The 67509-nt window shown below is 32.1% G+C and overlaps 6 protein-coding genes, 1 long non-coding RNA gene and 1 pseudogene across 13 annotated transcripts; 2 read left to right on the forward strand and 6 right to left on the reverse strand.

Moving 5' to 3' along the window:
- Positions 1 to 8238: 8238 nt before the first annotated feature.
- Positions 8239 to 10319, forward strand: LOC105125053 (26S proteasome non-ATPase regulatory subunit 11 homolog). Its single transcript, XM_011025338.1, has 2 exons — positions 8239 to 8346; positions 8795 to 10319. The coding sequence occupies exon 2, from the start codon at positions 8821 to 8823 to the stop codon at positions 10087 to 10089; it is 1269 nt and encodes a 422-aa protein (XP_011023640.1). The 5' UTR covers positions 8239 to 8346; positions 8795 to 8820; the 3' UTR covers positions 10090 to 10319.
- A 1462-nt stretch (positions 10320 to 11781) lies between these two features.
- Positions 11782 to 21213, reverse strand: LOC105125054 (uncharacterized). 3 transcript variants are annotated; one of them, XM_011025340.1, is made up of 12 exons: positions 21010 to 21213; positions 19983 to 20055; positions 19746 to 19882; positions 19265 to 19654; positions 17938 to 19160; positions 17136 to 17491; positions 15000 to 16414; positions 14717 to 14874; positions 13655 to 13815; positions 13335 to 13495; positions 12328 to 12635; positions 11782 to 12191 (listed from the first exon to the last, which is right to left on the reverse strand). In XM_011025340.1, exons 1-11 carry the CDS (start codon positions 21100 to 21102, stop codon positions 12435 to 12437), a joined length of 4368 nt encoding a protein of 1455 aa, XP_011023642.1. In that variant the 5' UTR covers positions 21103 to 21213; the 3' UTR covers positions 11782 to 12191; positions 12328 to 12434. The 3 variants fall into 3 exon arrangements, with proteins under 3 accessions (XP_011023642.1, XP_011023641.1, XP_011023644.1); XM_011025339.1 differs by lacking the exon at positions 21010 to 21213 and having other exon boundaries at positions 11782 to 12012; positions 12113 to 12191; positions 19983 to 20682; XM_011025342.1 differs by lacking the exons at positions 11782 to 12191; positions 12328 to 12635; positions 21010 to 21213 and having other exon boundaries at positions 13373 to 13449; positions 19983 to 20682.
- Positions 21214 to 27224: 6011 nt separating this feature from the next.
- Positions 27225 to 31418, reverse strand: LOC105125055 (cullin-1-like). Of its 2 annotated transcripts, none has more exons than XM_011025343.1 (9): positions 31293 to 31418; positions 30305 to 30470; positions 30104 to 30200; positions 29134 to 29319; positions 28953 to 29000; positions 28676 to 28879; positions 28496 to 28573; positions 27928 to 28020; positions 27225 to 27642 (listed from the first exon to the last, which is right to left on the reverse strand). In XM_011025343.1, the coding sequence occupies exons 2-9, from the start codon at positions 30430 to 30432 to the stop codon at positions 27532 to 27534; spliced, it is 945 nt and encodes a 314-aa protein (XP_011023645.1). In that variant the 5' UTR covers positions 30433 to 30470; positions 31293 to 31418; the 3' UTR covers positions 27225 to 27531. The 2 variants fall into 2 exon arrangements, with proteins under 2 accessions (XP_011023645.1, XP_011023646.1); XM_011025344.1 differs by lacking the exon at positions 31293 to 31418 and adding an exon at positions 30577 to 30783.
- Positions 31419 to 33373: 1955 nt separating this feature from the next.
- LOC105125056 (flavin-containing monooxygenase FMO GS-OX-like 4) lies at positions 33374 to 37581 on the reverse strand (annotated as a pseudogene).
- Positions 37582 to 41627: 4046 nt separating this feature from the next.
- Positions 41628 to 48246, reverse strand: LOC105125058 (probable cellulose synthase A catalytic subunit 3 [UDP-forming]). Of its 3 annotated transcripts, none has more exons than XM_011025345.1 (14): positions 47950 to 48246; positions 47267 to 47472; positions 46762 to 47169; positions 46570 to 46681; positions 46305 to 46467; positions 45572 to 45838; positions 45138 to 45483; positions 44886 to 45023; positions 44677 to 44802; positions 44360 to 44572; positions 43998 to 44274; positions 43322 to 43518; positions 42870 to 43220; positions 41628 to 42773 (listed from the first exon to the last, which is right to left on the reverse strand). In XM_011025345.1, exons 2-14 carry the CDS (start codon positions 47345 to 47347, stop codon positions 42189 to 42191), a joined length of 3264 nt encoding a protein of 1087 aa, XP_011023647.1. In that variant the 5' UTR covers positions 47348 to 47472; positions 47950 to 48246; the 3' UTR covers positions 41628 to 42188. The 3 variants fall into 3 exon arrangements, with proteins under 3 accessions (XP_011023647.1, XP_011023648.1, XP_011023649.1); XM_011025346.1 differs by having other exon boundaries at positions 47862 to 47954; XM_011025347.1 differs by lacking the exon at positions 47950 to 48246 and adding an exon at positions 47681 to 47849.
- A 3067-nt stretch (positions 48247 to 51313) lies between these two features.
- Positions 51314 to 54213, forward strand: LOC105125059 (uncharacterized). Of its 2 annotated transcripts, XR_842175.1 has the most exons (4): positions 51314 to 51512; positions 52459 to 52519; positions 52889 to 53009; positions 53636 to 54213. It is a non-coding gene; the product is annotated as an uncharacterized LOC105125059 (long non-coding RNA). The 2 variants fall into 2 exon arrangements; XR_842174.1 differs by lacking the exon at positions 53636 to 54213 and having other exon boundaries at positions 51316 to 51512; positions 52889 to 53254.
- Positions 54214 to 55824: 1611 nt separating this feature from the next.
- LOC105125060 (nuclear transcription factor Y subunit B-4-like) lies at positions 55825 to 56712 on the reverse strand. Its single transcript, XM_011025349.1, has one exon. The coding sequence runs from the start codon at positions 56645 to 56647 to the stop codon at positions 56198 to 56200; it is 450 nt and encodes a 149-aa protein (XP_011023651.1). The 5' UTR covers positions 56648 to 56712; the 3' UTR covers positions 55825 to 56197.
- Positions 56713 to 64658: 7946 nt separating this feature from the next.
- LOC105125061 (nuclear transcription factor Y subunit B-4-like) lies at positions 64659 to 65311 on the reverse strand. Its single transcript, XM_011025350.1, has one exon. The coding sequence runs from the start codon at positions 65309 to 65311 to the stop codon at positions 64880 to 64882; it is 432 nt and encodes a 143-aa protein (XP_011023652.1). The 3' UTR covers positions 64659 to 64879.
- Between the last annotated feature and the right edge of the window lie 2198 nt (positions 65312 to 67509).

The following is a 67509-nucleotide window of genomic DNA, read 5'->3' on the forward strand; positions in this document are numbered from 1 at the left end:
CAGAGCTTAATACATACATAAATAAATTCTTAAACTATTTATAAAATGATGTAACTATGAATAATATTGGGAAATTGTTTTGTTTTGACAAGTTAATGAGATGTGATGGGCAGTTGATTCTATTGAATTGAAGGTGATTATGTGTTAGTGGGCCCATGGGATGAATGAGCAATGATTGGTAGGGTGCCCACTTGCACGAATAAAGAGAGGAAAATATTTTCTTTTTAAGGAAAAAAGAAAAGAAAAGAATGAAGTTACGTTTTCTTTGTTTCTTTCAATTTTATTTTTTTCATCGAATCCAACTTTTGCAAGTTCTCATTTTCCTTGATCAATCTTAATCATTGATGTTGCTTAAATCATTAATCACCTTAAAAACATATTAAATTAAATTCAATCCTTGAATTGTTCCTAACCATAGGTAAATAGGGTTAACTTTATGTTTTATAATATTAAAAAACATAACTAAAAAAACTCATGAAAAAAAATATAGGTATTTACTAAGTTTTATTATATGAATTCATGTCATAAATTATTAAAAATAATATAAATTATATTTTAAAATCTCATTTTCTTTAATCAATTTTAATTATTGATGTCACTTAAATTATTAATCATCTTAAAAATATATTAAATCAAATATGATCATTGACTTGTTCTTGATCACAAGTTGAGAAAAAACTCATAAAAAAGTATAGGTTTTATTGCGTCAATTCATGTTATAAATTATTAAAAAATAATATAAACTATATTTTAAATTCTTATCTAATAGTTTAATCTATTAATATAATAATTTGACATGATATCAGAGTTTAATTAATTATATGGTTGCAAGTTCAAAAAGAAATGTGGGTGCATATAAGTGTCTAGCTTAAAAGTTTTCACTTAAAAAAATATATTAAAAAATAATATAAATTATATTTCGAGGACTTAATAGTTTAAACTATAGGGTCAGGAAGGTTTTTCGACACAGATCAATCGGCTTTTTATAATGAATTCCTTTCTTTAAAAAAAAACTCAAACTAGTATATATCTTAAAATCTTGTTCAACATTGCAATCTAACCATGCTTTTGATTTTTTTCAAATTATTTTTTGGATGCTTTTGAATCGTTTTAATATGTTAATATTCAAAATAAAATTTTAAAAATAAAAAATATTATATTAATATATTTTCAAATAAAAAATATTTTAAAAAATAAATTTTACTGTACTTTCAAAACAGCCCTTAAATTTACCAGATCTTGTCAACTCTTACGTTCCAAAAACATAATTCATGAAAATTTAAGTATTTCGGATTGTCAATTTTAATATTAAAAATTTTAAAAAATAAAAAAATATTATTTTTATAAAAAAAATATTTTTAAAAATAACTATTATTATATTTTTAAACAGTAAAAAAGCCTCGATTTGGTATTGAAGGTCCAAGATATGATATAACATACAAAGAAAAATAGATAGATAGGCAAGGCATTGGCCCAGCGGTGATAGGCGTCTTGCGCCTTCCGCTGCCATGGGTTCGAGCCTTGGAGTTGCATGCCTGTTAGCCCCGCGCTGCCTTACTTGCCTGTTGGGTTTGCAGGGTGTTCAGTAAGCCGTGGAGATTAGTCGTGGTGCGCGTAAGCTGGCTCGAATACCCCACGTTAATAAAAAAAAAACAAAACAAAAATAGATAGATGTTTGGTGTGACCAGTAAAGACTGCATTGTCGACCTCTTGTCTGAAAGGAGTTTTGAAGCAGGGAGGCTGGAAGAGATGAAGAGACCCACCATGGCGAGGCCCCCACCCCACCTCAAATATCACAGATTCCGATCTAATCATTAAACTGAGAGGCGCTTTGCCCAGCACTGTCCCCTTTCTAATCATCTTCTCCAGCCTTTAATTCTGCTTTCAGTTTCTGTGAGTTCCCCTTTTTTCTTCTTTTAATGGCACATTAAGTTTTTCTTTTCTTTTCAAAATCGCACAATTGACTAAAATATTTCCAAAAATAGCAAGTTGCGATATTGAAAATAGTGTAATCTATTAAAATTTAAGAGGATTGTAATCCTCCCAATTATTATTCTTATTATTTTAATAGAGGTTTACATTCCTGAAATTATTATTATTATTGTTATAAAATACTTGTCAATTGATTCATCTGAGATTTAATCTATTAGAAACTCGAATCATTTTAAATTGAAAAAGCAAAAAAATAAAAGTAAAAAAATATTTTACTTTTTTCTAAAAATTAATTTTTTTTTAAAAAACCTTACCATAAACCTATTAATTTTTTCTTGTAAAAACAATATTGTTTTGATTTTTTTAAAAATATTTTTTTGTAATAATCAACATGGATGGACTCTCTTGACCCATGATTTAAATTTTATCTGTGATCAATTTCTAGATCATGTTGTACAATTATGTTCTTAGTAATGCAAGAAATTTTGAAATTTCAATAGTAAAACTTATGATTTTTTTTATTTTCCAAAAAATTGGCAAAAGGATGCACTATAGAAATCCTCAAAGGCCGTGCTAGTCCCACTATTATAACTTTTTTTTTTTTGTGTGTGTGTTTTTAAGGGTTGCGTTTTTTTTCTTAAAATGTTTTCTTATAGGTTGCTTTACAAAATAAAATAAAAAATAACACAACCCGTAAAACATCAAAATTTTAATAGGTTGCACACTACTAGAAGTAAAACAACCCATCAAAGCATGCTATTTTCCCTTAAAAAAATAATAATTTAAAAGCTATACTATTTTACAAATTATTTCTCTTTGATGTGCTATTATATATATATATATATATAAATCCATGGACAACATGCACCCAGTTGGCTTGCTTTGAATTACTCCTTCAATCAAGATAAAAGATCTCCACAGCACTGTCCATGGCAGGTTTTGTGACGCTACAGAATCATCGCAAGTTGATTCAATTTTTGTGACGCAAAATATATATATATATATATATATATATATATATATCCATGGATCCTTCTTAGAAGACAGACATCCCTCTTAACAATGCCATGTATAGCACAGTGGCTTCATATTCTATAGTCATGCTCGAATGCTGTCCTTTTAAGTGTCTTGATTCGAAAGCAAATACGTTGTTTTTTCGCTAAAAACATCATTGATGAACATGACATTTCGAACATCCTGGAATATCTCAAAAATTCAGCAGCTCAGATTAGTTTCACCATTCGTTGTCAATCTTTATATGCAACTTTAAAATTTCAAAATTATTCAGAAATTTCCTTCTCGTTTGGGGAAAGAGCATTTTGTACAAAGAAGTTTGAATACATGTATAGATTTGCTTCATTTGTGGGTATATAATACATGTATGCATATGTTGGAATTTTAAAAGTATATTAAAATAATATTTTTTAAGATTTTTTTATATCAATATATTAAAACATTCAAAAACACAAAAAAATTATTTAATTTTTTTAAATAAAAATAATTTAAAAAATAAAAATTACCGTGATGCTAAATAAACACTTACTATGTGTTTGACTTTAAATGTATGATTGATTTAAAAAAAAAGATTCAATCATCTTACACCACAAACCATACCTTACAAAAATAAAAAAATACATGTTTTTTTATGTAGATTTAAAAAAAAAAACCAATCATATCTCTATCTCAACCATCCTTTTTGCAAAGACATGAAAAGCTAAAATTATGGTTGGTTTTTCTATACTATTTTTGATAGATTGTTTTGTTGATTTCGACACTCCTTTTAATTTATCTATTTTCTCAACTTAACTCGTTTTGTTTTCTAAGCTTTTTTCATTTTTTTCCTCGTGATTTACAGCTTAGATTCAATTTTTGTCTTTGAGATATTGAATATAATTTTTTTGAGTTTGTCGAAATTTGTGACAAGAGTTTATTGAACGTTGGTAACGAATGCATCTAAATATAAAAGAGCTGTTAGAATCACGACAAGTCTCTTAAAAAAAAATTTATGCATCACTTGAGGAGCTTTAAAACTGGACAATAACAAAAATATCATTTTTGTTATATTTTGGAATCTTCGATAAGCAAATACTCTAATATAGTTTTATTTAAATATTATTTTTATATATGTTTTGTATGGATGCTAGGATTTATTTTTGTAGCTCATGCAAGTCTATATTTGCCTAGAGCTCGTTTGATTTATATGCAATTGTTTTTATATGTATTCAAATAATTTTTGTAATAATTATTTTTTAATTTTTAAAAATTTATTTATAACATCAGTATATAAAAACCATCTGAATACACATAAAATAAGTTTTTTTTTTAATTGAAAAAACAAGCTATTAATGCTTTAGTTTTTGTTTGATTGCAAATTTACCGAGTTGGAAAACATTATGTGCCCCATGCAAACGTCAGTCCATTGAATTTCTCGAATGGAAATTGGTTTCAACAGGAGATATAGTTGGTGGGTACCATCATTGCACCTAGTTGATATTCAATAAGTTAAAGAGCAATTGTCTTAATCTAATTCCATGTCAATCAATTCATATTTGTTAACTGCACACTCACATGGGTTTTTGTCAAAGCTTAAAGAAAAAATGGGAACGGTTCGTGTTCCAACTTCACAAGGGTTGGCAGATTCAACCAAGGGTCAAAAAGAGGTTTGATTGAAATTATAGCTGGTTGATCGGGATGTTTTTCAGTGTACTAGAAATCAATGATCAAATGGTAATGAAACTATAGCATCGCAGAAAAATGTGTCTGGAACTTCAAATATTCATGGATGGCGCCAGTACTGCAGAAGAAGAGAAAGAGAGAGATAGAGACTTGCTCTTGTTTGTGTCAGCAAGCTCCTTATTTCTCCTACGCAGGTTATCTTCTTCATCTGACTTGTTTCCTCTGGGGTCAGCTGTGAGGCAACTGCTTACAAATAGCAGTGACATTAACTGTTCATGGTTAGCACCATTAAGACACGAACACACCAGTGGTGATGATAAGGAGTTGCATGCATGCCTAACATGGTTCTGTTGCATGATCATGTCTTCCTTCATGATTACTCCTGTTCTTTTCACATGATTCTGTGGGAGTTTCAGGAGGTTTTTTCCATCGTGCATTGACATCGATCCTTGATAAATGAAAATAATTCTTGCACTGCTTTTAATTTCTCACAACAGATACGACAGCATTTTGTTCAAACTTTTTCTTGACAACACGAGGGTTTACAAATCGATATGATACTTGCAATCACAGCAAAGCAAGGAAATAGTACAATAGAAAAGATATACGTACAGAATTAAGCAGCAGGAATGACATGATCTCTAACTGCTTCAGAACAACCAACATCCTAATTAGTTACACGTCTCTTCTCCACTTTTACTTCATTGCTTAGGTTATCAACATCAGAGTCGGAAGATGATGGCGATCAACTTAGGATCAGAGGAGAAAAAATTAAAGTCAAGCAAGAATTCTTCCCTCGATGAACCCTAATGATATAAAGCTATAGCAGTGGTTTGACATATTTTCCAGGATTTTATTCATTCAAACACTTTCAATTCATCTCGAAAACGAAAGCTGCTGTTTACTTTTTTACCTGGAGAAACCCTTTGCAATACCGTCTGCAGTTCATACCGATCCCTGCTTGCGGTGAGTTCACTGTTGTCAGTGTATATATGTGGTTAAATCGGTTAGTTATATATAACATTATTATAATTATATAAATATATATATTTATTATTAAGAAAATTTTAATTTATTTTTATTATTTATATAATATTAGATTAATAAATTTAGAGTAAAAATAAATTTTATAAAATAAAAATATTTTAAAAAATTATAAAGTTATTATAATAATGAGATTCCTTTTGTATCAGAGCATTATTCATGATCGATGCTCTCTTAATACTAGAGATTCAATAGAGTCGTAAAGACTCATATATATTATTTGGTGAGATTCCTTTTGTATCAGAGCATTATTTACGATCGATGCTCTCTTAATATTAGAGATTAGAGTCGTAAAGACTCATATATATTATTTATTTATTTTTATAAAAAAAAGCAGTTGTTCTAGTAAACTGAAATATAAAAAATATTTAAAACTAATATGTAAATACTTGACATATTACATGTATATTGAACTGACATGCATGAAAATTTCATATAGAAAGATTATCTATATCTATAAAAAGGCTCACGTGATAATTGTATAGGTGATTTTTAGACTTGAGATTACTAAGTAATCTTATATAAAAAATATTATGCTTTAATCTTGTTACATGTTATTTTAATCAAAATAATAAAAAGATAGACATTGTGCATAATATAAATTATATGAAGATGCTTCAATGATCAAGAGAGGATTCATTACTCTAGGTAAATTATAAAAAACATTCCACTTATTTCTAAATAGTATTGACTGAAAAATCATTGGTAAAAGTGGAATGATATATGAAAAAAGTTTCAAATCTTAATTAAACGATTAATGATTATTATATAAAAAATAAACATAATTTAACATAACAAACATACTTCATGCTTTAATATTAAATCAAAATATTATTGATGAAAAGATATTAATTACACTGAGAAATTGGTTACTGAAAGGTTAAATCAAACCACTAATGACTTTTCTAATATTTGAAAAATCATGACACATCTCTAGATGATGCATTTAATCTTCAAATATAAATTAATCAAATTGATAATAAATTAATCAAATTATTTAATTTATTTAATTAAAATTTATATTTGGACCAATATATTAGAAACTCACACATATTAAGAATATTAGTTAAAAATTAATCTATGATGATTTAATTAAGTATGATTTAATTAAAATATATTTTAGAACTTAAAGACTATAATATAATTAATACATGGATTATATTATTAGGCCTAGAAAAATAAAATAAGGATTTGATTGAGTTAATTTATAAAATTATCATAAATTAATATATAAATATTATTCAGAGAACAAATTGATATTTTACTAATTAATAGGGTTTTTCAAATTTTTTTTATAAATAGATAATAAATTATACCTCTTATTTTAAATACGAGAAATGATTGTTTGTTAAATATAAAAACTATTTAAACATAATATTAGAGCTAACATTCTAGAAATAATAATATCTCTCCTCTTAATAATGATTTATAAGATTTTTCATAGATAATTCATATTAATTATTATTGGAAGCGCATACAGTTTGTAATAACCCATTTTTTAATAAATTATTCAAAGCCATAAAATATTAAATTTTCAAGTAATAAATTCATAAATAACTCTAAATTTATCTAATTAAATCTTAAAAATATTTTAAATAATCTTATTTTATAGTTTTTACTGTATATATCACTCTCTCTCTCTATGCCCAAAAATTAGAACACCCTGCCGCTTACATGCCACTTCAATGCATTTGCGTGCCAAGAAAGCAGAGGCCAAGTCATTGCATCTCTCAAATTAAATCAAGTTCATCGAACGAACCACCAAGAAAATACTCTAAAAATCATATGTTTTGAATTATAATTAGTCATACTCTTGGTTTTGGCAATGTTATGCCACTTTTTCAGACATTCAAAATCATTTTATTATATAATATATATTTTCTAATTAATAACGAGACCATAAATAATAAGATTATTAGATACATTGCTTATGCTATACTCTAAGTTATAAAGTATCTAAATACCAAAGAAAAAAATTAATGCCCCAGCAACTTTTTTTTTTAATAAAAAAGCTGGAAGGTGAAAGGAGAAAACCAAAATTACATAAAAAAATAATGCCAAGAAGAAATCTTTCAATTCTAGTTTTACTAACAATATAAAAGTGTTTTTTTAATATAAAATTAGTCTCTAATTAGTTTAAAAATATTGAAAAATTAGAGCAAGCAAGTCAAAGAAGATAATAATAAATAAAACAATGTCAACATAGGACATAGTTAAAAATAAATAAAATTTAATTATTAAAATAAAAAATCAAGATTTTAAAGATCAAGAATAGAAAAATATCTATGAATAATGACATGAAATAAGACAAGAGCTAGAGGAGACCAAGTGTGTGTTTTATGATGTTATGAGTGATATTTGTTAAAAATGTTTTTTTAATTAAAAATATATTAAATTAATGAATTTTTATTTTTTTTAAAAATTTACAGCATAAATAAAAAACGTTAAATTTTTTTAAAAAACATTAATTCAATATTAAAAAAAGTTTTAAAAATAGGTTGAAGTGCAATTTTTTTTTAAATTTTTCTATAATTATAATTATAATTTTGTTTTATTTGCAATCCCCAGAAAAAAAAAAAACACTTGAAATATAATTTCATCTAGAAGGCCTATCGAGCTCTCTCGCTCGCTACATGCTCTTGCATCTGCTTGCTTCCCCTCTCTCGCGGCAAGGGTTTTAGCGTCTCTCATCAGGTTCGATTCTCGATATTGTCCTTATCGATTTGCTTATCTCATCGTAAACAAGCAAATGTTTTTAATTTGAGAAAAGTCTTGCATCTTGATTCTTCGTGCCTCCTTTGATTTTCTTCGAAGACTGACATGCTATAACATCAGTTTTTCGATTGATTTGTGATCAGAGTACTTACTACATCTTACCCTTTGAGGATTTGATATTGTTCTGGATTTTACAAGTAAACCCAATTGCATAATTGAGTCCTCTTTCTCTATGTGATTTCAGTGTCCTAGTGTTTTTTTTTTTTTTAATTTTACACTTAAGCATGTGCAGAGAGAAGTCACCCTTAGGCTCTAGATTATCTTGCAAGCACTTCTTCTATGGGCATATGCGCACTTTTATTGTGTACCATCAGTTTTCGTTGCTCGAGGCAAGGTTGCAAATATCAAATAAATTTTCATTTTGCAGGAATTGGGTATTTCAAAGCATTCACCATGTCCACATCGTATCTCCCTGCAACTACGGATTCGATTGCCCAGGCTTTAGAAGCGAAAAATCCTTCTGAAGCCATTTCAATCTTGTACCGCATACTAGATAACCCATCATCTTCTCCTGAATCACTCAGGATTAAGGAACAGGCTATCACGAATCTCTCGGATCTTCTTAGACAGGAGAACCGAGCAGAGGAGCTTCGAAGCCTTCTGACCCTGTTGAGGCCCTTTTTTGCTTTGATTCCCAAGGCAAAAACTGCAAAAATTGTTCGTGGGATTATTGATGCAGTAGCTAAAATACCCGACACTTCTGATCTCCAGATTTCTCTGTGCAGAGAGATGGTGCAGTGGACTCGTGCTGAGAAGCGAACTTTTCTTCGGCAGCGAGTTGAAGCAAGACTGGCAGCACTTTTGATGGAAAATAAAGAGTATTCAGAAGCATTAAACCTGCTTTCCGGGCTGATCAAGGAGGTGAGAAGATTGGATGACAAGCTTCTTCTTGTGGACATAGACTTGCTGGAGAGCAAGCTCCACTTTTCTCTAAGAAACCTCCCTAAAGCCAAGGCTGCACTAACAGCAGCAAGAACAGCAGCCAATGCAATTTATGTGCCTCCAGCTCAACAGGGTACTATAGATTTGCAGAGTGGGATCCTTCATGCAGAAGAGAAGGATTACAAAACTGCTTACAGCTACTTCTTTGAAGCATTTGAAGCTTTCAATGCTCTTGAAGATTCCCGAGCAGTATTTAGCCTCAAGTATATGTTGTTGTGCAAAATAATGGTGAGTCAAGCTGATGATGTTGCAGGAATAATATCATCCAAAGCAGGGCTACGGTATGTGGGTCCTGAGCTGGATGCAATGAAAGCTGTTGCTGATGCTCATTCGAAACGCTCCTTAAAGCTCTTTGAGACTGCACTTCGGGATTTTAAAGCCCAACTAGAGGAAGACCCAATTGTGCACCGACATCTCTCATCCCTATATGACACTTTACTAGAGCAGAACCTCTGCAGGTTGATCGAACCATTCTCAAGGGTTGAGATTGCTCACATTGCAGATCTGATTGAACTGTCTGTTGATCATGTGGAAAAGAAACTATCTCAGATGATTCTGGATAAAAAATTTGCTGGGACTTTAGACCAAGGTGCTGGATGCCTCGTCATTTTTGATGATCCAAAAACAGATGCAATCTACCCAGCTACTTTGGAAACCATTTCCAATGTTGGCAAGGTTGTTGATAGCCTCTATGTGAGATCCGCCAAGATTATGGCTTAAGGTTCTAGATGGAGGAGGCAGCTGTTTATTTGCTGCTTGCATCCTTAAAAAAAAAACTGTATTTTGTCGCCGAAACTTGTTTATCTTTGTATTGATTTAGCTTAATGTTTAGTGTATGGAGTACATTGATATCCCCGAGTTTGGGAACTGATTTTTTTTTTCTCGTTAACTGAGTCACGATATTGATGATACCTGTGAAATGAACATTGGCGCAGGTTTGTTAGGTTGGACTCTATCTTGTCTTTACGAGTTCTGCATCTGCTAACATCAGTCTGAAAAAGGGATGAAAATTGCATATTTCTCGGTGTTTGTTAATCTTAGACATCGATGGTAGCCTTCTTTAACAGAAACAGTACGACAAAAAATCTGCTCTCGAAGCTGAATTCAGGGAATTATAGATAGCAGAGAAATTTTCTTATTTTCTCTGTTTTTGGCTGCCAGTGTAACCATGGGATAAGGCAAGATGACGAGTTGCCGAGAGAAACATTTATTGCGTTGGCTGAAAAATGGGATAGAAGTTGTGCTGCATAACATTTACATTAATCTCCAGATGAATGTGGATGGAGATGAACAACCAACAGTAAGCGAGGCAGATTGCTTCCTTCAGGTGCTGGAGATGGTTAAATTTGATTTCCATCTTTTGGAACTGCTATGTTGCAACACTGGAAGGCATGCAATACGATACCATAATATCACTGAAATGGATGCAACCAACAGCAAGCAAGCAGTCTGCATTCAACAATGAAAGAAGCGCTGTTCATCGCACAGCTAACAGGTGTGTTGTTTTTGAATAATCATTTGTAGGCTTGTACGAGTCTTTGTCGGAGGAAGGCAGTGGCCCATAATTTGATTCGTGGGGATTGTGTTCTAACATCTTACCTTGGGGTTAAGGATATTTATCAGATCATCAAATTTAAGTTGTTTGTTTGATCAAATGCATTGGGCATTCAGATGATTTTATTTTGTTGTCTGTCAGCAAGAATTTCTCTAATTCTTCCACCATTTTCTCCACGACATCCTGTCAATTACTTGAACCGGAAAGTGGACGCCAGCACTTTCCCGCACTTCCACTGAAACAAAACGAGGGCAAATGACTAGTTCGGCGCTGTACTAACAAGGCATGCCCCATACTTCCATAGCTATTAGCAAAAAAGCCAAGGCGCCGCACTGCCTGCTGGAATATTGTGGTGCATGCGAATGCTGGATTCACTGAGAAGGGCGGGGGATTGTTGCTGGAATAAGGCTCATAATTTAGAGGACATGGCAACCCGGTTGTGTGAAGGCCTCTTAGAGGACAGCCAAGCTGCCTGTTCTTCACTCTCATTTTTTTGCAACTTCAAAATTTCACAATTATTAAGAAACTTCGTTCTCATCATGGGAAAAGACATTTATTTGGTGAAAAGATTTTTGAAGAATACTGCTTCATTTGTCAATATATACATATATGTATGTGCCCCATGTATGCGTCAGTCCATTGAGTTTCTCGAATGAAAATTTGTTTTGACAGGAGATATAATTGGTGGGAACCATCATTGCACCTGGTTGATATTCAAGAAATTAAAGAGCAAATCCCATGTCAATCAATTCATATTTGTTAACTGCACACTCACATGAGTTTTTGACAAAGCTGAGAGAAAACAAGCAAAGGTTTGTGTTGCAAGGATTGACAGTTTCAATCAAAGGTCAAAAAGGGGTTTGAAACTGTAGCTGATTGATCATGATATTTTTCAGTACAGAAATCAAAGTTCAAATGGCAAGGAAAATATAGCATAATGTAAACATGTGACTGGAACTTTAAGTATTCATCGAGACTACTACAGAAGAAGAGATAGAGAGAAAGAAAAGCTTGCTATTATCTGTCAGATAGCTCCTTATTTCTCCTATACAGGTTATCGACTTTATCTGGCATATTTCCTCTGGGGTCTGCAGTGAGTTAACCGCTTACAAACAGCAGTAACATTAACTGTGTAGATAGAAAGAGCGTGCACGCGTGCAAGAGTGGTGATGATAAAGAGTTGCATACCTCACATTTGCATGCCTGAGGTGCTCAAAATTGTCAACTTTGAATGCGTTGCTAATTGCCATCTTTACTTTTTGAAAACCTGTTTATCATCATGAACAGCTTGGAGTGTCAAAACTGGTGTCCAGCCTCCGCCAATAAAACAGAAAAGCAGCAAGTAGCATCACTCTGAATTTCAGGAGATGCCTTATATTCAACGTAGTCCTTTCTGGCCTTACCTAAGTACTACCCAAGAGGAATAGGCATGGAGATTGTGTATCTCCTTATAAATTCATGAAGCGGAGAAGCTGAACATATTCCTGCAATTAAGATTCTCCCCAAGGAATCAAGGAGTTTTGTGGAGGCTCTCTATTGCAGAGCGTACCAGCTGCAATAACCCCTCAACATCATGGAAGCCCATATCAAGGACTTTCTTAATGGATGAAATGCCCTCCATATTGCCTGTCTCTGCAAGAATAATTTCAGCAGCTGCAAAGGCAGCTTGAGATTTCCTCAAGGCTTCCATTGCAAGATTCACATCTTCTGCCTGCAACCAGATGCGTTTAGTATAATTGTTGCGCCTGAATTTTTGTACTATGCAAGATGCAGTATAAAGTGGATGCTAGACTGCATGAATGTGTAAAAGGGTTAAAATGGCAACAACGGAACATGAAAGGAAGTGAATCAACAATCTATGCTGGAGCACCGAGGAATAATGTCTCACCCAGATAGTTTTTCTTGGCTATTTTTGGTAGCAGTATCATCTGTTGCAAATACTCATGTCTGGCTTAAAAGGAAAAACCAAGATAATTGGGTCATTACACCAATTCTCTCTATGGACAGAGAAGGAGGAGAAACTAACAAACAAGAAAACCTATACATGTTTCACATGCTCTCCATGAAAGAACTCTGAGGAAATTTAGGGTGTCTCTCACCATCAATTTGCATGGTACTACTAAATCCCTTATGGTCAATTTTCTTTTCTCGATAAGCTAAAGAGAAAAAAAAAACATAAGTTTACAACGAATGCTAGAAACTCAGAGTCCATGATTCTGTAGGAGTTTCATGATTTTTCAATCAAGCATTGACATTCTTGATAAATGAAAATAATTCCTGCACCGCTTTCAACTTCTCACAACAGATGATAACATTTTGTTCAAACTTCTTCTTACAAATTGATATGATACTTACAATCACAACAAAGTCAACTAAAATGGAAATAGTATACTAGAGAAGATATACGTACAAAATTAAGCAACCGAACAAAGTTGGGCTGGTTTCTAGCAGGAATGACATGATCTCTAGTTGCTTCAGAACAACCAACATCCTTAGTTATTTGTCTCTTCTCCACTTTTACTTCACTGTTTAGGTTCTCAACATTAGAGTTGGAAGATGATGGAGACTCAACTGAGGACCAGAGGAGAAAAAAAGTCAAGCAAAAATTCTTCCCTTAATGAAGTAAAATGTTATAAAGATATGGCATTGATTTGGCGAGTTTTCCAGGATTTTATTCATTCAAACATTTTCAATTTATCTAGAAACCATGCCTGCTTTTTTATTTTGTACCTGGAGAAACCCTTTGCAATACCGTTTGAAGTTCATACCGGTCCCGGCTTGCAGTGAGGTCATTGGAATAGACTACCCGCATATATGCCACTTCAATGCATTTGTATGCCAAAAAAGCAGAGGCCAAGTCATTGCATCTCTCAAATTCTGAAGCACAATATCTGTAGAAGCATGTACAATGACATAAACAACACTTCCAAAATTATCCCAATAAAGTATTGCTCAACATCTGTATTGGAATATGCTTTAGAAAAATGCATACATTTTCAAGTAAGAACCAAAATGTTTATTCCATAATGTCTTTTCCCAACCATAAACAAATAACTTAAAATCCTGATAGCAACCATTTGCAGTTACAAAGATAATATTTTCAGCTTTAAAACGACATGCGCACCATCAAACTTCTAGACAGCTATGACATGACATTCTGTTAACGCAATAACACTAAGATCCTGTACTTGTGCAATTTTAAAGGAAATTATATGGCAAACTCTAAAAGAACTTCTCACAATAATAAAATTAATTTAAAGCAATATGTTGCTCTAAACTATACACGAAAAACACCAACTTTTAGCTCATGTTGCTCTAATCTATGCATGAAAACACACCAACTTTCAGCTTATATTCAGTGATAATTTTCTTAGAGGTGACACCAATTGCCTTATAATCACATCCTTCCCCGTCTGCATACTTGGGGTAATGTTTGTATCGTTGTTACAATCCCATACTAAATACTAAAAGAATAAGTCAATTGAAGGCTTGGTGGGCTTTAAATTATATGGTTAGTCAAGCCATAAAAACAATTTAATTAGATGATTGATATGCAAAACATAATAAGATAACACCGGACCTATAGGTGAAAGGACAATGAGGGACACAAGCCAACTATATATTTCGAGGCACTACAACTCTATTACCACCAGTTCTGGAATTTTATCATTCACAATTCATTGTTACTTTCTCTGTTCTGATCAACACATTATTTTTCCCTTACCTTTTCTTTCAGTAGACCTCTGAAAGACAACATACAGAGTCTTATAACAGTTGGCAATCTATACTTACTCGCACAGTTTTGCTGCGTGACCATACATTTCAGCTGATGTCATGTTCCCATTGTTGGTAATGTTGTTGTTATTGGGATTAAAATGTGATGCCCCATGAAGAAATTTCAACGCTGCTTGAAAGAATAGCTCAGCAATTTGAAGGCCTGATGCAGAAATCTTCAAAGTATGAAGAAAATATGTCAAACTTTATTCATGGTAAACATAAAATCATTCTCCAGAAGAAAGGTAAACCAAAGTGAAATGTTCTCGAGCTAAAGAATCAAGAAAGAATAAGGAAAAACCTGAAGAGGATCTGCTGAATGCTTAAGATCCTTGGCCCCTTCCAAAGCATCATTTGCTACCTGACTAAAGAAATCATTTCTGAGATGATTTGATGCAAGAATGTTGCTGGCATCAAGCAAAGCATGCCTTCGCATAACATCATCAATGCCATTCTGACCATCATCCTTTCCAAGTTGTCTTGGAGCCCTTCCCAAGCCATCACAACTAGAACCATCAACTTCCAGTGCATCAGATTCTATACTTTTCATACACTGATTTTCCTTTTTATTGCCAAAAAATAAGAAATCCAATGACTTATGTCTCCCATAAGATTTTTCCAATTGATTAATTGTGTCTGATGGAAGCAAGTCCAAAAACTCACTGTTGCTGTGGTTCTGCAGCGCATTATGCCGTGCACCTGATTTGCAATCCTTCTGAAAAACACCATCCATTTTCCTAAACAAGGCCTCATATCCTTCACATCCAAATTGATCATCCTCTCTAGTACTATTATTTATACTTTTGATGGAAGAAACCTTCTGAACAGTAAATTTTTTCTCAACTTTATCATCATTATGTCTATGGATATCCCTTGATTTTTCCTTGATAGGTGCAACAACAGGGGCATTTTCCTTCCTTAAGGTCTCAGACAAGTTGCTCACACCAACAGATTCACCTTCTAAGCATTTTGTTTGGCCACTGAAGTGAAAAAAACCAACATCTATGCAACCATGGTTGCCTGAAAAACTCCCAGGACTGCCTTGGTTAGAAATCTTCAAAGGTGAAGAACAAACTGACTTCACAGGTGAGCCCTTAACATCCGGGAAGTTGATTTTAACGCAAGTGCTTGATATCAAGGATGAGCTAGAGGTAGCTTCTGTTGATTGCAGTCCATCTCTCAAATCCCTTCTCTCTGAATTCTTACTATCAACAGTTGACTGGGATAAATAATTAATCTTCTCTTTTCCAAACAGTTTGCAAACACCCTTGCTTGCGTTAGAGACCTTTCCCTCATATTTACATTTTCTTGAGTGCCTTTCTTTGCTGCATTCACTCCAACCTGTCTTGTCCACTGAAAGACTGTTATCTTGCCCATTACCAGAATGGTTACCAGTATAAATCTGACTGTTCATCCAGTCTTTTGACTTTCTTTTCTTCCCCTCAATACCCATAGGATCTAGATCCTCTGCAACCATTGTCTTCTGAAATTGATGTTTTTCAACATTAAGACTTGTGGAATCCTTTGAGAGATACCTCACATCTCTGTATGATGAATATTTTGTATTATTACTTCCCATTTCTTTCTTTGAGATTCTACCAGTATTATGATCTTCCACTGCATATTGCATACCCTCCATCCTTGCTTTTTTGGAAAGCTTGAAATCTTCTTGATCAGCTTCCCTCATGCTCTTGAATTTCTGTGGCTGGACATCACCTGCAAAGAACATATGATGTAAACACAAGGACTTCAATAGCTGAAGAAAGGTCATCAGAGTGCACATCTAAATCTGATCATCTATCAAAAGAAGCATATCCTAGATGTAATATTGCCTAAATCGAAACTGCATCTCTCAAAGAGAAACAACAATTTGCTCGGGTATTTATTTACTTGAAAACCATCACATAGTAGCATTAATGAGTTTCAACTGACACCATGGAAAGGGGAAAAAAGAAAGGAAAACCTCCGATAGCTGCCAAAGCACACTTTTCAACCTTTATATTGAGGCAATACCCTAATCTGTCTCACTCATCACATATTTCTTTTTAAGTTTTTTTACCCATGTCTAAGAGATTTCTTTTATCATAAAGAACTTGGCCTCAAATGATTGATTTCATTTTCACCTTTTCTATGATTAAGGTGGTTCTCTTCTTTCTCGTTTTACTCACTCTGATAGGTAATGTCAATTCTCTTTTATAGCTGGAAATTACAATAAGGTCTAACCTCTATAGTTAATTCCTCTAGCAACATAAAAATTGAATTGCCTTCGTTGAATGCATTTTACAGAAATCATGAAAACCATGTATGTTGGCCCAAATGCAGAGAACTGCCAACATGAATGTGAGTTGATGCTAGCATGCCTAGCAATAAAAAACTAAACAATTCTTTAATTTATAGATTTTGCCAAGACAAGTAATCTAGTTTAAATAAGGAATACCCAATCTTTTCTCCAACTTGGGCTCCATAGAAGACAAGCTCCTGTTATGTAAACTTCTTCTTTCAATAAAGACCTGTTCATTCTTCATTGTAGAGTTCAGCCGCTTCTTATTAACACTATATTGAGCTGGATGAGACACTTCTTTCATGTCAAGTTTCTTCTTTCCACCACTAAAACTAGGATCTTGTGGATTTTGATCAAGATCATGCAAGGTATTAACCAAGGTAATTGAAGATTCAGCACTGACAGAATGGCTTAGCTGGTCACCATGTTTCCCTGCAACAGGTAATCGATAAAGTGCATGCAGAGCATCTGTTGTTTCCTCCTCACTAAAAGTGCACTGGTTCATTCCAGGCCTGAATACAGTTTCCACCAGAGAAAAAATTAGAGATGAGAGTGAGCACATCAAATGCCATTTTCTTTAACAGGGAAAAACTTGAATTTATCCAGAAGTATAGTTTATTATTTAGCTTGGAGAATATAATCACGTTGAGGTTAACAGTGAGCATCTGAACTCTGAAGTACCCTTCACATTAATCAGTTATTTTATTGACAATATCATCTGCCATTGAAAAAGTAACTTCCATGACCTACTCTTCCTAAATTTTGCAAATGACAGCAAGGTACAGTATTTGATATTCTTGCTAGCTAGACACCAATCACTAAGTATAAAGTTCCACTTGGTTTTATATTCGTTCAAATTTGAAGCCAATCAATAAGTATCAACTAAATTTATGCCAATTAATCTCTAACCATTACTGACACAACCATAGAAGTTCATATATCCAGCAAAAGCACTTACAGCCAGTCAAGCATGCTGCACAGCCATTTCTGTGGAAGTTGGCGGGGATTTGTACCATATGGTAGAAGCCGCCACTTGTGACACTTGTCACAACACACCCAATCTTCCTCTATAAGAAATGTTGGCACCTCTGTAGGAAGTGGGCCAGCTAATGGTGCAACATCATTGATGTCTCCTCTCAAATTTTCTTTAGAAGTTGAAACGAAACTGGATTTTTTATCACCTGAACTCACTTTTGATTTATTTCTGAAAGCAAGGGGTTCTTTCTCAAGCACTTCAAGTGTATTGTCCTTCGTCTCATCTTCAACAGAAGTTCCCAGCAAACAGCTTCTAGAATCATTTCCCCTGGCTTTTCTGTCACTGACTGATACAGTATGTTTAACTTTTACCTTTCTCAAATCTTCAAGCAATGCATTGTCCCCTTTACAGCTTTTCTCAAAGATCTTTTCTTTTGGTGCAGCAAACAAACGGATCCTCATGCTATTTTTTGATGTCCCAGCAGTTGAGCTATAATCATTTTTGCTTCCCTTTGGTTTCTTTTTGCCAGTAGATAGTTGTTTTCCCCCATGAGATACCTTCATATCATCCTGTAAGTGGGATGCTTTTTTCTTTTCAAACTCCTGTTTTGTAAGATTCAATGTTCTATCTCCACATTTTCTCATCTCCTCAGGCATATAATTGTCTTTAAACAAAGCAAGACTTTTATCACCTTTGCTCCCATTGTCTCTTGGGTCACAGCCAAATTTTTTATCTTTCTGAACTTCTCCAGTCAAAGTAGCTTTTGCACTCACTTCATGAATCTTGCAAGCTTTTTGGCTAATTAATTCCTTCTTTGCCCCGCTCAAATTGGCTCTGAATATTATACCTGTTCCAACAGCTACTTTGCCCACTTTAGTTGTTTTAGATTCAGGTGGGTGATTCCCAGCATCAGATAACATATGGTTGCCCTTTGAGGTCTCCATCCTTGATTCATTCTTCGAACAGGCACTGAATGAATTGGTTGGATCATTACAGTGTTGATTTTTCATCTCCAACCTATCACTTCTATCACCAGGCTTCTTTTGTTTGTCAACAAGAACTATCTCATCAGCCTGCATGGCAGAGCACTCTTGCACAGGTACGGTTCTTTTATGGTCCAAAAATCCCTGTTCTGATAAATTAAGAAAACAATCATGAAGAGGTGACAACATTGCACCACAGGGTATGGGACAAGAAGTCATGATCTGTTCATTCCATCACAATAAAAATGGCAAACAAAAACAACCAAATGAGTAACAATCCCTAGAGTATAATGCTTGTAATAATAGAACAGTGGAAGACAGCTCACCCTGACAATGCAGGATGGAGAATAAATGTGTTCCTCTAGAGAATCTGGAAAATCCCTTTCACATTCAGAGGGGCTGTCAGTGTCCTCTGATGATGATGATGGAGACATGTCTAGGCCAAGATTACTGTAAATTGCTGAAGTTTTCAGCTCCGGCAAACAATTATCTGACCCCACTTTGATTCGTACCTTCAGCACTTTCTGGTTCGATGGGTTACCTGGCCCTTTAAGTGGTTCACAATCAGAAATGAACTCTCTTGAACTTTGAGGTGTAACCAACCTATTCTCAGTCAAAGGTTTTGCTACACGCAGTGGAAAGGCACTTCTCGAAGCAGCTTCAGGTCTTGCAGAAACGGTCTCACGTATTGAAACCGTGGAGTTCTGCATGGCACCCTGTGAAATGACAAGAACCAAAACATTCAGGTAGCAAGAAGATAAAAGAAACTAACTGTTGTTGCTGATCTCTGAAATTATTAGAATCTACCTCCGCCAGCTGATCATCATGAGAAGATGCTTGAATCCCATGACTTTGTACTTTCTGCTGGGCTACTGGATTTGACCAAATAGAAGGAGAACGCTGATAAGTAGGTAAAAATGTACCATAACCACCAAATCTTGCCCCTGTCAACATGCGTTAGTGCCGAACCATTACTTAAAGAATTCCAACATGGTAGCAAAGAATTTCACACATTTTCTAATAGTTCTCTAATGCATCACTTACCCAAAGTATCAGCAGAAACTCCACCTTCAAAATCTTTTTGGTACTGCCCCAAGATATCCTGAATCCTATCATCCTTTAAAAGAACCAACTGCTTAATGTAACTCGAAATATAACGCAATGACTGCATGCAATCAAGAAAGCCAGCAATCCAAGTACAAAATAAAAAGAAAGTGAAAAACAGCACAAAGGCTATCACGAACATGACGTCAATAAATTGGAAGTGCTCAGGTCACAAAGGTTTCAAAATGTTAATCATTCATATAAAAGAGAAATTGTTTCCTTCTCAAGCCCATTGTCAGTAGAGGAAATTTCCTAATCTACAGTTCCAGAAGTTTTTATATACACAACATATACTAAGGCATATCAGATAGCCATGTTGATTATATACAAAAGGTTTATTACATTCAACAAAGGTTAATTAGTTTCCTCAAGTTAACTTTAAGAGTTAAGACAGTAATCAACTTGTCAGTGGTGAGAACCTCATTTGCAGTGGAGACAGGAACAACATCCAAGATACTAGAACTTTTACAGTATCAAACAGTAAAATCCAGGTCCAGCAAAATCAGTTCAACAATCAACATTGATCACGAAACTACACAATGTCATAGAACTTGACAGAAACATTCTAGACCTACATTGTTAAAAGTAAAAGCTAAATCACAGAGCCCCTTATTGTTCTTCTCTTTCACAGTACCTGTTTGTACGAGTGTTTCACGAGGTCCCAGACAAATTGCATGAGACAAACAAGAAAACAAAACACCAACGTTCACAGTGAGAATTCTATGACCAAAGACAACAAAATTAAAATTCCAAGTTTTGTTTTTTCCTTTACTCCTAAATTTTCTCAGGAACTTAACAGAGCAAAAAACTATTCATAGAACACCAATTAGCCATTTACTGTAAAATCTCAAGTTAAAGCAAAAAGAAACTCTCAAAACTGCGATCAAAATTTTAGCAATATCACTTGCATTACAAAAACAAAACAAAAAATCAATTTTTTTAATCAAAATATTGCTAAAACCCTTACAATGTAGGAGAGAGCCACATCAATATCAATGTTCCGATCATCATTGTTCGTGTAATCACATGCCTCTCCCTCTTCAATCTCACCCTCTCCCATAATCCCACAACACCACAAACTCAAAAACCAAACCTCAACTCTAGCACACTAACCTTAACTTTTGTTCAGTCATCAAAACCCCAAAACTTAACCAAAAAAACACACACAAAAAAAAAAAATTTCTTAACTTTTTTTTTTAATTCACTCTTTTGAACTTAAATTAAAAACCCAATTTTAAAATCCAGAAATCAGTAAAGCCCATCAAGGAAATTCCTCGAAACCAGTAAAATCACACACTATTAAATTCTTGCCAAACACTACCGCAAACAGATACTGCTCTTTAATAGTGTTCAATGTACATCTATCTCACACAAGGGAGAAGCATATTAAGGAAAGATATTAGCAGCAATTAAATGTGAAGGATGGCTGTTTGATCAAAAAGTAAAGAGCTTTGTTTTGATTTTCAAAGTTTCCTTACTGATAAACAGAGAAAGCGTTTTGTGTTTGCTTTGGTTGGTTTCAGTTTCTGTTATTGCTCACTCTTTTCATACGTAAAGAAAACGTAAAATCCCATTAAGCAGCCCTCATAGTTTTGTCTATTTGTCAAAACAGTACCTATAGAAAATCTTCATCATCAAGTTTACCCTGTATTCGTCACATTTCATCAATCAAGCCCTTTTCTTTTGATATATATATATATATATATATATATATATTTGTTTCCTTGTTCATGATATTGCCATGTTCATCACAGGGTAATAACATGTTTTAGGTTTCAAATTCTTGTCTTCCAATTAGGGTTGGTGAATTATGCTTCAATTTCAAACTCTGTGCAGAAAAATAAAAATAAAAATAGAATAAATTAAGGATTTATTTAGTATTATTTATGTTTTTATTGTGATGTATAACCAAGAACATTTTTATTTTTCATTTTAACAATTTTAGAAAAATTTTAAACTTGGTTTTTTATTATTTTTTTCCGAAAAAATTTGGAAAGAAAATAAAAATTTCTAAGTGGTTTTTAAAATTATAATAGTTATTATTGATCTTGCTTCTCTTAATTGACAAAAAATAAATTAGAAGTTTTTGTATTTTCAAAATATTTTAATTTTTTTTTTGTAAATAATACCAAATAAAACATATCAATCAAAGTATTTTTACTTTAATTATAATTAGATTGTCAGGTCAATCTACAAATCAATAAATCAACTCATTTTATTTTTTTAAAATCAAAATAACATCATTTTATTTGTATTGTTTTTATTTTTGGTATTAATCAAACTTTCAAATTTGAATATATCAACAATGTCACAAGTCAACTATAAAATCAACCGAATTTCACTATATTAATATCTTTTTTTTAAATTAAAATTAGATCTAAATCACAAGATTTTTTAATCAACCCATTTAACCAAATTAAATTTAATAATTATATTTTTTATATAAAAAAAACATACAAAATATCACGCTAGAGGATGCCATGGAACCGAAGTTTGATTTTTTTATATATATATAAAAAAAACGTTAAAAAAATTGACTTATCATCTTGGTATATTTGGCATAATTTGGTTGAAATTTAGTGAAATTAGTCTGAAATGACAAAACTTGACTAATAAGGGTAAATTTGAAAAAGTTGTTTCTACAATGGCTTTGTTGCTGAATTGACACAATTACAAGAGCTAAACTGGGTTTTCCAAAATTGTAACCGACCCCACCTAACCAACGCAGACGAAATTCAAGAGGTTGAAGGTCTTCAACCATCATGCCTGAGCTAAACTACGAGAATACCCCTGTTATATTTCGAGTTAAAATGAAAGATTTTCGCTTTCATGGGGAAATATGAAATAGTAATTATTTAATTCAAATTAAATTAGTTACTCATAATATTTTTTTTATATCAAGACTCTCATATCATTGAATTCGAGATAATAACATGAAATGAGAAATAAATTTACTTGCTAATTGAGTTGTCATCTTAAAAGAATAAAATCTAATATTACAAAGGTTTAATTTTGAATCATTTTGGAAAAGTAGAAATGGGAAGCAAAATATGATAAGGAATTAGAATGAGACTTTGAAATAAATTCCATATTAATTTTAAAATAAATTTTTGATTATAATATTCTGAATATTAATACGAAGATGACTAGTCAAGGAAGTTAAAAAAATAAGAGGATTTTGTATTAGACACATTGCATATTTTTGTTTGGCTTGGTTGGAAAAAAAATATAAATATTAGTTTCTATTTGCTATTAAAAAAATTTATAATGATTAGAAAATAATTATTCTCTTCATCACTTATCTTCTTTTTTTTAATAAAAAACATGAATCCATGATAGTAATCAATAAGATATTGCTAGGTTGTATTATAACAAAAAAAAATTGTGACATTGAGGTGGAGGTTATAGTAACTAACAAGAAGTTTTTACTTTTAAAATTTGTGGTTATTCATTGTCTAACTCACCTCTTTCTTGGAAGAAAAACATTGTGTCAAAGAATCACGTAAAGAATTTAGACAAATTCAAAGAAATATATATATATATATATATAATGGTTTATACTTGTATTTTATTATAGGTTGGCTTGAGTTTTTTTTTCTAAATTAAATTAAATTAATATTTTTTTATTTTTTTTAAACTTGGAATGGTTTAAATCTTGGTTTGGTTGAGTCCCGTCTAATACTTGACAAATATAAAATAAAGTAAATTATTTAATCTAATTCAAAGCACATTAAACATGAAATAAGATAATTATTTATTCAGTCTAATCAATATTATATAATATACTAAATATTACCTTAGAATTATACTCATTGGAAATTGCAAACACCTTTCGAGAATAAAAGTTTCAATTCAAAATAGCTCCATAAATTGAATAAGAGTTTATAGGCTTATAAGTTTGAGCTTGGGTTTGGTTTATAAAAAAAAAACTGTTATTAAATCCTTATTTGATCTATAATTTTTTTAGTTTATAAAATATCTTAGTTCATGAATCAATAGATTAGTTATGTAATGAGAATAAATATTATCATGAACAATTCATAAATTATAAACATTCATAAATAATTATCATAATTAATAATTATTTATGAGTTATGTGAAATTAATGTTTTGGTTCTTTATTACTTTAAATATATGTCTTGGATGGAGAAAAGTCATATATAATTTTTTGAGTTTTTTCTTTTATTTTTTTGTTCTTTTTTACTTGTTATTCTACTATTTTCTTCTACCCTAGAGCATAGAGAGATTGAATATAATTCATTTGAATTTGTTATATTTTATTTAAGAATATACCTAAACAAGACAATATTATTCAAGTACTAGAAGGATTATTGAAGAAAATTTTTTTACAGCAAGTGATAAGCAATAAAATTTTAATGATAAGAAATTAATTATTGATAATAACAAGATTTTCAACTTAATCAAATTGTAAGAGTTGTAACAAGTGCTTTATATAGTTTTACTCTGAGTATTATTTATATACTTTTACTCTAAGTATTATTTAAATATATGCTTTAGTATATATATTGGGTGTTAGTTTCAATTTCTTATGTATGATTTAATATTTATTTTATATGTGTACTAGTTTTATATTATGATTGAAAGTTTGCAATTAACTTATAATCTTGCTTAATTATAAACTAAATATTATATACTCATATGTCTAGTTCTTACGACAATTTGAACAGCTTTGTTGATAATATTTAGGCCATTTATTTAAGCAAGCTTGTGTGTTATTATAATAATAAGAGACAAATAACATTTGATTATTGTCTCGAATTAAAAGAAATATAAAGCTATGTGAGTTGGGAAAGACGTAGTTTCTTGTATTTTTTAATATAAAAAATTCTAAAATTATTTAAAAAATAATTTATTTAATGTATCTATCTTCTTCCATTAACCAAACATATTTTATTAATTTTATATTTATCAAAGTCTTCCTTAATTTTGACTGTTGGAATAAAATTAAATAGCATATGTTCAATTTAATTCAAAATAAAACAATTATTTAGTTTTATTAATAGTTATATAGTTTCATTATAATGTTGCAAAGTTTATATAAAAATGTTATTATATAGAGACTAAACCAGTAGAATTCATGGCAAGTGAATTAACATGATAAGGCCGGTACCAAAATAAAGAGCTTATGTACACCAGCCAGCAGGAACCCTACCCCAGTCTCCTGTGTGTGTAAAAGAGAGAGAAAGATAGAACCCCACTTGGCTTTAGATTAGAAGCCACTTGCAGTTAGAAAAAATAAGACAGAGATTCAACTTTCTGGATAAAGATAATAAAGGTGAGAAATGATAAGGGTGGACCTTCTCAAGCAAAGACAAGACACAGAATATATATACACACACACACACACTCGAACAGGACATTAGTTCTTTTTGGTTCCAACATTTGCATCAGTGATTCTGAAGCTGTTAAATTTATAATCAACAAGCTAACAATCTCTGTTCATACCAAGTAAGCAGTGACAAAGAAACACAAAAATGTTGATATCCACAACCAACGAGGCACCAAATCATCTCAAATACTGAACAACAGAGCCTTAATTTTCCTTTTGTTGTGCAAGTGTGTGTTTATGAGACAGAGGGAGCCTTCCAAAAGGCCACAAATTTAGAGTTTGATGATCCTTGGCAATCTTTTAGTGGTCCTTTTGTAGTGTAAAACTTAAAAGAGTAGGAGACGACTTGCATGACGTTGATATCAGGGGAACTTGTAATCTTAACTGTATCCCTAAATTATTCTCCATTATTCTTTATCAATTTCTGTCTAAATCGCACATTTTATACAGGCTTCTAAATCTGTACTGGGAAAACTAGGAACAACTGGACATCAACAATTCACAATTCACAATTCACAAGTTCTAATTTTTTTTCTCTTTGTGTAGTAAAATACAATCAAACAATGATAAAATATAACGCAAATAATCACAAAATCAACATCAAGATTTTAACGTGGAAAACCTGATACGGGAAAAACCACGGGACCGTAATCCACCTAAAAACTTTCACTATCAATAAATAATGGGTTCACAATTATTCTTCCTCAGATTCAACTAAGGGATACAACATATATATCATCAAGAACAACTTATTCTCGGATTACAACAAGATTAAAGGAGAATTATTTGAGAAAAACTCACAAAACTGACAGCCCAAAATTGACAGCTCCGTTTTCTGTCAAAACGGTCAGCTTCCACACCATCAATCTTCAATCCAACCGTCCAGAATGAAGATCAACGTGTCTAGAAGTTGCTGTCAAAATCTTAGCCCGATCCAACGATGAACGAGCTGGAAATCAAAGAAAAAACACAGGCTGCTCTGCTGCCTCTTCTTTTCTTTTTCTCTCTTGATTTTCTTCTCCTCTCTTCTATTTTCAAATCTGCCGCTACAATACCCGACGCTACAATACCCGAATCATTTAATTTTAAACATCAAGAGACAGCCATCACATGAAAATTAATGTGATAGTCCCACCATCATATAGTGTAGGACCACACACAACAATCTGGTGATGCTTTAGAAGATTTGAAGGTTTATGTTTGTTTGATACTGCCGTCTAATTTTAAAAAAAATAAAATTTGATTTTTTTTTAATATTTTTAAATTATATTTTAATGTGCTAATATTAAAAATAAATTTATAAAAATACAAAAACAATATTACTTAAAAGATCATCAAAGGTCATTTGAGATCTTTTTGAAATAAAAACCCACTCCAGGAACCCTTTTGCAGACCATTTTGTGTTCCTAACCTACAACATCAACCTAGATTTCTCCTCTTTAGAAATTAAGATTTTTTATTTTCTTTTCCTAATTTTCATACTTCTATTATTAATTTATTGTTGTAGGATCTTGAATATCATTATCGTATTCTTCTTCTGAAACATTCAAATTGTGAATTTTTATACAGCAATTGCTTTCCTTTCCCATTACACGCTGTGTTCACTACCTAAAGGCTGCATCTTTCTACATGCCGCCACATTGCCACCTGAACTGAATTTGCTTTTTCGTAAGCATCACATGCCAATTGGTTTTTCTGAAAACCTGGATCAAGCAGCTCATAGGCAACAGAAACAATTGAAAACACCATTCATGGATGACAAAGGAGATCGAAACTTCTCTCAATCAATACTAACTATGATGTGATGCAAAAGACATGATCAATCTAGATACCCACAAAACTAGCAAGAAGAAATCATATTACCATGTAATAACACAAAATATTGGTCAGACCATGGCCGAAGAAAATAATAGATCAATCTCTGCCAGTATAGCTCCACCACAAATCTAGACAGCACTGATATAGATAGTGCCAACACTAACCACACCAAGTCCGGTCTGAAGACCCATGAGGAGAAGATGTCAAAACTCTTCGACTTGCACCCACAGAACAGAATATAGCTTAACAGGAGAAAAAGGATGACAAAATATCATACAAAAAAAAAAAAAAACTATACAAATGGCACCACCATCTAGAAAACTAAGACAAAGGACAGACCAAAGATGACGTCAACAAAGCAGATAACCACTCTTCTGTTGTCCACGAGCTTCCCTCTTGAAGAGTCATGTTGGCACATTTTGACAACATTTCCTACAAATGGTCGACGCATAGCCATACAACAATCAAACATTCATATCTACTAGGTGGATAGGAAAAATACATAAGAAACAGAGACTCAAGATGGGCAATAGTAATTTTAGATTGTTGCTGAAAATAAGATCTGCTTAATTTTTTTCTGCCCCTTCCGGAAATGGTTCCTTTAGTGAGGAGCCATTACTGCAAATTGAAGACCTTGTGACAATAAAAGGAAGGCCAGAAATACGGATCGAGTTCATCAAGTGATAGAAAAAAAGATCTCTTGGAAGTTTACCACACCTGATAAAAATCTGTAACAAGGCCGCAGTTCTCAGGTCTTTGCTTTTCAACCAATTTGTCCAATATTTCATAAACCAATTGCTGCTTGACAACCTGCATAGGGAACCAGAAAAAGCAAACCGTAAATGGACTAAAATTTAGTGCCTGTCCAGTTTGATTCACCATCAGTGTTGCAGTTTGCAAACAACTACGATATTTCACCCACAAAATGATTTCAGCACGCAGGAATTTGCTGACCAATGTTTACTTATCAAAATAATCAAGAGCTTTAGATGAATATAACAGCTTTTGCTGCCTGCTAGCTTGCTAATTACAAACTAGACTCAATTCAAGTCCAGTTTTACTTCAAATGCTAGAGATTGACCTAAGAGGGAGAATGAAGTTGCATTTCTTGGAAGCGAACTGTGAAAGGTCTGTGAAAAGAACTAGAGCAGAAAGTTCAGCAAAACTTATGGGACAACGAGCTGATAAAATCATTTACACTTGAAGATTAATAATATTATCATATGGAAAATTTGTTGTTAATTTAATTTCAACAATGTTTAGGGTCTACAAACAGTGGAAGTACCTTTAATAGCTTGGGTTGTGTACCAGAGGGAATATATCGATCAGCTCTTTCTGCCTCTTGTTCCAAGCACCGGTTAACCTAAGAACATTACAATAATATTTTGAAGCTTAATGTTGTATTTCACGTCCCAAACAGACACCAAGACCACTGATATCTCAAACAAAAATATGAAAAGAAAACCTTTTGAACATAATCCGCTGGTGAACCATGTGATAGCCACTGCTGAGCCACTTGACAGTAGTAATTAGAGGTTTCTTCCAGCATAACACTCTCGAAACCTTCATAATACGCTATTCCTGTATGTTTATGCATTTCCATAAACACAAGAAAAACGTTTTTCAGCGAGCTGCAGTCGATGTGCAGTCCCATACGTTCTTTATTGATCTGCAGTCAAAAATTTCAAATGTGAGTTTCAGAAAAGAAAAAAAAATCCAAATTAAACTTAAATTTTACATACCAATGATATTGCAACATCCTGGAATTTGACATAAAACTCCTTGAAAACCTGAAAGTTTAGATACAAATCAATAAATACCAACATAGTCAAAATTCAAAAAAAATATACAAGGAGGAGGAGGGGAGATGTTAGTTGCAAAATAAAACATAGTTAACACGAAGAATATGACAAATTTCTTTACCAGGTCATGGAAGTTATTATTTGAGATGTCATTGAGTGAACAATAACAGACATTGGGGACAAAGTGGCGGTCAATGGATTCAAAAAATTTGCAGAGCCACTTTGTCATCATCTTGTAATTGGACCACATCAAGACGAGTTCTCTCAACAAGAGCGCATCGCGTTTGTCCACAAAAGATGGCAATACCTGATAATGGAATAACAAAATTATCCATATAGCATCAATATACAGTCGTAATTGTTTCCATTTACACCAAGGATGAATGTTAGTCAGTGATTGACCAGTTGACAAATTAGCGACAGCACCATGTAAGACGCCAGAAATGGTTTATTTTTCGGAACTCATGCCAAGGAAGGTATCAACTATGAGATTGGAAAAAAATTAACTCTTCAAACAGCACACATAACGTTTACAGTGCATCATTAGAAAACATGAAGGGATCCAAAGATCAAAATCTGTTGATATAGGCATCATTCCATAGACCAATTACTGGATGATCCTGATTCAATGGCTTTGTCCACTTGACTTTCATCATTGCTAATTGATGGAGGGCTTCTCATGGTACTTTTTGACAAGAAAAAAAAGAAAGAAAAAAAAACAGGAAGCAAAATCGGATAATTTAGCAAAAACAAACAAGCCTTTCTCTCTTTCATTGGTATAACATATCAGTCCATCAATTGATAGGTTCAGTTGTTTCATTTTACACATCAAAGTGTGGATGTTTATGACTAAGGTCAACGTTCAGAAAGAATGACAGACAGGGTAAGCAGCTTTTTCGACTTATGTCAAGCAGAGATTGAATGCATGCACTCATATATCAACATTTGGACAATTATGGAAGTTCGATTTCTTGGCTTAATGGATACTGCACGCTTGAATACACATTGAAAGGACCCAAACTTGAATTCAACACTATGAAACTCTTTCTACCAAGGACCAAAACAGTAACTCGTCCAGTAAAGGAACTCACCACTGAATTGATGCTCTCTTCCAAGCTCTTAACAAATCTTTCAAGAAGCCAATGTGAGTTATTACGATAGCTAGCAGAATGCAGGTCAAAAACACATCTACCGAAGCAGTGAAGGGTATCTAATTCATTGAAATAACATTAACTAAAAACACAACAAACAACAATGCATTAAAGAATTAGATATGTATTCATAGAGGATACTGATGCAACCTCTGGTATTCGTCAATTGTAAAATTCACTTCTTGATTTCCTTCCATAATCTTCTTCGTCTTCGTTATCCCGTCTTCAAGTACCATCCTCATCGCTCTCTCTTCTTCAGGCTCCAACATCTTTCCTCACTATTTTCAAACCTTGATTCCAAATTCACCTATCAATACACAAACAATACCTTACCATCAACATTACATCCATTCAAAGCTCTACATTACTAGCCATCTTTAAATCGCCCACCATAAGCACATCAAAAATCCCACCTAATCACTACCACTAATCATTAATCAAAAGCAATGAACATTGCTATCCAGCACAAAATTCCATGCACGAACACGAAAAAATCCACTGCCATCAAATGGCGGGACCCATATTCCCATCGATTTCAATAACTTCGATTTTCGTGTCACGCATGTGCACACAAAAGCTAATTACTGGTACTACTAATTAACCACTGTTCATTCTTTCAACTAAATAAATAAATTCCTAATTCAAGTGAAGACTAACACTCATCCTAAAACTAAAAACACACTACAAATTTGCATTACACTAAAAAAAATTGAAGAAAAAACAACAATTAATAGCGGTGCTTGTTATTTATATATAATCCTTATTAATTAACATAATTTATAACAAAAAAATAAAGATCATCAAATGACATCACTCAGTACCGCGCATAAAAATAAATAGAACGTGGATAACAATTTGTTCAGTTCACAAAAACTTTCTCAGCAACCACACAGAAATTATTATTAACAAAAAGAAAATAAGGATAATGAAAATGTTAAAAGGAAAATGAAGATTATGAAAATGTTAAAAAGAAAATAAGGATTATTAAATGATATCACGGAGTACTGCATATAAAATGAAATAGAACGTGGATAACAAGCTGTTCAGTTCACGAAAACTTTCTTAGCAACCAAACAGAAATTAATAACGAAAAGAAAATAAAGATTATTAAAATGTTAAAAAGAATTACTGGAACAAGAAAAGAAGCAAAAGAAATCGATGTTCGTAGAAAACTAAGGAAGAGAATCGGTAAAACGCAAACTTAGAGGTGCGTTTAGAGAGAGATTTCTTGGATTGGAAGACTCCTTAGTGTGCCTGGCTCTGTGAGAAAGTGCGACCGAAAAAGAGGCTGGTAGTGGGGTATTTATGGTATTAAATGGACAAAATGGGCTTCTTCTTAGATTAGTTTTCCCTCCACAAATTTTTAGGCGCAATTTGGAGATGACAGCCCAGTGAGCTATGGAATGGCCCAATGGCAGGTCCAAGTTCATTTAAAAAAAATTATGATTTTGTTTAGCCTAATGAATTTTTCTTGTACATATTAATCTGAAATTATTTAAAAGTGTAGTGGGGATTGATTTTTAAAGTGTTTTTTTTATTGAAAATATATTATAATATTTTTTAATTTTTTAAAATTTATTTTTAACATTAACACATTAAAACAATCTAAAAATAAATAATAATAATAATTTAAAGCTAAACCATAAAAATAATTTTTTGAAAAAATATAATTAAACCACAATAGCAAGACACAAATCTCTTCCTCTGCTCTAACCCATAAAAATAATTTTTTTAAAAAATATAATTAAACCACAGTACCAAGACACAAATCTCTTCCTCTGCTCTAACTTTTGAAAGGGCCACGACTAGCAGGGGTTTTGCAGTTTCTGCACGCTTGCGTTTGCTTGCCAAGTTGGTGTCAACAATTCTGGTTCAGTGGATGAATAAATGTCACGTAGATCAGAGTAAATCTGTAACTAAACTTCAGAAAAATCAGACTTAATTCTTTTAGATTAGGTACACCTTAGGTTTATAGATTTCACTTGTTAAATTTATAATTTATATCATAAAATATGAATAACTTAATAAAAAAATTTATTATTAAAAAATATAAAAACGAAATAATTTTTTAGAAACGAGAAAAAAAACCTAATTTAATCAAGATTAAAATATAAAAACTCATAATCCTGAACTTAAAATTAAAATATCATTATAAAAAATAAATTAAAATAAATTATAAATTTTAATTCTTTATTGATTCAATATTAAATAAAAAAATAAAAAAAATCAATTAACAAAAATATAAAAAACAACCAATGTCAATTCAAGTTAATCCGTTAAAAACTATTCTCGGGTCATGAGATTGGAATAACCTAATAGAAAATAAATAAAACAAATCATTAAATTTAATTTTTAATTAATTCAATATTAAAAAATAAAATTGAGAAAATAAAAGTTAAATAAGAAAAGAAAAAAACTCCCGACTAAGTTAACTCATCAAACCCGTAATTCATATCATGAAAGTGAAATAACTTAATAAAAAATAAATTTAATATTAAATAATAAAAAAACATTGATAAAAAAAAATAAAAAAACAAAAAAAAATATTTTTTAAAACCAAGATATCACTATAAAAAATAAATTAAAACAAATTATAAATTTTAATTTTCAACTAATCCAATATTAAATGATAAAATTAAAAAAAAAGTTCAATTAATAAAAAAACAAAAAACAACTAAAATAAACTTGAGTTCAATTACTAGAAAAACAAAAAACAACTAAAATAAACTTGAATTAACTTGTTAAACATCATTCCTAAATTATAAATTTGAAATAACCTAATAAAAAATAAATAAAACAAATCATAACATTTAATTTTTAATTAACTTAATATTAAAATATAAAATTAAAAAATTAAAAAAAAATCTCAGCTAACTAAATTAACTCAACAAGCCTCTAATACATATCATGAAAAGTAACCTAATAAAAAATAAATCTAATATTAAAAAATAAAATAAACAAAACATTGATTAAAAAAATAAATAAAGATAAAAAATAAAAACAAATATTTTTTTAAGATACCTTTTATTTTAAAATATATTAAAATAATATTTTTTTTAAAAAAAAAATTATGTTTACATTAACATCAATCTAAAAATATCAAAAATACATTAATTTAAAATAAAAAATAAAATAATTTTTTTAAAAAACACTTTCCACTGCAGTGCTAAACACTGCATATGCTGTAAGTGCTATTTGTTCGTACAGTAATTTCCCACATATTTTAGTTAATGGTCACTTAATTGTTAATAATATTTGATACAGAAATTGAGCCCTGACTTCAGAATACAGAAAGCGAGTGCCACACTAGGATGGTCAAGGTTCCTCTGCACCTTCTGTATGGAATGCTTGTACCATGGTTTTTAAATTTTTCATCTCTGCTGCAACAGAGGAGTTGGAGCAGCAGAGAGCAGTTTTTCGAACTCTTTCAATCAGATATGACCATTACTGACTTTGTTTGAGATGCGCCTCTTGAAGTCTTCGTGGGCTTGCAAGATCAGGTGGTCGTCGTCCCATTCGACACGATACATATTTGGCCTAGCACGCCAGTTCTTAAGAATTTCACGGGACATTTCAATTCTCCATTCTTCAAAGCATGAACACTGACACTGGGAGGCAAGCCACATGTTGTCGTCATTCTGGAAAAAAGAAAACAAAACATCATGTAAAAAGGCATAGAACACCAGAAATTAATGAAATAAGTTGAAGATCGGCATTTAGCTATACACTAAAACGATCAGCTTAGCTACCATACAGGAACTGGAAATGCAAGGTTGCTAACTTCAGGATCTTGTACACAAATAATGGAGGAAGAGGATTCACATTCAGGGACCCAAGGGACAGAAGTTTGCAAGGCAAGTGGTTTGCTGATTCATGTTATAGATGATAACTCACGTGATATTATGTTATTAATTAATTTTAATTAGAAAAGACAATAGAAATTATGAAATTCAAAATTGTAGACTCTTATCCTAATACCAATTGAACTATATTAATGATAATTTTAATTAAAAAAGAAAAAAAACCTTGTACCAAAAGAATAGAAAAAAGATAAAAAGCTATAACAAAAGTGGAAAATCAAATTAAGTAACATATGATTTCAAATTCAAGCACAACCAATAGATTTCAGTTATTCTACCATTGCTAATGAGTTCAAGAACAAAGAAACTTAATTATTAGATAATAATATAAATTATATTTCAAAAACTCACTTGATAACTTAATTTTTAAATTAAGATGGTTTTTTGATATGCTATCAGAGTCTTGTTGATCATGTGATCATAAATTCAAATCTCACTATCTCATTCTAATTTATAAAATAAAAATTAAATATAAAATAATATAGACCTAAAAGTTTCAAACTTAAAAACATTTACTTAAAAATGTATTAGAAAACTCAAAAACATTTACTTAAAAATGTATTAGAAATGGTTCTTTGACCATGTTAACTTGAAAGTTTCCCATTGATGCAAGGCCACTAGACTAAGGAAGAGGAGGATAAACTTCAACCAGACATAAGGCTTACTGTAGAATGAGCTAAGCTATGAGTGTGATGCTTAGGTACACCAGAAGCTTCAAGTTGAGAGTAATAGATCTTAACATCTTCCACCATGTCCTCTTGTGAAGGAAGCGCAATTCGACCTGATAAAACACCAGCAATCTATTTGCTTTGAACTTCGAATGTTGGGAAAGGTAAAGTCTAGCACCGAAATCATAAGCAAATGATTACTTTGTTGAGAATTTCGACCGGTGATGTTCTGATACTTGCTCATAGAAGAGCCAAGCACACTGACACAATATTTAACGTGGTTCGACAAAACCGTCTACATCCACGGGAGAAGTCAATATATTTAGAGATAAAGAAAGAATACAAAACAAATACATGGAGGAGGAGGATTACACCCTCTCATACTCAACTCTCAACTCTCTTTGCTGCACTTGCAGCTGCTGCAATGGCAGCAAGGCTGCTGCCATTGCAGCTCTCTCTTCCTCTCTACTCTCTTCACATTTTCATAATTCTCTTCACTCATTTTGTTCTCTTGCATATGTCTCTATTTATAGGCATTCATGGAGGCTTTTCTTCAATAAAGGTGGCTGCCAACTCCACCTTTTCTTCAATAATGGTGGCTGCCAACCTTTGATATCTTGGATGAGTGCACATGATTGATGTAATAGCAAATGGTTGTTGCACATTAATGACAACCAACCTGACATACTTTCATAAAAGCTTAAAACAAGGACATATATAAATATATATATCAATAGAGCTCAACCCAATAGGGTATCCCGACAAAGGAAAGCCACGTGGCCAAGATTGGGGAAAAACATGCTTGTACAATGGCCCCACGCGATTGTCATCCACAGTCACGATGCCATCAGTTTTCAGAAAAGGAAAGCCATATTTGACCTTGAACACAACAAGAGATGCAAATTAAAAATCCAATCATTCATTCAGTCAGTTTCTTTAGTCTAACTAAGATTTGATTTTAACCACACTGTATTGAAGCCAGGTGAAAATTACCCGGTGCAATGCAGAATAACGTCAGCTAGGATAACACTGCCATCTCGGAAAATGACAGTACCATCTTCACATGCTCTTTCTATCTGCATTATTTTGGGAAAGACAAGGCAGCATGTTAGATCAAGCAATCTGCCAGCAGTAGGGTCAAAACACTTGACAAAACCTCTCATGTCACCACCACCACCACCATCCACTCTTAACTTGAAGTGATGCTTATACCATGGAATGAAGCCATATGTTATCGTATCCAGGCTTTTTTTCGTATGTATCATCATCTACAGCTGATCTACGAGCAATGTGAACCTCTTTGGCAAGTCCAGCAATTTCCACGGATATATCAGCAGCACTCACAGAAGCTCCTATCAAAATTAAGATCTGACAATGGAGGAGCATGCACAACGCAAATAAAGATAACAGACTAACAAGTTAGGCCAAGAAAAGGCGTAAAATGTGACATATTCATAGAAGGAACAAGAAATTTACACAGTTTGCTGAGAGTAGCATCAACAAGAACAAAATACAACAAACCAGTTACATTCAGAATTATTCTTGGAACTTCTGACACCCCCTTGACAATCTAAGCATCCACAACACAAGATTGTGCACCAATAATTTCGAAGTACACAACTTGACTTCCCAAAATTTCACAAGAGATTGCCTTTTACAAACATGTAGATGACTTTTCTAGAAAACTCTCATTGCCTGCAATTATGAAACTCATTCCTTTATGAAAAGCCTACACATCTGCTAAGCTTGCAAGCAGTGTCGATCACACCGATATGCAAGTGTTCACGTTAGATTTTTCCAGCAGAAAATGTTGCCACAAATACATGAACCAACCAGAGCTTGAAAACACCATAATGTTTAGCCAGTATCATTCTAGAATTAAAATAGATGTATGATGTGTTAAAGAGAAGTACAAGATGTCATACATACTTGATCCCTGAAAGGCTCGGGAATACGATAGTTGTGGCTATGCATCTGCTTCCCCGGCCACAAATTGATGCCTGAAACCATATCAATGGTAGTAACGAATAAGAATTAAGAAGAAAAGTAAAGAGTGAAGGCACCCTCATACAAATAAGAACAGAAAGGCAATAAATTAGTAATCATAGTACACAAAGCGCAATAAATTAATACCAGGAATTTCAGCGATACGAGGTTGGGTGTAATGTCCAACGCAAACAACAACAGCATCAAAATCCTCATGATCAGCAAAATCATCACCTCTATCATTATCATCAAGTCTCTTCCTTTTTTACTTCACTTTCCATTTCCCACTATCAATCATCTCTGCATTCACCACCTCACACCCAAACCTCACCATCTCTTCAATCCCAAATTCCCTCGCATAATCCTGCAAATACATCAACACTTCTCTATGACCCGGAAACCTTCTACTGTCTCTTCCCTCACCCTCTCGCGTCACAAACGGGTAGTCCATAAAACCCATTGTCTCCCTTGGCAAGTTGGTCCTGAGAGACTCGTATAGACTTGAGTGAACAACAGGTCGGGTTAGGTCAAGCCCGAGAGGGTCGGGTTCGACACGGGGATCGTACATCCAGAGACCACCAACTTGGTCATCTTTCTCAAAGACCACCACTTTGTGACCCTCTCGGTGGAGCTCACGTGCCGCCACCAGACCGGCGGCTCCCGCTCCGATCACCGCGACGTGGTGGGAGGAGAGCGAATTGGGTGATGCTTGCATTGTCTTTCTCCAGCTCAGGGAAGGGGCACGCCACTCTACAAATCCATAGTTGCTTCGCAGCACATCGTTTTGATGCTCCCTCAAGATAGCCAACGTCTGAGTGAATAATTGGCTGTCTGCGTGTCCTTTTCAATTTCTTTCCGTCAGTGGGGAGCGGAGACGGGAGAACGCAATGAAATATCTGCATGTTTATTCGAGTCAACAGCAAATTAGTATTACTGTTCTTTTAAGAATATTTTCGCTTTTATTAGCATGTGTTTTTTTCAAATAGAAAAATTGGCAATTTTTTTATAATCAGAGTAGCACGTTTTTTCTCTCGTAATTTGTGTTATTTATCTAATAATTTATTTAAAATATCATCCTGTATAATTATAATTATTTTTTATTTAAAAATATATTAAAATAATATTTTTTATTTTTAAAAAATTATTTTTCATATCAAAATAATTAAAAATATCAAAAATATATTAATTTAAAGAAAAAAAATAAAAAAATTAAATTTTTTTATAAATATTTTTAAAATGTAAAAATAAATAGGAATTTAATAGCTATAAATTTAAAATCCGTGTTTTTTTAATTACAGTATATATAAATTATAGTTTATAATTTCCATTGAAGCCGACGACCCAGTCAACCATCCTTTAGCATGACACAAGGTAGTCTTCAGGTCAAAAAAATTCATGAGATGCGTGCCTGTTCCGATGGGTGGCTGGGTCTAGCGGATGACAGCCAGATTCAGATGATTGCTTTATTTTAATCCGTGCAAAAGATTTAGGTACCATTTATTTTCATGTTTTAAAATTATTTTTTATTTCGAATTAATATTTTTATATAAAAAATTATTTTTTAAATAAACAATATTATTTTAATATATTTTTAAATAAAAAATACTTTAACAAATAATCAACGATATTTTCAAATATAAATTCTGCTAGCAAGTTAAGTTAATACTGATCAACTTGTTTAGAAATATATGTAATTATTTTTTAAAATATTTTTTAAATACATTAAAATAATTTATTTTAAAAAAAAATATTTTTAATTTTAATATATAAAAATAATTTAAAAATATAAAAAAATATTAAGTTAAAATAAAAATATTTAATTTATTAAAAATATTTTTAAAACATAAAAATAAATAAACTAAGCTTTTTAGTCATCATCGTGCTTTTAGTGATATGATTCACGGGATGAACTGTGGTTAGATCATTAACAAGGCATTTATTTTTTTAAAGGAAAAAAATATTATTTTAATAAAAAATGTGAACTCGGTTCCCAATGACACATGCTAGTTAACGTGGTAAATTAAAGGCTAAGCCTGTTTTTAAATCGAATTCTGGATCGGGTTTGACCATCATGAATTTAAATTCTGAAAGGGGAATCTTTCACCTTTAATTACGGTGTAATTTCATTGCCTCCTCATCATGAATTTAAATTATAAATTTATTGGATATAAGATTTAATAAAAAAAATTCAAAATATATTGAAATTTTAATAATAATATCATCAATATTGTTTGAAAGATCTCACTAAAACAAATCTTATAATATTAAGAAAAACCATTAATAATAATTAGAATGGACTATCCAAAAAAAAGTGAATCTCGATATTTTCAATGGTTCGAGTGATTTCATTGATTATGATTTTTTTTTTATTGTTGAATTTATCTTGTGAATATTTTTCCAATAATATTAATGATAATGCTATTACAGTTTTGATTAGTCTTTAATATTATTTTTTTTTCTTTTTTTTCTTATATTTTATGAATAAATGAAATAAAATAAAATAAAACGCTTCCGAGGGCACACCAAATCTTCAAAGACGATACAATTGGGGCCGAAATAAAATAAAATAACATCAAAGTTCACAACTGGGGAACATAGTGGGTCCCAATCAAGACTTTGAGTTCCCTCATGAAGTGTACGAATATAATTTAATGAGATCTGTTGGTGTTTGCAATGGAAAGATTTACATTCTCACAGGTTGTGAAAAGCTTTGCTGCTAAAGGATTCGGAAGTCGATGCATCTCTTGCAGAAAATATAGGAAATACTAGCCTGTACTTTGTAACTGAGGAATAATGTTTTTAGTAAAAACAATAAAAATAATTGTATTTTTAATTTTTTTCATAAAAAACCAAACAATAAATTAAAAAAAACTATACAAATATCTAACTAAATAAATTGTTAATCTACATCTTGTTTTTTTAATCTACATATTGTGTTAAACGTCATAATTTTTTATTAGAAAAATAGGAGTGCATATCTTTTATCATCTTTTTTTTAAGAAAAAATCATAATTATAAATCAAGAAGTTTGTTATAAGAAGCACTTTTACAGATAAAATTATAAAAAAAAAAAGAAAAGTTTTTGAAAAAAATAAAATATAGACAAGCTTGATATTCAAAAATAAAATTATCTAATACAAATATATTTTTCTTTGTTAGAAAGCTTATATTTTACCACGAAATAATTTTTTTTATTTTTAAAAATAAAATTAATCTATATAAAGCACCAAACAAAATTATGTAAGATGAAATGATACCTTGTAATCACGTTCAAAATATAATGAAGTTAAAATTTGATATCTATATTATTAATTAAATATATCATCGTTTTAATATATTATCCCATATGTTTTAATTTTAATTTTTAAAAAATATTTTTATCCAGTAAACATCAAAATTTAGACTTTCTAACATGTTAATATCTTTTTTTAGTTAGGAAAAAAATTAATCTCACCTACGATGCTAGTGAGATTATTTTTTTCTAAACTTTTAAAAAATATCAAGAAGAAAAATGAAGATGGTGGTATGTTGGATAATATTTATTTTTTAAAAAAGCAAAGCAACTAATTTAATTTAATTTAAAATCAAACTCCCTTTAAAAAAAAGAAGCATAAATTTAACAAATATGATGAATTAAAAATTTTGTGATAGCTTGGATTATTTTCAAAATTAGTAAAAAAATAATAGAGCATAATCCTCAAAACAATAAAAAATAAAAAATCAAGCACATCTTCAAAACTTGAGTTAATATGGGTGCATAAAAATTATCCACAAGGCAAAAAAAAAAAAAAAAATATATGACACTAGTGTTTTAAAGAACTCAAAGAAAACTTGAGACAAATCATCAAGTCAATTGGGTTGAACAATTTCAAATAATTTAGACTGAATTTAAAATGAAAGGAATAGACATCTACCAATATGATGGATATATATATATATATAACAAAAAAAAGTCTCAAGCAAACTCAATAGTCAAGTCGGGTCAATAAATCAAATACATGATCTGGTACATGAAATTGAAAAAATCTTATAAATAGAAAAGAGAAAAAATATTTGAAAAAAAAAATGCTTTAAAAAATATTGAAGTTAACTTAAACTAATCTTTTAAATCTATGAATCGGGTCATGAGATTGAGGTGACACTATTAAAAGTAAACCTAGAAAAAAGCAAGATTCTTAATTAAATATATTTTGAGGGATGAAATTGAGAAAAAAATCAATAAAAAACACAATGCAAAACAAAACAAATAGTAATTAAAAGAATTAGGAATAAATCCAATATAAAAATTAATTAAAATTAAACATTTAAGAAAAAATAAATGAAATTAAATGTTAAGGGATATAATTAAAAAAAAAGTAATTAAAAAATAACAATTAAAAGAATTAGAACCAAATTTGATATAAAAATAAAATAAAAATAAATATTTAAAGATGGCATTGAAAAAAAATCAATTAAAAAATAATTCAAAACAAAAAAAATAACAATTAAAAGAATAAAAAATAAATTTTATAAAAAAATCAAATAATCAAGGATGGAATCAAAAACAAAATCTAAATAGAAATAATCAATATAATTAAAATAATTACAATTAACAAAAATAGGGATTGAATCAAAAGAAAAAAAATAAAAAATTAGTATAATTTTTTGCATAACTAACATATAATTTTTAAAAAATAATACCAAACCAAACAAAACCATCATATATGCACTATAGGGAAAAAAAAAAAAAAAAAAAAAACACCACCCAGATAGAAGAAAAAAAAAAGACACTGATATTTTATACATTAACCAGTAATTTCACTATTGTAATCCAAGGCATGTCTATAGCGGTTTTCCCACGGGATTTAGTTTCGGTTAATAAAGGAATCGAAAGTGTTTTTCATTGAATTATGTGGCAGTATTTTTCACAGTTCAAATATGATTGCCATTATATTTGTGAAAGACCTGAACTGAAACGAATATGATACTAGAAATGCTGTAAACATTGATGTCTGAAACAAAGGGGGTGAAGAACAAGCCCCATGAAATCATATGAATACTATACTTTGCTTCTGTAGTTTTACACCTTTTACAGCAGGAAAAATCCCACTTTGTTTCATTATTATAAAGGAAATGAATTTGAGGAAATGGGAGACTCGTGCGAGTAATAATTCAGAGTATACAGTTGTTGATCAACATACCTCCTCTTCCCTGTATAAATAAATTGAACTAAAGAAGAATCAAAGAGTATTTTGCAGTTTCTGCACACAAAGTTGCATGACACCAGTTGAAAGCTTTGGCACTGAGGCACCACCACAGCCGGCTAATCTTCTTGACCCCTTCGGAATTCATTGGCCAAGGAGGAGGGATGAGAAGTTCAAAACAAAGATCCACGTGAAAACACACATTCAATCTACAGCTTGCAGGCTTCACCCCACCCTGCGTGTTCTGATTGAAGATTATCAATTCAGATATTCGTTATCAACATTACTGGCCAATCTGCCTGATGAGCAAATCCTGGTGCATGCTAGTTTAATTACAGTCCAGTCCACATTCCTCCAGAAGCGGACCGTTGGACTTGGCCAAGAACGGATCGACTCGAACCCACAGAAGCGAAAAGATGGAAGCAAGCAAAATTGACCACACAATGATGATTGTGGGAGTTCTGTTCTGTCGGCCGAGCAAACCTTTCAGGAAAGGATAAAGGTGAACTATCACCCAGAATGCAAAGAAAAGCTTACCAAACAGAGGCCCCCATGACTCATACCCATTATTTATAGCATTCGAGACACCAGCCACGACTCCAACCAGGTTTATTATCAGCAATGTTGTTGGTGGGATGAGCAACGTGGTCCACTTAAATGCATACAGCTCTGAGAACTCATCATCGTCTCCTCCTTTAGACGTAACAGTGAAGTTCGTATCAACACCAGCTAGAACCTTTAAAAGCCCCTGGAACACTGCAAATAGATGCGCTGATACCCCTCCAATCACCCAAAATTGTTCGTTTCTCCACCATTCATCAATACCAACCCCACTCCATCTCATTTCCAGTATACTCGTTGCGAAAATACAAATGAAAAGAGACAAAAACCACAGGCTGTCAGCATTGCTGAGCTGCAAGTTGAACAAAAAAAAAGAAAGATTAATAAATAAATCTTAAATAGTTTATACCATATTTTAAGCAGAATTTAAACAAAACCAAACCAATACCTCCGGAGTGATAAATTTCCCAGTAAGCAAGCACACTGCAGGAAGAGTACAGTACGCCAGTAGAGGAATGGATGTCAAAGGATAAACAGTAGCATTTATGTAAGACAGACGCTCCAACCACTTCAAACCCCCTCCATATCCGTACCAAAGAGGACAGTGCCGGCTCAAAAATATCTCAACTGATCCAAGAGCCCATCTAAGGACCTGGTGTAGACGATCAGAAAGATTAATGGGTGCCGAACCTTTAAATGCTGGCCTAGAAGGAATACAGTATATTGATCTCCATCCATGACAGTGCATTTTAAAGCCTGTCAATATATCCTCTGTAACAGAACCATAAATCCACCCTACCTGGAGACGGAAAACAAATTAATGCTGAGCTAAACCTGGCTGTCATAAAGATTAGTGCAAGGTCTGAATATCCAACAAATAAATCTAAACATTCTTTTTACCTCTTTGCCCCATTCTGTTTTATCTTCATAGCCACAGCTAATGACATGGATGGCTTCTTTAAGCAGAGATGCAGGGCTGGCACTTTTCAGCGTGCCACCATCTTCTAGCAGGGTAGACGCTACAAACACAGAAGATTGTCCAAACTTCTTTTCCAATTTCTGCTCGGATGTTACAGCAGCACTTCCACTTTCAATTCCTGAATTCAAGCCTTTTGAGTTTAGAAGACAAAATTATTGATCGGGCAGGACAATCATTAAGGACCAGGACCACAAGCAGAGAAAAGAAGCAAAATGAATCCTCCAACAAAAACTATGTGCTTAAGAAAAGCTCGCAGACTATCACATCAAACTTTCTTCAACAAACAAATGAGTCACATAGAACTTAGTTTAAAATCGCCCTGCAAACACTGAACACTTCCTAAAAAATTAAGTGTCAGAATTATCCTTTGGTTGCATTCTAGAATCAGCCTTTGCCAACAAGAAACTGGCAATCTTAAGGAAAAAGGTCAGCAAAAACATATTGACGTGGGAAATCATAATCAAGCTTCGTTAACATAGGATATCTGATGCTGTTTTTTAGCTCAATTTTTAAACCTATTAGTAACCATAAACAGTGGAGGATATTGAAGCTATAATTAGACCAGGATTTGAAGTGTAAATTAGTTACAAATGTTACCTTCAATTCCCTCTTCAATACCCTCCAAAGCACCCACAGGTTCAAATGTCTTAGAGTTCCTCTTCTTTAACTCGGACTTAGGTTTGTTTGTCTTCTTCTTCTTTTTCCTTCCCGAACAGAAGCATCCACAGCACCACTTAGGCAAGCAGTTGCATGTTCTCGTTGGTGGTTTCTTTGTTTTCAGAGCATCATAACCATAAAGCGCGTGCCTTCTGAAAACACATCCAGTCCCAACATATATAGGTCCTTGAATGCCATCCAAACCTCTCATATTGATCTGTAGTGATGGAGGAATTGTGCATTAGACAGACAAATTTCAGAAGCAATGAACAATCCAGAAGTTCTGATACACGAATGCTTACATCAAAGAATACAGTGTTCCGGTTGGCATATCGATCACTCCTGTCAATGCCATCAAACCTCTGTGGGAACTGGACATAGCACACTCTCTTTCCAAGTAATGGATCCATCATGAAACACATTGCTTCTCTAAGAGCCTTACTGTTATTGATGTAGTGATCACAATCCAAATTCAAAAGATAAGGAGCATTTGTTAGCACGGCAGAGACTCTGACCTGTTTGACAGATGAGCACATGAATTTAAATAAACATCACATCCCGATTAACTTTACATGAACATGTGAAAAATCCAACGTCTTTTCTCTTTTGAGTTACTCACCAAAGCATTCATAGCTCCAGCCTTTTTGTGGTGATTAAATCCAGGTCTCTTTTCCCTGGAAACATATACCAGACGTGGTAATTCATTTCCATCAGTGTCATGCCCTCCACTTTGGCCAAGGAAAACCTATGAAGCATTGAGAAAAATTGTCTATTCAAGAATGGAATCACTATCAGAAGTGCATTAAATGACGATAGATATTCACATACCTGAATCATTCCAGGGTGATCACGAACATTATTCCCAGGCCATGGAGTACCATCCTGCATTGTCCATCCATCTTCTGGGACCTTATGAGCCTTGGAAACCAAAGCATTGATCCGAACTTTAAACTCTTCATACTCTCTCTGCAATTGGAATAGGTACAAGGGTTACTTTACAAACTGGCCAACAAAGGAAAAAAGGGGAGGGAGGGAGAGAGAGAGAGACAAAAGAAAAAACTTTGGTTGAAGCCTAATCACCTTCATTGCTCTACGTTCCTTGACAAATGAAGCCTGCACCTTATCTTTCAGATAATCTATCTTTTGAGCAAAATAAAACTCCGGTGCCCGAGGTTCAATGCTAAATTTCTTACAGAAAGGGACCCATTTCTTTGCAAATTCAGATGTTTCTGACAATGCCTCAAATGTCAGCATAGCAGCACCATCATCAGAAACGTAACACGAGACCTTGTCAACAGGGTAATCCACTGCAAGAATGGACAGAACCGTGTTTGCGGTCACCAGAGGGGGCTCTTTCAATGGATCAACGGTACTAACATATATATCAACTGGACAAAGCTGAGAAGCCTGGCCTTCCTTTTCATACCTGACAAACAAGTTAGGGCCATAAGTTCAACTAATGTCTTGCCGGTGGTTTAGTTGCAGGAAACAAAAGCAAATGATGGATTTCTTACCTCAGAGACAATCTATCGAGATAAGTTTCCCTGTCAATAGGAAGCCACTTTGGGAATTGATCAAGAATCCATGAAACGGCGAACCAAATCTCACAGATCACAGATATAAGCCATAAAGCAAATGCATCATTCACAGGATGTGTGACTCGATAGTGGAAGAAGAACCCAAGAACAACAAGTCGAACAATGATGATCATTCGGTAAGGATTGATTTGGCTGGACGGAAGAGGCATTTTTCGTGATAGTGGTTGTCTTGCCTCATCCATTCTGATCAACAAGGAATAGATTTTGTTTCCATAATCAGTAGTGCTTAAGATAATTGACATTTAATAAGCTAGGAGTAGGAATTTGAGAAGGCAAAGAAAAAGAAGAAACTAGAGCAATTGCCAGTTATATTCTTCTACAATCTACAGTATTTGCCAGCATTTTAGCAAGAAGACTCAAGTTTAAAACACAAAAGAATGCATAGTTTGATATTATTTTAAATATAATTAAATTTCCATTAAAAACTAGATTAAAACTCTCAGGATAAAGAGAGACATACAAAAAAACAAATTATGGTTGAGTACTTGAGTCATATAGTGGAATGCAGAAGCTAATGTAAAGAATAACAATCACCAAACCATGCCAACTAATCTGGAACGAAGAAGAATAAAAAAAAGCTTAGAGACAGTTAATTATGCAAGGAATTATAAATAAGTGAGGCTTCATGTAGGTTGGTGCTAAGGCTTACAATGGGAGATCGGGATCATCACCATCAGAGTCCCCGTTTTCACTCTTCATCATCTGCAGTTTGTCCTGTTTTTGCTTCCAGCTCTCCATCCTCTCCTTCCATGCAATACTTCCATAGCCATAAGCAGCCAAGTCCTTGGAAGGATCCATGGATCTTGGTTGCACTGCAGCAGCCAATTGGCTTTCAATTATAGAAAAAAGAAAAGCCAAGATCCCCCAATTTGACTAAACAAGCAGCAAACAATCGGCAATGTAGAAATGATTACCAGGAACGGCAGAATCTGAAAAGGGGAGGGGGTGGATCCTTTTTCCACTGCCACCAATAGGAGCCATGTATGAAGGGACCAAAGCATGTTGTTCTGGAGGAATGTCATCAACCTGCAAGTCATGAAGGATCATTTTTTTAGTACAATATTTTTGGAAAACCTTAAGACAGGACAGGAAGCAGAGCTAGGTACCATTTGACCATTAGTAAGGAGAGGGACTTGGGGCAAAGGATGATGAAGGTCGTGCGGCAGATCGGGATCATAGTGACGCATAGATTCAGGTCCTCCAAGACCACCATGGTGCTGCATATCGTGTCTGTTGCTATTCCTTCCATCGAAATTGAACTCGTTTTCCAAATCATCAATGCCATCTTCTTCTTCATCCCCATGGACTCTCGCACATCCTTTGAGACGCTTGAATCTAGTCTTGCATTGAGGGCAGACTTGATTTCCTTCTCTACGCTCATACTCGTAACAAGTTCTACAAATGGGGAAGGCACACTCGTTGCAGGCCACAAAAAGCTCCCCGTCTACCGTAAGCCCCACATCATCTCCACATATATGGCATATTTGCCTGCTCACTCTCTCTAGCGATCTCGGCTGCAACCAAAAATTAACAAGCAAAATGTAGAGTTGAGACAGGATCAGTTGAAGAAGAAGAAAAGGAAGATGTAGGGAAAGAGAAATAGCTGCTTACAGCAGATTCTCCATCTCGACGGATAACAACAAGCTCATTTCTATTGTGAGAGCCGGCCACCAAACCTGCACTCACTTCCATTGCGGAATATTCCTCGGCAGCAATCTGTTTTTTTTTTTTTTCCTTTTCTGTTCTTGTTATTTATGATGGGATCGGTGCCAAAAGAAAGGCACACAAACAACTATTCATCTTGCTTGCTAGCCCTTCTGTTTTCAATTAACAATCAAGCATTTAATTAAAAGCTCAGCCATTAATCAAATCACGATCAAGTCTCCAAATCATTTATCTTTATTTTAATCCATACACATAAATAATTCCATCCACTTCATTTGATGAATTACAAGTCCTCCTCGTACATGCCAAACCACACAAAGGAGCAGCAATATCTTAGCTAGAACTAAATCAAAAACATACCTCAGCTTAAAAGCAAAAACCCACATTCAGAAACTGATTAACTTACAAGAACACGTTGAATCATGTCAAGATTTTGATGATCATGTCTTTACTAAAACAGCATAGTTTTAAGCAGTAAGATTTTGAAATTCTGTTTTGCAAAAACTGGAAACTTGGAGGGAAATCAAGGTTTGTCAGGTACCTTTTCTTCTCCTTAAAAGAGTACAATTCCCAGTGCTGTATTTAGAGATTATAAGACAAAGACAAGGCAAGGTAAGGGCTAGGCTAACCTTGTTGGCCCCCTAGCTCCTCTTCACTTTTCAGAAGAGGGGAGATTTAAAAGCAAGAAGACAGCAGTAAAGTGGGAGGTTTCAGAAGTGATGTCGGTAAGGAGATGTGTGTGGTTTTTTTTTGGGTGTAGAAAAGAGTAGTCAGCAACGGTAAACAACCACTTGCAGGGGTGAGAGACAGAGATGTGTTCCCATGCATGCACCGACAGTCCCACTAATAACATGGCCACTGGTTTGGTTTGGATCTACCTTAAACTAAACTAAATCATCTTCCTCGTAGAATAAATCGTTCCAAGGAGACTTTTTTCTTGATTAATCCTGCGATGAACTATTCCTAAGACCACATCAATCAATCATTGGGGTAATTATAGATCAGTCCCTAGTTTATATGCTCATGAACAGGTTAGTCTTGATCTTCAAATTCTTGCTAAGCTCTCCCTATACTTACTTTGGTTTCCCTTCATGAAATTAAATTTATTACACTTTCTTTTATGTAATTTTTCTTTTTATATAGAATATGCTTAATGATGATGTCAAAACTAGTTTTAATTGAAATGAAAATTTTCAACATGTTTGAGTCAATTAAAATGCTTTTAATGTAATGATAAAGTGAATAGTTTTTACTTATTTTTTTAACTAATAAAACAAAATACGGACAAGTACGTTTAACAGAGAGAGATATTGAGGAGAAATTAACAAGACTTTAAATGAAAAGGACTTATTTATGAATAATTACATAATTCAGGGACTGGATGAAAAGAGTTATATTCCCTGGATCAGTTAATCCCCTCCAGCTCACAAGATGGGCCCGCCTGTCTCAATAATATCGGAGGAACTGCTATGACATATTTAAACGACAAAATAAATAAATAAATAAATTCACTACGGTCCAGCTCAGGGAATTTGGTGGCTCGATAGGCTCAGACGACCTAATGCCCTGCCGTGGGTATCTTTAGCCGATCTTATATTATATTTTCCTAGTTAGAAAAAAATAAAATAAGAGGTTGGATGGAAACTTGAAGAAGCAGCCTCCGGGATCTGTGCTCTCACTGGAGGGCTGACCGAAGAAGACACTGCGCTGGTCTTCTTTATGGTAAAATGGTTTTCTGTTTTTCACCTTATTTTTATGTGTTTGGTGGAATTTTCAGCGAAGACTATTTTAAAAAAAATTAAATTTTTTATTTTAAATTATTATTTTTTTAATATTATCAAATTATTTTCATCAGCTAATATTAAAAAAAAATTTAAAAAAAAATTAATATATTTTTAAATAAAAAATACTTTGAAAAATAACTACAATTACATTAAAAAATAATCTTAATTAGTGTTTAATATTTTATTTTAAAAATATATTAAAATAATATTTTTTATTTTTACATTAACCTATCAAAAAAATAAAAAATATTAATTTTAAACTTAAAAAAAATACTACTAGTATTTAACTCTAAAAATAGAACTAATCGTGAAGCATCTAGCGTTATATTTTTTAAAAAGGAGTAAAAATACGTCATTTAAGACCTCACTTTGTTTCTATTAATTTGATTAAATTATTTAAATTATTTTTAAATTTGGATAGGTCAGCAAGAAAAACAAAACAAAACATTATTATTTTAATAAAAATAATTGAAGCGAATAAACATTCCTTGTGAATATCACACAAATATAAAATTCATCATAACAATTATTTATGACTGTACTTAAATATATATAACATTAAAGCATCTAATAATCTTTTTTGCGACAATTTGCATTGCAATGGGCTATGTGTATTTTTGTCTATAGAGCCCATATATGTTTGGGCCTGTTTAGGGCTTTTAACATGCATATGTTATCTATCACTTGGGCTTGGCCTTCTCATCAACGAAACCAATTCACGACTTTGACCACCGAGGGAAAGAGACGAAGAGGTGGGAGAGGAGAGATAGTACTCTCTCTTGCCAATGTTGCCACGTAATGACATTTTCCACGAAGGAATTATTCGCAAATTTCCTTCTTATCATTTAAATTATTTTTATGGTGAGTGTTGTTTTTATGTGAAAAAAAAATTAATAAGTTGAAAAATCATTTAAATTAAATTAAATTATAAACATTTAATACAATTTTATGTTTGAAAATTTTTAAGGGTTAAGAATTGAATTCTAAATGGAACTCAATCTCTAAAAATGCTATAAAAGTAAATTAGATATCAACTTATTTTATTTACAAATTTCAAAGTGAAGAAAATTAATATTAAAATTAACTCTTCTAAAATATTTATTTAGCTCTTTTTTGATTTTTTTTTAAGAAGTAAGATGAAGGTAACGAAAATAATATAGGAAACATAATAAATTTAATTTAATCTTTTTTAAACATATAAATTTAATTTATTTAATAATTAAATTCCAATCAAAGACAATAATTGACTTATAAAGAATCTCTTATTCTTTTCTTCTCCAGACGTCAGCACATGGATATATATATATAACACATGAAAGCTATTGATTAAGAAAAAATAAATAAACCAAAGAATAAGAAAAAAGCACCATTATCCCAAGAAAGTGATGGCTAATTTGAAAACAGCTAAAATAATTATAAGGCTTATGGGGCCCAGTAGTTGGGCATGCGACTGTTAATTTGAGCAGAAGGCCTGACCCGAGCCCAACTGAATTGTCGTCTAACCATTGGAAGTTAGAGACTTGAATTTGGACCCCATGGCCTTAGCTAAGGCTTCAATATGAAGCTAAAATGTCATTTTTTAATTTTAATTTTAATTTTAATTTGATTTTTATTTCTTAACCACGAATTTCTATTACCTACAGCTTTGTCACTCCCCTTTCCCTTTACTTTATCCTATGAAAATGATGCAAGGATCCACAATAAAGAAATAAAAAACACTTTATAAATCGAAATATTAACTAATAAAACCATAAAAAAATATTGAATCACATTGAATAAATCAAATTATAGTTGTGATGCAAATTTCTTTTTAAAAATATTTTTTGAATTGAAAAATATTTTTTTATTTTTAATATCAACAAATTAAAATTATCAGAAAATATTAAAATAATCATAAATTTAATATTTTGTTTTATGCTAAATACATTTTTAAAATATAACTTTAAATATAAAAATAAATGGTGTAGAAAACATAAAAATTATGTTAAAAATAAAAATATTTAAGTGGATGATAAGAAAAATTGATTCTATTATTTCTTGTTAAATTGTTAATAATTGCAAATCCAATTTTTTAACTAAGAAAAAAAGATTAAAAAAAATAGCTATGCTCCCCATAGTTCGAGAATTCTAATTGTGTCTACTAAACGATGCCGTTGCTACTTTCTCCGTGGAAATAACACTTTCCTTTACCCCTCCAGAAAGCACAAAACCGAGAATTCTAATTGCGTCTGTTAAACGATGCCGTTGCTACTTTCTCCGTGGAGATAACACTTTCCTTAACCCCTCCAAAAACCACAAAACCCAGAAATTTCCCTTTTCACTTGCACTGGAAAAGAGCTTCAATGGCATCCTTGTTGGTCTCCATCAACTTCTCTATGCCTCTCTCCGCCCCTAAATTCTCATTCAGGGTAAAAAATCAGTCATGCCCATCTTTTTAAAGCCAACAATTCTTATGTTTAACTTATTTCTTCTTGAGTTTAATTTCATTTTAGTGATGGAAGAATTGGGATTTCATAGTTGAAAGGATGTCCCTTTTGTGACTGTGAATTTTTGCTGCTTATTCTTATGATATTATTGAATAATTAAGTGGGTTTTGTTTTGTTTTGTTTTCTACTTCGTTTTTTGGAAGAGTGGTTTTTGTCATAAAGGAACGAACTTTATGGTGGAAAACAGTGCTAGAGACAGTATAATGAGGTTGAGGTGCTTATGAATTTGTTGTTTTTGTTTTATTTAGTTGGTGTTTTGGATGTGATTGAGGAAAATTAAGGGTTGTTATCTTGTAGGATTTGGAGTTTGATCATCGCCCTTCTGTTTCCTTTAAAGATATGGATACGTTACCTGAAAATGTAGAGAAAACTATAATCCTGATGGCTCTTTCGAAGGAAACTATGAACGCATATTGTGTGAAAAGAGATGAACCATTGTAGATTACTTCTCATTTTGAAATTTTGAATACAACATTGCAAACCACTGGATGTAAGTATTAGTTAGTTGTTGGAAATGATGAAATAGCTAACATTGAAAGCGCAAAATTTATGAGAGGGGAGCATGTAGAATAGTCTGCATGGGTACAGTAATCATCGCTTCCCTAAAGTTTAGAGAGGATAAATGTTTTCACATTAGAAGCCAGTTAAAAGATTTGAGATTGAACAACTTTAAGCGCAATATCAAGTAAAATTATAGTTTTGTTACAGAAGCTGATTGGTGGGTTAATTACGAAGTCTGTGCTTGTCATTTGCTTCTAGCTATTGAGTACTGGGCGGCATGAAAATTAATTATCAACTCTCTTATTGAAAACTAACAATTGGGTGAATGAGTTTTCGCTTTGTGATTTTTATGTGTTTTTTCTTCCAGGAATTACAACAAAGGAAATCAGCTTTTACTTGACTATCAAGCCAAGCAACAACCAGGACAGGTATCTTAGTTTCACGCCAGCTACCAAAAAGAGTTGAAGAAAGATGATTAATCATTTTCAGTTGATAGTTTAAATCATTTTTGCATGTCATGGTAACACTAACTTTGAAAATAAGTAACTTTTATAACATGATATGTTGATTTCAGTTATTTAACTATTATAAGATGATATGTTGATTTCAATTAGAGGTGCACCACGGAGTGAGGTATGTAAGGGTTTAACTGAGTAAGGAAAACTTCTTGTTAAAATAAAAAAGGAAAGGAAAGAAAAAGGAAAGCAGTCATTGGAAATGCTAATAGATAATGCATAAGAAACATTTAGGCCTGCCCTTAACTTGCTCTCTTATATGTCTTCAAATTTTGTTTACAGCAACCAACCGATTGGTCCCTTGCAACTCAATTAGAGATCACTTTCTGTGAATCAGAGCTTCCGTGGATATCTAACAACACCCACCAACCTTTATTACGAACTTGTTTCTAGTTGTATGCATGTAAGTTCTTATACTCACAAAACAGTAACTGGTTATTGGGTGGGACCAGATATAGATGATGGTCGAGGATTTGTAGAAGCTTTTGTTAATCAAATTTCTTGATTTTTTTAAAATCATGAATGCTCTGAATGGCTCATTACTTAATTCTCGTACTGTAGAATTGATGTTGAATGTGAAGAAATATCAGAAATATCAGAGAATAATGAATTGCTTTTGATAATTAGACCAAAGTACTATAATTATGAAACCGTCCCTTTGCTTTAATGAAAAAAATTTCATTATACATATGAATCTCCTCTGAAATTTTATGATGGCGTGTTGGAATTAGGAGCCATGTACTTCTACCCAAACCACAAGAAAGAACAAAAGCTTGCTTACACACCTACCAAGATATTCTGTTTTATGTTCTTGATGATGTTGATGGTGGAGATTTTTTATGAAATTCAATTTGAAGTGATTATATCTGTTTGTTTCAGTCAGAGCTATGTTATAACAGCATCATTTTCTTGGTACTAATATTGCAAAAGTTTTGGCATGTTCATGCTGTGGATGGAATACTTGATTTTTGTTTTTACCCATTGTCATTGCTGAATGACACTGGTGTATTTTATCTTGCATCAATTTAGTTCCTGGGACCGTTGAAGATCAAGGTGAGGATTTTGTTTTCAAGCTTGAAATACGAATGCAGCTCTTGAATCTGTGTCGTAGGGCTCGCAACAATTTGCAATAATGCTGCACTTGCTTATGGCAAGCTAATGCATTGCACATGGACAACCCATGATCATATTATCCTGTCCTGTAAAATTGGTGCACAAAACGTGGTCCAACACTTGTTCGGTTTGGTTTAATTCGGATTCACTGTTGCCAAGTGCTTTCCGACAAGCAATGTGGTGCAACCAGGTTGTGAAACTCAATGCCGTGATTCACGGTCGGAGCCCATGGAAGCAGCATTGATTGAAATCATTCTATCATGAATGTCATTACCTCATATTGCATTGACATATAGTTGGTCCCAGAATCTCGAGGTTATCAAATAATTCATTGTATCAAGAAAACCCTTAATGATGTTATTTGCGTTGGTATAGTTGGCACTTGGAATGTTTTCAAGTTCCATCCTTTGTCTCTCACATTTTCTCATATCATGTATGATTTCTCTCATTTTGTTGGGAAACAACTTTAAGTGGGACGTCTGTCCTTTCCTCTCCCTTTTCTATCAAGAACAACTAAGATTCCATCTTTTGTTGAAACAGATGATAGTTGAGAAGTGGTCCCAAAGAGTTTAATGGAGCCCTTGGTTGTATACTGAAGCTTGAAACCCAAACTCAATTTCTAACATTAATTTATCAGGGTTCTATCAATCATCTTTTTATGGGGAGATTACCGATCCATTTACTGGTACAGTTAAAAATAAGCATGCTTCAGATTTTGATAGGATTTTCTCGACAAAACACGTTATGTAAAGCCTCAATATTAGTGGTCCCGATTCTAGGGCTATGCAAACTCTGAATCTAGTACATATGTAATCTTTTTTAGCCTTAAGTTGACTAAATAATTATGCATCTGGTAACTTCACTTGTATTCCAGAGGAAGAATAAAAAAAAAACAGGTTACAGCTACTTCTCTTTCAGGAAAGTGCGGTGCATAGATGAGCGAGAGGATTCAAGTACGTATTTACAAGAAGGAAATTCTTAAAAATAATGTCACTGTACATATGACTTGGTCAATCGTCTCCTTTCCTCTCCTCATTCATAGTACATGTAAGCAGAAGGGGAGAGATAAGGGTGCGCAACAGGACTGCTGAAAGAGCAAATCTGAACCCAGTAAGAACAACAATGGGAGGTGCAATCATTATTTGCTAATTTCTTGAGCTACATCTGGTTAATGTTGGAGAACAACTGAAATGTATACAATCTCCGTTTAGGTTCTTGAATTCGATCTGTAGATGCGGTTTCAGTTCGAAGTTTAATGGAGCTGCCTTCAACATCAGGATTTATGGAAATAGATGAACAAATATTAATGAACGCAACAGCTGGTTCTAGCAAGCTGCTGTAGCTGTCTTTTGGTCCGATATTCTTCATGATGAAAATCATCAAGATTGAATTAGATAAAAAGGGATCAAGATTACACAGAGATATTCCATTTACAGAATGGCGGAAGCAAAACAAGGGAGATCTAGCATTAAAGCCAAGCAAAAAATTTCTGCGATCTGCAAATGGCACTTATAGCTAAACTATCTGTCACTGAGCTTACTTCTCCATCTGTTAATGTGTGTGCACAAAACTATGTTTGGTTCAAGGCCGTGCTTGAATTTTTGGGTGGCTTTGTGTCATGTATATGTATAATCATGTATAATCAAGGTATACTGGTATTAGAACCAGTACCTAGTGAGATAATATACAAGCTATGAACAAGAACAGCACTGTTTTTCACCCATGCACAACAAACAGATAGATGTGGATGCGTCTGGGAGAGAGTGGGAAAGGAGGAGAATACGCTGGACTGATGCTATAAATTAAGAACAAAGAAGAAACATAATTTCATTTTGATTAACGGTAGGAGTTAAAAAGAAAATTAGCTTCCATTTTATATTAACTGAAAACAATTTTTTTACTGCAATCTGAGGTACTCACCTTCGTATCTGAAATCAACTAACAGAAAATTAGAGGTGTACTTACTCGAAAGCAACAAAAATTTGTTTATAATAGTTTGATTAGCCTTATATAGTCCTGATTTCTAAAATCTAATTAGCATGTACAGTGCTTATGAACAAGCCAACTTGTTAATGGTGTGAGTGTATTCAGCAATCACCATCACATGCATCAAGCTAAGAGATTATGTGAAAATTAATATTGGAAGCAAAATCCATGGTAATTAAGTGAAGCATGCCATCTAAAGCATAATATAGCTAAAATTTTACAGATTTTTCTCCTTGAGGAAATAAGAAAGAAACCCTAAACTCATGAGAATGATTAAACATTATACCTCAGAGGAGTAACTCATGAATTCACACAAGAGTGAGTCAAAGCTTTTGCAAGTCAAGAACTTCAAATATTGCATTTTGTCAAGATCCCAAATCTCTATCAAGCAGCCAAATCTCCAAATTCCTTTATCCTTTTTGTTCATCAGTATCTTCATCTTCTTCTACCTCGTTATCTTCAATATTCATAGAGAAAACTGAGCAATATTTCTCAGGATGGATTTGTGAAAGAGCTGCTGTTGCCCTTATCAAGAATCCTAAATTCTATTCCTTTAGGAGCTTCAATTTGCTGCTGTGGTTGGAAACTTATATGGTTGGATTCTTCAATGTCTTGTTCAGTGCCAGAAGCTTTGTGTTGATTAGCTGATCTCTCCCTTTCAACTTCTCTATATCTATGCAAGTACCTTACTATAGCCTCGGCATAGTCATCAAACCCTAGAGAACTGAGAGCCCAACAGATGTCATCTCCGTTCACTGTCTTGCGATTCTCCTTATGACACTTGTCGGATGCCTCTCCGGTTACAAAACTTATAAATTCCGTTGCACATTCTTGCATTGTTTGTTTTGCTTCTTTGGAAATCTTGGCAGTTGGTGGCAGGATTTGCTTCATAATCCGACCCACATTGGCAATAGGCAACAATTTATCTTGCTCCTCCTCCATTTCTTTTTGGTTTGCTTATGAATTTCTTTTTTGCTTTGCAAACTCCCATGTGTATATATGCATAAACACATCTGTATCGCTCAGTAAGCACATGTCCATGCATCACATACCATGTGATACACAACATATTGATGCTACATATACCCATACCGTGTTTTTATAATATAGTTATACATATTACTAATTCAGAGATACGGTTTAAACCAACAAAATTTAAATTTGTAAATATCATAAAAAATAAAATAAAATTAGAAACATTCTTATAATCTTTATAAATAATTGGTTTTTTGAGTGAATCGATCACTGATTTTTTTAATCTATTTATGAATTGAACAATAAATTATATTTCTCGATATCTGCACATAAATAATTATAGAGTATTTATAGCTAAAATATTATCGAAATATCCATAATCAAATTATAAATCCGTGATTGTTGAGATTTTAAAATTAAATTTGGAATTCATCTCTTTGTTATTATAAAAACTATCATAATTAACCAAAACAACTTACTTTACCAATTGAATCTGAGAAAATATGACATGATACAACTTAAAGGGTTACCTCCATTCTCCAATTATTAAGTAACCTAATTATAATTTTGGAAGAAAAAACAACTGGAACAAAAGAAACGAAAACCCTATTCGATCGTTGATCAGCAGCGTCTTCTTTGCCAGCTAAATTTGAGAACATGGCTTGGTGAAGTGAACATAAACATTATAGTAACCCTAGCTAGCAAATTAACCTAGCAAGTCCCCAAGCTGCAAAGCTTATTTTATGGTCCCCCCCCTGGTAGAACCTCTATTTTAAACTCCATAAAATCTGCAACCATTTCTGCTTTGCAGTGTCTTCGGATTGTTCATATAATACTATTTTCTACTATCCAAATGAGTGGACTCCGTTTGTGCACGTTTGCATTTTGGGGATTAACCTAAACACAGTACCTAAAAATTAGAACTGATTGAAGCCCTAGCTAGTACTGCCAGGGTCTGATTACCTCAAGCTTAGGTTAGTTTTTAGGTTCTGTCTCTGTATCTTGCGGCAAAGCATTTGCATTATGAGTATATATGAACAGTTTGGTCGGTCAAATTAGTGGGAATTCAAAGTTTTAGATATTGATTTTTGCAGAACTGAAATTAGGTCTCCAAAGGGACTCCTAAAATTGAGATTCTTAAATCTGCAGGAAGACTGATAAGTACTGCCAAATCTTGAACTGGGCAGGGATGCTTTTTTTCATGGCTAGCTATACTGCCTAGTCTCGATGCATGTAAATAATCCAACGATATTGCACATTCTGTTTTCTTAATGGTTAATTTGCACCAAATTAAAATTAAAATTAAAAAGATATGCACATTCAGATGATTATATATATAATCGGTATTTTAGATAATTTCAAAATAAATTTCTATATTTTCAAAGATAATTTCTGTTTTTTGTGAACAAATTAGCACTGATTAAATTTTCTTGGTTAATAATTTTGTAGGCATAGTATATATGGAATCGAATCAAGCTCATTTCTTTTTTTTAGGCATAATGGTACAATAATTGATAAACTAAATATATTCAACAGAAATTGCACTAATTAATGTAATTAAATCTTGGACGTGCTTCTTTAATTTATAATAAGGTGAAATAATATTGGTGGGGCATGTAATCTAGATTTTTAGCACGATATATCTTTGAATAAAATCCAGTACGGTCGATTAACAGCCGTCCAATTGGATAAATTAATGCTTAGTTTCTTTCATATTCTTGTAATCTGATTTGATCATCACCCTTTATCACTAATGCGTTAGACCAAAGTAGTAACATTGGGGTCGTCAGCCATTAATTAATAATCCAATAAATTCTTCCAGTTCATGATCATTCAGGCATGCATGTTAACTTTAATCATTATTTCCGAAAACTTACTTTTAAAAATCTTCATAGCTTTGAACATATCATACGAAATATATATTTTTTATACCTTGTGAGATTCATCTAATTATAGCCCTAAATTAAATATCTTTCGTGCGTGTACTATTAATTATTTACGCACATATAATTTAGGTTTATTTTTCATTAATTATATTTCTCGTAAATATAATGGATAACTAGTCAATCTCAAGCTGATTAAATAGAAATTAACTTAATCTTGATACATGAAAGGTAACTTAAGCATATATTTTGGGTTTAATCAAGCCTAAACTTATTAATTTGCCCATGAATAATCCTTAATTTTAATTCAGGCAAGAAACATGAAGGTGAGAGCTCTTTTAATAACCATGTTTTCGGGGGAAAAAAATTATATTCTCTATTTTCAGGGAAAAGACCGCCTTTACCTGCTAATAATTACTTGTTGGTAATCTAAGAATACATGTCTAACCGTTGAAAGACATTAAAACAATGTTTGAAAATACAGTTAAAATTATATTTTTTTAAAAAAATTATATTTTTAGATATTTTAATATGTTGATGTTAAAAATAATTTTAAAAAAATAAAAATATTATTTTAATATATTTTAAAATAAAAAATACTTTAATCGAAAACTACAACTATCTTCTTAAACATTTAATAAAAAACCCATGGCGCATGCGGGCGCACACATACTCTCGACGGCTTAATTTGGTATCTTGATTTCAATGGTCAACCTATCAGCACTAACCATTTGAACATAGCCATTGAAGTTAATTAATGGAAAACTTGGTGACTAATCTAGATAGGTACAGCTCTTGTCGAATAAAGGCTGCTTTTTGATACGTACTATTTGAGTTTTTGTTCACTTAAATTAAGTTTGGCTCGAGTTGATGACGTGTTAATGGAAGAACACCGGCGGAGTTATAGAAAACTTGCTCGAGGACCCATTTCTAGGGTTTATGACATGTTTAGGGTTTCTCACAAGGGACAAAGGAAATGGATAAACAAATGGTTAGACGCACTAAGTATCTCTCAAACCCTAGCTAGCTAGATATTTGGAAGTCATCTTTTAAGGACCTGGAATTGAATACCTTTTTATGCTGGCCATAAACTTTGCTGAGATTCCTTTCTTTTTAGCACCTTATTACTCGAATGGGCATCTAAGGTGGTCTAGCTCCATAATTTATTGCCTATGCCTTCTTTATAGTTAAAGAAAGAAACGACTTTTTCACTGATAAAATATTTCTGCTCTCTCGGCGAATCAAGATCCTTTCTTTCATCCTTACTCTCTCGTAAAAGCTTGAGAAAATACCAGTGAACAACTAAATGCTAGTGGATAGGAATAATCTTCTTCTTTTTTTAATATTTTCCTGAGTTTATTATATTAAATCTCCTATCAAAGTGGAAGGCAAGAGCTTGTTGTAGACAACATTATTCTTTTTGCCCAATTTCTTTCGTTAAAGTTAGTTTGCATACCATGAATATATCCATATCTGCGATTACATTGATCATGACAGTCCATCCTCGTTGAAATTAGGGTTTGTATGATTTGAACTTCCATGCCTATAGCTAGCTAGCTAGCTAGCCCAGCTCCTGCATCCTTTTCTACCTGGAAAATAACTTGGGAGAATATTATCATCAGTCTCATGCCTTCGATGTGTGTGGCATGCATGCCTGCCTCTGGTGAATTGTTCGTGTTATTTCTTCGATAAAGAATATCGGCTATATGGCACACAGGGATCGATTTCAACATGCCGAGAGGGTTGCTTCTCTCTGCCAAATTATCCTTTATCAAAAAGTGTAAAGTGAAATTAAATTGTTTTTCTTCCTGTCGTTGATTAAAACTATTTCAGTGAATGGAGAATATGTTGTCACTAATAGGAAATATGAAGCCATGTTGTGTTTGGTCTAATATTTTATTATTTCATACCAATTTATAATAACATAACACCTAATTTACATTAAGTATTAACAAGAATTAAATTTAAAAATATTAATTTACTTTAATTTATTAAAATAATTAATAGATCTAATTAAAATTTATATTATTTTTTTATAAAAAAAATAATATTATTTTGATCAACTCAAGTGATTCTGCACAACTTATAACTTTAATTTTGAGTTGAATAAGAGATTTATTTTAAAACGAGCTAAAGATTAGCAAGAGTATCAATAACTTTATGCATAGTGATATTAAAAGTCTTCATATATAATTATTCTCTCGAGCTAGTTTTTTTTTTTTTTTTTTTGGGAACAATATTTGGACCTCGATCGGCTCATTTCAAATTGTTAAAGGGCTCTTATATTCAAGCTATTTTTTGGACCAACGACAAGTCTTCGTGGAATTATTTAGAGCTCACACATCGAAACCCAAATGCTGTATTGAATGCAGAAACCCATTATGGTAAATAAGCAAGTCGATGGCTTTTCTCTGCTCTTCAGCAGAGCAAGCAAGCTGTTGGGCCATCAAAGCCCAAAGATAGATTGCTTTAATTATGGGCTTCATGGCACTTTTATATAAATGAGTATTTTTTTTTTGGCAAAGAGAAAATGGTTAGGTTGCCTCTAAACAAATGCTGACTGGAATTATTTTTTTTAATGTTATAATATGATTAAGACTAAGCTTATATTTTAGAGCCAACAAATCATTATTTTGATAATAATAAAAAAAAAATTTGTAACTTCTTTATTAAGAACAATATTTAAGAAAATTTATAAAACTTCTTTTAATGCTGTCTAAATTTTTAGAACGTATTTGAAAATATAATTATGATTATTTTTTAAAGTGTATTTTATCTAGAAAAATATGTTAATAATATTTTTTATTTTTTAAAAATTATTTTTAAGATCAACATATTAAAATATTTTAAAAATATAAAAAAATATATTAATTTAAAGTAAAAAAATAAAATTCAAATTCTTTAAAAAATATTTTTAAAAAATAATGCCAAACACTCCTTTAATGTAATCCGAGAAGAGACACCATTTCTAGAAGAAACTTATTCTCAGTTGACTTGTAACTACTTTAAAAATACCCTTAACGTAGTTGTTATTTAAAAAAAAAAAAAGAAGCCTAAACTGCCAAATAAAAATAAGATAAAGCCAGCATTATATTTACAGATACAGACTTGCTTACGTTTTACGATCTCCAAAAGGATTATATAATTTTATTATGATTCTTAAAACTACAAGATTAACCTATTTTCTTAAAGAAAATAGAGGGCCTTGCTTTGCAAATCACCATAGATGGTCAAATAGAAACCTTTGCAGCGTGGGAAAACTTATAAAATCAATTTTAATATCTTAATATTCTAATTAATCCAAGTAAATCAAAATCAAAATCAATTTGGATATTTTTTCATTTAATATGTAACTCTCTTTTTTTTGTATTTAACATGACGTGTGTTTTTATTTTTGTATTTTGCATTGAGATAATTTCTTTATTATTTTTGTATTTTGCATTGGTACTATAATTAATTTCAAATATTGATTTTGATTATTAATTTGAGATCTAATTATAAATTGACATAGAGAAATGATGAGATCAAACGATAAATTATTTGATGTGTTTATGCATGCCACCTCAAAAGAATAAATGATCATATTTTAAGCAAGTTGAACAATTATGATCGACTTTAAAGGGAAACACAATCAGTTAAAAACATCGCCGAATCTTTTTTCTTTAGAAAAAAACATCGATGTTATACACTCCATTTCAGTGCATCATTTGAAAACTATGCGTATAATTAAGATTGGTTAATTATTAATTTTATTTTATTTTATTTTTGTAAAAATTAAACAGTCATTTCTTTTCTTAAGGTTGCATGGAGAATCATAGTGATTACTTATGATAATATATAATTCTTGAAAAACAAACAATAAGAAAGAGAGAAATCGTGGAAAATAGCCATTAAATTTCTTTCTTGAAAAGCAAAAATCCATTTAGAGAATAAGAATGTTGTCATTAATCTTATTCTTTACTTTGTTTAATTTGACTATTTCGTTTCTTTAACCAACAAATTATATTCTAAATACTTATGCACTAAACTATAATCATTGGAAAAATCCCCAATTTTGCACTATCAGTACTAATTCCAAATCATATTATTCTTATTGTATATATATATATATATATATCCAATTCTCAACAAAAAAAAATTATTACAAAAATTATATTCTGTATTCATAATCAATAAATCTTTTTTTGAAATTACATGCGTGTGTGTGGATTACATATTCAATTTTTAATATTTATTGTAAAAATTACATTCTTTATTTATATTTTTTAAATTTAATATGAAATCTGGATTTTAACAAATATATATATATATATATTAATGTGAAAATTATATATAAAATACAGATTAATTATAATTTAATTAACATATGACAAAAAATAGTTAAAAAGATTTTAAATAGAAAAAATATTTGATAAAAACGACTCAAATCAATATTTTTAAAGAAATAATGCACTACTTAGACGTTCATATATCCATGTCTAAGTACTTCATTTATTTCCTGTAGATCTGCTTGTAATTTATCCATCCTATCAGCCACTCCAGCTCAGTCTCTTATATGATCAAGCCTGGCCTGTCGTAAACATCAGTAACAAGATTAAAGTCATCGAAGGTCAGATCATATGGACTAAAAATGATTGGAAAATTTCCCAGAATCATAACTGATCATCAATGCATTATTATGATCTATGCCCATGCATGACAGAAAGAGGTAAAGGTCTTGTTTGGATGCCAATTATATATAGACACACACAATAAATGCAAACTAAGAGATTTTTCTTCTTTTTTGCTGATCTTCTGCATGTTGTTAATATATATAAGCAATGGCTTGCATTAAAAGGCTAAAAAGAAAGGCGGAGAAAAAATATGAACATAAACGTTTCTACACAATCTATGAGTCAGAAGATAATTTGAACCAATTAGAAAGATTGTATATCTAAGAAAAACACCACAAAGTCAGTAACATTTTATTTTGCAAAACCATATAGTTAGTATCGCGCAAAACATGAGATTAGAAAGATATCGAGTCCAAATGCTAAGAAAATTTAGATGCAAGAATGAAAAACTTATGAAAACTCCAACTAGATGACTTGTTCATCCGATTAATAACAATAACATAATCAAATTCAAAGATGAAATCATTTCATGAAGAAAATAGTTCAATAAGTTTAATCACAACTAGCAGCTAGCGACTAAGCTTAATTCATTTCTTTAATTCCAACAGGAATTGAGAGGAAAAAAACCAGAACCAAGCCTTTATAATTGCTAACAATCCCTCAACATTTCATTTTAGCATATCAGATCACTCACCCTTAACTGGTGAGCTAAAATACTTGATTAGCTAGTTAACTTGCTATAAGACCTGCAGATTTGCCATTTTCCACGGAGTCAGAATTACAATAGATCATAGCAATATAAGGTTCTGGTTCATCCATTTTCCTAATTCAGCAACCAGTAACAGGGAAAAAAAATCCCTTAACACAAAACTATATAAGAGCAAAAGAGTATTTTGTAAGCAGGAGCAAAGCATAACCCACACAAGAATTTTCTAAAACAAGAGTGAAGACTGAGCTGAATGATCTCTCTCTCCCTGTCCGATTTGGGTGTGCTACCCAAAATTACTCCCTCTTCTTCACCAGAAGACAATCTACATCTTGTTCTCACTGAAACCTTACAAAATCAAGGAGTTTTAGGACTGGACAATGATAAACGTCATTAGAATTATGGGATTGCTTGTGATCAATCACAAAAAAGTCTATTTTAACTGTTATATGAACTACAAGCTACTTAATCACTTGTTAGTGGTTGATATAGGGAATCAAAAGCCATATACAAGGTAGAAATTATCCCCTAAACTTTAATTTTCTATTCAAGCAAATCGAAAATCCAAAGCCTAATTAATGAACATCTAAGATTATATAGAGATTTTTCTCCTTCTTCAATGAAAAAAGAACCAAAAAAAAAAAAGTATGAAAGAAGAACAGATTAAAGTTTACCTCAGAGAGTAGCAACCGGATTCATCTAGAAGAAAATTAAAGCCCTTTATTTCATACAGTTAGATATATATATGTATTACACCAAATTATGTCACAAGTTATTAAAAAAACTCTGATCTCCTCCATATATATGTAGTATTGCCTACGTTTTGATCTTCTACTTCATCTCCATCATAAGAAGAAGGCCTTAGTATTTCTCAAGATTGGTTTCTGAGAGAACTTCCATTTGATCTTCTACTTCATCCCCGTCATACGAACTAGGCCCTAGTATTTCCCAAGATTGATTTCTGAGAGAACTTCCATTAATTAATTGCAGTAGCTTCTTAAAGAAACCTAAACTCTAATATTGTTGGTTCAGGAATCTGGTCAGTTTGCTGCTGTACTGCTTGGCAACTTGTATCGTTGGATTCTTCATCTTTGTTGACCTTGTCAGTGTCAGTAGCTTTCTTTTGGTCAGCCTTTGCCCTTTCAGCCTCCCTGTATTTGTGCAAATACCTTACTGTAGTGTCAGCATAGTCATCAAACCCTAAAGAACTGAGAGCCCAACAGACATCATCTCCGTTCAATGCCTTGCGATTCTCCTTGCGACACTTGTTAGAAGCCTCGCTAGTGACAAAGCTTATAAACTCTGTTGCACATTCTTGCATTCTTTGCTTAGCTTCTTTCGAAACCCTTGCTGTTGGTGGCAGGCGCTGCTTCATTACCCGACCCACATTGGCAATAGGCAACAACTGATCCTGCTTATCATCATCCATTTGTGTTTTCAGTCAGAAATATTATTTACTCTTTGTTTTGCATTCTAGCTTCTTATAAATAGACGTGCCAATGAATGCAAGTTTATGTCGAATGCATACATACGCACAAGCATGTATATATGAACGCACACAAGTGTGGCATTCCCCCATCACATGACAATGTGACATAGAGTTTTTATATATTTTTTAGAAGTTGTGTCTAATTTATCTTAATTTAAAATAAAAAAAGTGTTTTCAATTTAGTATTTTGACGTTATATTTTCGTGTCAAACTAATTTAAACATATCAAGTAAAATTTGAACTTCATGTTTCTTAAATTGTACCACTCATTAAAAGAATCAAAGAAAAAATAAATGCTAACAATTTTTTTTATATAAAAAAGCTTTAACATATATGTGTGTGTGAAATAACTTACACATAAAGGTATATAAAAAAGCTTTAACATATATGTGTTTAACATATATGTGTGTGTGTGAAATAATTTCACATAAACGTATATTACATCTTAATTTATCTAATTCTAATTAAAAATTCAAATATTCTTCTATTTTCCCTAACCCTTAATTAATAAAGAATATTTTGGATATATAACCTCTGATAATGTGCAAGACCCATGATGTATCTTTATTAGATTTAAAACAATTAAATATATTTTCATTTGATGTGCATGAATCATTATTAATTTCCAAGTAAAAAATACTTAAAACAATTAAATATATTTTCATTTGATCATGTGCATGAATCATTATTAATTTTCAAGTAAAAAATATTATAAAAATAATTATTATCATAATTTTAAATACCCCATACACACACATATCTATATATATATATATATAATGAGTTGCGATTCTCAATGCTTTTATAAACCTAGCGTAAATATCGCATGTATCATGTAATATAATATAACATAACCTCCATCAAATAACGAGTTACTATTTTTGGTATTTTGAAGTCAAATTTAAAATTGGTTTTGATGAATATAATAAAGATTATATAACAAAAAAAATAAGATATTTTGCTTAAATCACCAACGCAAATATTTCTAAATATAATAATTTGAGTTTTATACTCCTTGCATTTATTTACATTTGCCAGATTAGAATCCTAGCAAGCTTGATTCCGAGCTATAAAAAACTTGTTGTGGGCCCCCTAGAGTGTATTCCACGCGCCCATCCCTTTTCTTACACTGCATATAATATGAAAATTCTGTGTGCTCGCAGCGTGCAAGAAATGCTTATATAATTCAGTTTCTTCTATTAAAATGAGTGGACTTCGTTTGTGCACGTTTGCCTGTTTAGGGCCCAAGACGAAGAAAATTAAAAAGAAATTTGTTCTGAAAAGCATTACTGTTTGATTACCTCAAATTGAGGTTAGTTTTTAGGGTTTGGTTATCCATCATGGCAACACAACCTGTGCATTATGAGCTTAGACTGTTTGGTTGGTCGCATTGATGTCACATCGAAAGCTTTAGAGCTATGCTACGACTCAAGTTAATTAGATTTTTTTTTTTAAGGTTTATAAAAATCTATTTAAACTTGTTATTAAATTCATTCTAACAAATTAATCTTGAATATTGAATTGTTAGTGCCACTAAGTTCATGACAGATTATAGACAAACAAACTGAAATAGATTATTTAAATATTTAATTTAAAATTAAAATTAAATTATATAAAAATTATTCTGAGAAGATCTAATTAATTTGAATGAATGATTCAAAAATAAATAAAATATTATAACTTTAAAAATAATAAAATAATTTTTTAAATACTAAAATAATAATATATTGAATTAACACTAACTTCAAATTTAGCTTTTAAATTTATTATTCAAGTGGATTTTACTAAATTTAAAAGCTTTGTTATTTTAAATTACTTTTTAATTAATTATATAATAATAAAAATGGATATTTATAAAATTAAATATCAAATATTTATTTAAAAATATGATATCCATTTAAAGAATATGGGACATCCCACCTTCCCTTATGCAATCTATGGTGTAGTCTTTCGGTAAATGAATGGGGAAAACATGATGACTAAAAAGAAGGTTGGGAAGAAGGAACATTTCCAATGACTATTGGTTTCTCTCGAGAAAAAGAAAAGAATATATATATATAATGAGTTGTGATTCTCAATGCTTTTATAAATCTAGCGTAAATATCGCATGTGTCATGTAATATAATATAACATAACCA

This window comes from Populus euphratica, unplaced genomic scaffold (genome assembly GCF_000495115.2).
Source record: "Populus euphratica unplaced genomic scaffold, PopEup_1.0 scaffold28.1, whole genome shotgun sequence".
NCBI classification, from domain to species: domain Eukaryota; kingdom Viridiplantae; phylum Streptophyta; class Magnoliopsida; order Malpighiales; family Salicaceae; genus Populus; species Populus euphratica.

Excerpts from the sequence above, each read along its gene's own strand:
- LOC105125053 (XM_011025338.1), top strand. The coding sequence starts at position 8,821 with ATGTCCACATCGTATCTCCCTGCAACTACGGATTCGATTGCCCAGGCT.
- LOC105125054 (XM_011025339.1), bottom strand. The coding sequence starts at position 20,184 with ATGTTCGTGATAGCCTTTGTGCTGTTTTTCACTTTCTTTTTATTTTGT. Across the intron at positions 16,415-17,135 it reads CAAGTTGGAGAAAAGATTGG|GTGATGTCCAGCCACAGAAA; the intron begins GTATTCCTTATT and ends TGTTCTTTGCAG. Across the intron at positions 13,816-14,716 it reads CACGCAGCAAAACTGTGCGA|ATATTGTGCTTCAGAATTTG; the intron begins GTAAGTATAGAT and ends ATGCTTCTACAG.
- LOC105125055 (XM_011025343.1), bottom strand. The coding sequence starts at position 30,432 with ATGTTGGAGCCTGAAGAAGAGAGAGCGATGAGGATGGTACTTGAAGAC. Across the intron at positions 30,201-30,304 it reads GAATACCAGAGGTTGCATCA|ATGTGTTTTTGACCTGCATT; the intron begins GTATCCTCTATG and ends CTGCTTCGGTAG. Across the intron at positions 28,880-28,952 it reads AGGATGTTGCAATATCATTG|ATCAATAAAGAACGTATGGG; the intron begins GTATGTAAAATT and ends TTTTGACTGCAG.
- LOC105125058 (XM_011025345.1), bottom strand. The coding sequence starts at position 47,347 with ATGGAAGTGAGTGCAGGTTTGGTGGCCGGCTCTCACAATAGAAATGAG. Across the intron at positions 47,170-47,266 it reads GTCGAGATGGAGAATCTGCT|CCGAGATCGCTAGAGAGAGT; the intron begins GTAAGCAGCTAT and ends TTTTGGTTGCAG. Across the intron at positions 45,484-45,571 it reads CTCGATAGATTGTCTCTGAG|GTATGAAAAGGAAGGCCAGG; the intron begins GTAAGAAATCCA and ends CTTGTTTGTCAG.
- LOC105125060 (XM_011025349.1), bottom strand. The coding sequence starts at position 56,647 with ATGGAGGAGGAGCAAGATAAATTGTTGCCTATTGCCAATGTGGGTCGG.
- LOC105125061 (XM_011025350.1), bottom strand. The coding sequence starts at position 65,311 with ATGGATGATGATAAGCAGGATCAGTTGTTGCCTATTGCCAATGTGGGT.